The sequence below is a fragment of the Bos javanicus genome, chromosome 8, assembly GCF_032452875.1.
Source record: "Bos javanicus breed banteng chromosome 8, ARS-OSU_banteng_1.0, whole genome shotgun sequence".
Classification (NCBI taxonomy): Eukaryota; Metazoa; Chordata; class Mammalia; order Artiodactyla; family Bovidae; genus Bos; species Bos javanicus.
In genome coordinates, this window is record NC_083875.1 from 50,119,368 (window position 1) to 50,191,456 (window position 72,089).

The 72,089-nt window shown below is 37.7% G+C and overlaps 1 non-coding gene and 1 pseudogene across 1 annotated transcript; both read left to right on the forward strand.

Moving 5' to 3' along the window:
- The first annotated feature begins 32,883 nt into the window (after nt 1-32,883).
- On the forward strand, nt 32,884-57,098 carry LOC133253474 (S-phase kinase-associated protein 2-like; annotated as a pseudogene).
- Nucleotides 36,705-36,810, forward strand: LOC133253571 (U6 spliceosomal RNA). The gene has a single exon (XR_009738347.1). It is a non-coding gene; the product is annotated as a U6 spliceosomal RNA (small nuclear RNA).
- Nucleotides 57,099-72,089: the final 14,991 nt, after the last annotated feature.

A 72,089-nucleotide genomic window follows, 5' to 3' on the forward strand; every position in this document is an offset into this window, starting at 1 on the left:
AAATTTGATGCTCATTCATTTTAAAATATGAGTAATATATAATAACGCTAACCTATTTTTGGTTAATAAATATCATATGACTTATTAGAGAATAAATTTAGGTAAAATCAATGTCGCTAAGAAATAGAGACTATCTGTGACAGAAGTTGAATACAGCTTACACATTTCTTACGGGTTGAAATCAATCTTTTACTATGATATTTATTATTTCAAGATATGTTAATTCAAGATACGTTGTCACGTTCTTAATTACTTCCTGACTATTTTGCTAAAGCGACTGGAAAATTAATTTTGGGTCAGAGTTACAGAATAGTATTTGAATACTCTATCAGATTCTATATCTTTTATGCAATAATTTATGGAGATTTCCCTTAGAGAGAGTAAGTTAGCATTTAAAAACAGGACTGGCTTTTTAAAAAGTTACTAAAACCTAGCATTCAATCATGAAACTTTATCAAGTCTGAATTACAAATTATAATTACTCTAAAAATTTTACTGCCAGCTAGAAGTTGTTGCTGAAGTTTTGGTAGCAAGTGTTTTCATTTATTAAAGGATTTTCACATTCATTTCTCTGGAATATACAATTTTAAATGTCCATCTAATAGCAATTCTACATTCCTCACCTTCTCCCTTTCACATAAAAGGAATTCCTGTGTGGTTAATAATTATTAATAATAAAAGGACTTAGGAAGGACATAGATGCTTAAAGTTGAAGCTATTCCTGGTTAGCAGAGCTATACTAACTGAATATGTCCTCCTTCCAGATCTCCAAATATGTCTTCTCAGTGTCTAACCATGCCTTCCCATTCCACCCTTCCTCAATGTTTTTCATCTTTCCATTCCCATGCTCCTTCTCATTGGCATCTTATCTATTCCCACAACTCTCACTGCCATCTGTTGATATCTTACAAATCTGTATCTTCCGAATAGACTTCTATTCTGATAGACTGGTAAATTTAACTCTCACAAGCACATCAAATTCAATGTGCTGTTTCCAACCTACCTCTTACAACTGAGACTCCTTCTGATACTAAATTTTTTTGTTCTTTTGCATGGAAATACCATTTACCCACACAGCCTCCATAATGCGTGTCTAATATCCATTATGTGCATATGTGCTATATTGCTTCAGTCATGCCCAAGTCTGTGTGACACTGTGGACTATAGCCTGCCAGGTTCCTATGTCCATGGGGATTCTCCAGGGATCTTCCGTACCCAGGGATTAAACTCAGGTGCTTATGTCTTCTGCACTAGCAGGCAGGTTCTTTACCACTAATGCCACATGGAAAGCCTCTAATATCCATTAAAAGAGCACTTACTTTCTCTCACTAACAGTTAATTAGTCATTAAGCTTTACTGATTATATATTTTAACAATATTTCTGTTTTCATATTTCACATTTTGGGGTCAAACTCTATTGTTTTTTGCATGGACTAATATAGAATTTCTCAACTTCAATAGTATTGACATTTTGGGCTGAATAATTCCTTGCTGTTGGCAGGCTGTCCTATGCATTGTAGTATGCTTGGTAACATCTCAGTCCTCTACCCAATAGATGCTAGAAGCATCCCCCACTGGCAGTTGTGAGAATCAAAAATGTCTCTAGATGTTGATAACTATGCCCAGTGGGGCAAAATCACCCTCACTGACAATGCCTGGATTAGTACAACCAACTCATAACTTGTCACCATGTTGTGAGACTTTTCCAATCCATCTTCCACCAAAGTGAATTTTCCAAAATTAACTTATGACTCAAACTTCCCAACCCTTTACTGACTCCACAATGCCTAAAGAAAAGTAAAAACTTTTTCAAGCTATTTATTGAATCACTAATCTATTTCTTTTTGGTTGGTAGTATTTCTGAAGGAGACAAGAGTCAACCTCCAAAGTTTTGTATTTAATATTTTCATGATGTAGGCAGGTACATTCTAACATTCTCTTTGGTAATATTTAATCACCATTTCTAGGTAGCTTTGAATAAATTTGGAAAGATATTTAATTACCCCAACTTTTCCTGTCCTTGATTTCTTATATTTCTATATAGCTGGACCAAGCAGAAAATCTCGATACAGTAAGAAGGCAGCACAATCATTTAAATTATTGTTAATGAAGAAGCTTACCCAGAAAAAGGAAATCAAAACATAGGCTGTAAGCTGTTAATTTTAATTCCTATTCTTCCCAAATAACATTGAAAAAAAAAACCCAGAGAAACAAAAACAACTGCCCTACAGAAAGAACAGCATATATTTCAATGCACAATTCAGAAGCACCTGCATTAGTCAGAAATGCCATGGCAATAACCTGACCTATTGTTAGAAATCTAGCAAGTACATTTTTCATTGTTCCCCAGTGGGACTTTCTGGCAACCAGTATTGATTGTGGGAGTTCCAAACTTCTATTAGACTTTTCTTATCTCTTAGATGATAATTATTTTAGTCCAACAATAAGACAATTTAGGATGTGAAAATAAGCTGATGTAGGCTAGGTCAAATGATGCCAATACTTGGGTAAACCTTATTTGAATTATAGTCTTATTTGATGTCAGAGCATAAAATCCCAATACAGGTATTTCTCATAAGACTTTACATTATTTTACATGCTATTACATATGATTTCTACTTGATTTTAGACATTATTGTTTTATTTTTTAAGAAGTATATGTTCAATTTACCATTAACACTTAATATGACTCAATACAACTGAATAGCATCAAGAGTTCATATGAATGTAGACATACTGTGATGTGAAGCAGGATTCAAGATTGATGGAAAAAGAAGAGGAAACATTGGCAAAGGTTATATGGAGAAGAAAGAAATTGGGATGTCACTTGGTCTTGATAGTAGATAGAGTTTTATTTCTTTGAGAGAGAGACCAGCATAGACTGTTTTAACTTGTTTCCTCTAATGCAGCATCTATAAAAGGTTACAGCAAACTATCAGTTTCTCAGTACCTGGAAACTCCATTAACATTTTGATCAATATAGTGTAGTAGTTTAAAAATGGACCCTGAAGTCAGACTGTTTAGACTTACGCTCTAATTGCACAACTTGCTAGCCATGTGGTGTTGGGTAACTCAGTACCTGAGTTTTCTCTCCTGAAAATTGGGCTGGGTACTTATATGCCACTTATCCCATGAGGCTGTGATATTAAATTAATAGCCTAAAGTACTTAGAAAATTGCCTGTCATTGAGTAACCACCCAATAAATGTCATATATAATTCCAGTAGTCATGTATGGATGTGAGAGTTGGACTATAACGAAAGCTGAGCACCAAAGAATAGATGCTTTCGAACTGTGGTGTTGGAGAAGATTCTTGAGAGTCCCTTGGACTACAAGGAGATCCAACCAGTCAATCCTAAAGGAAATCAGTCCTGAATATTCATTGGAAGGACTTATGCTGAAGCTGAAGCTCCAATATTTTGGCCACATGATGCGAAGAACTAACTCATTAGAAAACCTTGATGCTGGGAAAGATTGAAGGCAGGAGAAGGGGATGATAGAAGATGAGATGGTTGGATGGCATCATCAACTTGATGGACTGAGTTTGAGCCAGCTCCAGGAGTTGGTGATGGACAGGGAAGCCTGGCATTCTGCAATCCATGGGGTCACAAAGAGTCAGACACAACTGAGTGGCTGAACTGAACTGAAATGTTATCTGTCACAGAATAAACCTTGTAAGTGTAAAAAGAAAAGGACAAAAGCAGGTAGCATCTCAATAGTCAATCTCACATGACTGAGGCAAACACCATTTAATACAAGCTGCAATGACTTTCTTCAAAGAAATGTTGTCTTTCCATCTGTTTTATCTGTTTTTAGACCTCTGTTTCATCTTCATGTGAAGAGTTCTAGTACTCAATTCCTTCCCGGGTTACCTTATGGTTATAGTGTCTTCAGTACTTGGCCTAGTTTTGAACTTGTAAGAGGAAATAAAAGCAATTACCTCTTTTAATTCTGAAAAGTCTTCTGTGGTCACTTTCAAATACAACTAACACATAACATGTCCACATTTTTCCAGAAAATCTTGGCCGAACAAATGTGAACTTGTTTGATATGCTTACTTGTGATCTGCAGATAAGATCTCCTTTTGCTATTTCTATTTTGCTTTGTTCTACAATATCTCTTTCTGCCGTGTTTCCTCTCACAAGCTAACGTCTTCTTCTTGTTCCCTAATTTGACATTTTGCCATGCTTATTAGTTAAATGTTATTTATAATATTTGGGAGCTCTTGTCTGATGTCCTAAAGACTTAGGGAGAAAGGTACTATGGAAAATATTACTGTTGTTATTATTAACGATAGCAATAATAGCAGACTACAGCTGTGAAAGAATTGGGAGGAAATCAAGCCAAGTGTTTTTGCAGATATTTTAAAGTTTACACAGCAAAAGCTTGAAATATGTCTCCTCCTATATTCTGGGCCAAGCTAAACCTTTGATTTATGTTAATTGTGCCTGAAAATCCAATCCCCAAGGGCTTGGTCTTTTCATTCTCTCATTTAGAATTCATTCTCTTGAACTGGCTGGTAATTACTGGCCAATGTCCTGACCACCCAGGTGCACGCTGGCAAAGGTACCCAGCTTTTGTGTTCCCATCTTCTGCTGAAGTAAGCACTCTTTCCTGCTATTTAGTGACTGTTAAAATCATCTGCAAAGATGCAAATATTCTGCTCCTTAGTGCAGAGAGAGCTGGCAGTGTGAGTCTTCTTTTTTTTTGCATGATGCAAGTAAACCATGTATGAGTAGGAAATGAATGAAACTACTCTGGATGCTTATTTCTCTGGACTGAATTGTAAGGTCCAGATCATACGGCCAGAGGAGGCATCTCTGCTGCTTTCCACAAATTCTTCCACATAATGCTCTGAACAAGTGCTAAATGGCTAAGGGCAGGGATTTCATCCTCCTTAAATGAAATGAACAAGGGATAAAAAGCCAAATATAAGTTACTTTAAGAATCACTTCTTGTCTGAAGAGTTTGAAATTCTGTCTTTGAATTGACACCTTCTCTTCACTCCACCATCTGTAACTTATATAGAAGCATAGGAAGACAACAAATCAAGGTTCAGCATGACCTACTGGCAACAAACACAGTTGTAAAGTGGTGCTGAAAGTGTGCCTTTAAAGACTTCACTGCTTCATTGAATTTATAATTCTTTTTTATCTATGAAGCTTTTTCAAGGAAAAAAATTTGTTCGCAACTAGTCATAAGATTGGGGATTTAAATAGACGGTTAAGCTCATACAGAGCAAATTATAAATGTCTAAAAATAAAACTTAGGTGTCCACATTTGAGATTGGTCAATGGAGCAACTTCTCAAGAAATAATATTTTAGCATTAGTAGAATACTGTCATTTTTGACATATTTATTGAGAAATTTTGAGTTGGAAGAACTTTAAATTCCACTCTTCAAAGAAAATCACCAAGGAAACCAGCTACTTCTTATAGCTAAAGGTATATCTCTCTTATGAATCTTGAACCTTGAATTTAATGTATTAATGTTAATTATAGATATCAAAGATGATAGTATGAGTGAGAAAGTGAGAATCTGTTTACCTAATGAATAAAAGTTACATTGAGATAATTATTTACTTTTACTTTCCAAGAAACTGCTCAACTATTTCAACCTACATAAATCATAGTTTTGATGGTAAAACAATATATTTTTAGCATTTACCTAAGGTAGAATGGTATTTCTGGCTCTTTAGAACTACATTGTTCAGTATGGTCTAAGTAGTCATGTGTGGCTACTGAACACGTGAAATGTGGCTGGTCCAAACTGAGATGTGCTGAAAGTATAAAACAGACACTGGATTTCAAACATTTAGTAAAAAAAAAAATCTGTAAAACATATCATTAATAATTTTAATATTTTAAATGTTAAAACAATGCTTTGGATTTAATGGATTAAATAAAATGTATTACTAAAATTAATTTCATCTGTTCCTCTTACATTTTTAGGGAAAAGTGAATAGTCCATAGAGTCGCAAAGAATTGGACACAACTGAGCGACTTGACCTGCCCTGACCTGAACAGTTTAAAAACTAAAATTTCAAACTACACCTCAACTCACATTCCACTCCTAGTGGATTGTGCTGCTTCAGAGAAGTAAGCATCGTTAGCAAAGTGCGTGCCAGGAGTATGCAATGGAGAGGCCCCATGTGGTCAGTTCCCAAGTCTGTCCACTTTTTCTGATATCTGAGCAGTATGGAAAAAGAACTATAGACCTGAGCAGAAAGACAAGTTTTTACAAGGAACTATGAAAACAGTTATCCCTGCTTGAGAACTACCCTTAAAGACAAAATAGGAGTGAGGAGGATATTCTTCTCTTTAGAGCACCTGATGTTTTCCATGGCTTCTTTCAGGTCTTCTGGAAAGCAGCTGGGGGAATCCACTGGATGTGGCAATCTCCCCAGATGCTTGGAGGAAGAAGGCCAATACTAGTCAGACACAACAAAGTCCAGTGTACAAGTGTCAGAGATGCAGTAGCACCTGGTGGAAGCCTTGTGTATAAACCATGAGTCTATTGAAGAACATCGGACTTCGTGGAGGACTGCATGAGTGATATGGCAGGATGCTATCAAGAGCCAGAGTCCTATTACCATTGCGTTTCTCCATCTGTACTTGTAACCTAGTGAAGACTTGGAAAAATTGCATTCGCCAAATTTATTCATAGTGGCAAAACTTTGAAAGAATATTCAGATTTGAATTTTAATCACCACCTAGTTATAACTTTTTAAGAAATTTTTTCAATTATTATTATTATTTAGAGCTACTAGATTCTATTTTAAAATTAACCTTTAATTTTGGAATGCATGTCAAGTTTTTCAAAGATTGAGGGTTTATTTTTGTATAAGTGTTTGGGAAGACCTATTTGTCTCCATGGATTTATTCTGTTTCATTTCATTTCCCAGGCTGGGGCTGATTTGTAGACTTTTTAATATTCCTTTGTATAAGACCAAACTTTTATAATAAATTCCCTACTCTAGAATATTCATAGTGGTTCTGTTTCACTACTTGAACCCTGACTGTTGCAAGTAGCTCAATTAAAGCCACTCCATGCATCTTCTGCAAATGCTGCCTTTCTGAATGGGAGGAGACATTAGCTGGAGGTGCTGATTGTCTCTGTGGGTACAGTGGTGGGGAGGCAGAAAAAGTGGATATGGCCATATTTTTATTCATTCTCCAAATCTAGAGCTAGGTGATAGATTTTGTTTCAGCAAGAGCACTTACAATCTTTAGCTGTGGCTAAGAATTTGAAAGCCACCAAGGGAGACTATGTTCTCAAGAACAGAAGTAAAGATTCCACTAAACTTAACAAATAATAAGTCAACAGAATAAATTTACTGAAAAAATACAGGCCTCTACTGTGTTTGGCTTACTTTTGTGTTGCTTATTTGATCATGTTTATTTGAAACTTGACTCCAATATGACAACCCATTCTGTTGAGTTTATTGTTAAAAGACCAAGAATGATTAATGACTCTAGTGAAATTATGGATTTTTATTGTTGCTAGGCTAATATAGTAAGTCCCAACTAAATCTTATAATGCATAATACATATATGTGTGGCATTCTTTGGGATATAAATGATTATGGAAATGCAGATGCTATAAATTTTGCCTTCTGGACTATCATCAACTTCAGCTCACAAAATAAATAAAAAGGTAAATATGTTGAATTTAGTTATGGACTTTCTCCAAAGGGAATAAAAGAGTATAATTTTAAATATTACTTCTCCATGGAGTGACAAGAAATGTTGGCTAATTTTCATAAATTGAGGAGTGCAATCTGATTTAGGGCAAAATTACTACTTTTAAAATAAATGCAATTATATTGCTCTGTTTTATTATCATCTACTGACATGAAATTGCTATTCCATAATCTTCTAAACTTTTAAATAGGTCCTTTGTAATGGATAGATTTATGTGCATAGTGTATATTATTTATATAACAATGATAATAACAAGTATAAATTCCTTACTGGGTACCTGATATTGGGCTATATTTCAATCCTAAGAGATAAGCAATATTATTACCCTGATTTCACAAATGGAGAAACTGAAGTAAAAAGAAGTTTAATAATTTATCCAAGATGACATGGCTTATACAAGAAGGAGTCAAAATTTGAATGTAAATAGGTTAGCTCTTAACTTCTATCCTGTACTGGCAAGTTATGTAGAACTATAACGTCTGTAGATTGGTGGCTCTGGGTGACATTGGTTATTTTGGATGACCTGTTTCCTGTTTCTAGGTAAATTTATTCATTTGGTAAGAGTTCTTTGGCAAATGACTCTTCCATTGCATACAGTTAAAGTGGGACTGTCAGTGTAGATTATTTTCCACCTTCTAGAACTAAATGATGGTCAAATAAATTTTATCCAAGAATATAATTCTTAAGCAGAATGACACAAGAAAGATAAGTGATTGGATCTGAGCTATGTCCATGGTAATTCTTTGTATAAAGCCCTCCATTTCTTCCCAGGACACATTTTCCTGAGGGTATCCCTGGTTCCACTTTCCTGAGGCCTAATTTTTCAAGTTCTATCTTGATAATTTTGTTCCTGTGACCTGTCCTGACTTTCACATCTAAGGGCTCGAAAGGAATAGTTTTTTTGGCATTATTTTAAAAATTGAGATACAATTCACATTCTTTTACACAAAGTTTACCATTTTAAAGTATATAATTCAATATATTTTTAGACTATGTATAGGGTTATGCAACCATCAGTATTATCTAATTCCAGAATACTTCCTCACTCCAAAAAGAAACCCTGCTGCCATTAGTGATCACTTCCTAGGCTCCTTTACCCCCAATTTCTGGGATTCACTCTTTCATGATCAATTCATTTATACTGTTTAAATGCCCAAAAGCATTCCTTTTATAGCTTTTTCTAATTTTTTTTTCTCTATTTTTACCCACTGACGTTCAAATAAAAACAAAACAAAGTGTATTTGTGTATCGAGAGAAAATAACTATGACATTTAACCCATATATTTTTTTGTGGCTTCCCTGGGGGCTCAGATGGTAAAGAATCTGCCTGCAGTGCAGGAGACCCAGGTTTGATCCCTGAGTCAGGAAGATCCCCTGGAGAAGGTCATGGCATCCCACTCCAGTATTCTTGCTTGAAGAATTCCATGGACAGAGAGACCTGATGGGGTATAGTCCATGGCAAAAAGTCGGACATGACTGCCCCCATGTATTTTTTAGACTTCCTTAATTCTCTCTCTCTCTCTTTTTTTTTTTTTTTGAGTATTAACATATTTCTAAGTGTGAGAAATTGCATAGTCAAATACACACATTTAATCCATATGTGGGTGAATTCAAAAAGACAATAGATTGAAAGCATATACAGCATCGTATTCCATAATCGTCCACAAAATATTTGTCTTTTTCCACCCTCCAATCACACTTCCTTATCATTAAATAGATAAGAAAAATTTCATCTTTAATTTAGCAATTTGAAGTAATTTGAAATTCCTTTGAATGTATACTATTTCTCATATTTCCTAATATCATATCTGAAAAAAATGATAGTTTTCTTATTATATGCTTTGTACTAAAGAAAGCAACAGGAAGCAACAGTTAGAACTGGACACTGAACAACAGACTGGTTCCAAATAGGAAAAAGAGTACGTCAAGGCTGTATATTGTCACCCTGCTAATTTGACTTATATGCAGAGCACATTATGAGAAACGCTGGGCTGGAAGAAGCACAAGCTGGAATCAAGATTGCCAGGAGAAATATCAATAACCTCAGATATGCAGATGACACCACCCTCGTGGCAGAAAGTGAAGAGGAACTAAAAAGTCTCTTGATGAAAGTGAAAGAGGAGAGTGAAAAAGTTGGCTTAAAACTCAACATTCAGAAAACGTAGATCATGGCATCTGGTCCCATCACTTCATGGCAGACAAATGGGGAAACAATGGAAACAGTGAGAGATTTTATTTTTGGGGGAATCTCAAATCACTGCAGATGGTGACTGCTGCCATGAAATTAAAAGACGCTTACTCCTTGGAAGGAAAGTTATGACCAACCTAGATAGCATATTCAAAAGCAGAGACATTTTACTTTGCCAACAAAAGTCTGTCTAAAAGCTATGGTTTTTTAAAAAAAATGAATAAATAAAAGCTATGGTTTTTCCAGTAGGCATGTACGAATGTGAGAGTTGGACCATAAAGAAAGCTGAGCATTGAAGAACTGATGCTTTGGAACTGTGCTGTTCGAGAAGACTCTTGAGAGTCTCTTGGACTGCAAGAAGATCAAACCAGTCAATCCTAAATGAAATCAGTCCTGAATATTCATTGGAATGACTGATGCTGAAGCTGAAACTCCAGTACTTTGGCCACCTGATGCGAAGAACTGACTCATTTGAAAAGACCCTGATGCTGGGAAAGTTTGAGGGCAGGAGGAGAAGGGGATGACAGAGGATGAGATGGTTGGATGGCATCACCAACTCAATGGACATGGGTTTGGGTGAACTCTGGGAGTTGGTGATGGACAAGGAAGCCTGGCATGCTGCGGTTCACGGGGTGGCGAAGAGTCAGACATGACTGAGCAACTGAACTGAAGTAAAGATTTAATTAACAGCCACTACATAATGGTGTCTACTTACCCAAGAACAGTGATTAAATAATAATTAATATTTTCCTCTGGAATATTCTAGAAAAAATTTTAAATAGCCATTTTTTTTTCAATTTAGTAACTTTTAAATAAATTTATTTATTTATTTATTAAATTTAGACCCAGCTATGCTGGGTCTTCATTGCTGTGTGGGCTCTTCTCTAGTTGCAGAAGGCAGGGGCTGCTCTGTAGTTGTGGTGCAAAGGCTTCTCACTGTGGTGGCTTCTCTTCTTGTGGACCATGGGCTCAGCAGTTGTGGCATGTGGGCTCAGTAGTGCTGCTCCTGGGCTCTAGAGCACAGGCTCAGTAGTTGCAGTGCATGGGTTCAGTTGCTCTGGCAAGTGGGGTCTTCCCACACCGGGGACGGAGGCCATGTCTCGTAAACTGGCAGGAGGATTCTTCTCCACTAAGCCACCAGGGAAACCCCTCAATTTAGTAATTTTGACTCCTGTGCCCATTGTTCTTGGGCAGTATAGCAACTCCTATTTCTCAAAAGACCTGCAGAGGTCTTGGGAAGTAGAAATGTGACTTTTAAGAACTTTGGCTCTGGAGTCAGCCTGCCTGGGGTCAAATCCCACCTCTCTTCTTACTAACCACATGAACACAGGTAAATCACTTAACCTCTTTGTGGCTGTTTCCTTATGTATAAAAGGAGAATAAGACAACCTACCTGAAACATTTTTTTTAATCAGTGGATGAGATAATAAAAATAAAGTTCTTAAAAGAATGAGTAACATATTCCAAGGACTTATTTAAAGCTAGCAACTGATACAAGCTGGAACTAGCCTTCCTCACTTCAACCCAATGATTGAGACAGCAACAGTTTAATTAAGATACATCCAAGAAGATTCCCTATGAAAGATTAATGAAATACTATATCATTGAAACTGTAATCATAATAACAGCAGCTCTAAATCATTGAACATCCAGGGCCAACATGATGATATGTTCTTTACTTGTTTTTCTGTTTAATCTCTCAGAAACCCTGTGAATTAGGTAGTTTTTCCATTTTACACAGTAGTAAACCGCATTCAGAAAAGTAAGATCATGGCATCTGGTCCAATCATTTTGTGGCAAATAGATGGGGAAATAATGGAAACAGAGCAAGACTTTATTTTTTTGAGTTCAAAAATCACTGCAGATGGTGACTGCAGCCATGAAATTAAAAGACACTTATTCCTTGGAAGAAAAGCTATGACCAACCTAGACAGTATATTAAAAAGCAGAGACATTACTTTGCCAACAAAGGTCTGTCTAAAAGCTATGGTTTTTCCAGTAGTCATGTATGAATGTGAGAGTTGGACCATAAAAAAACTGAGCACTGAAGAATTGATGCTTTGGAATTGTGCTGTTAGAGAAGACTCTTGAGAGTCTCTTGGCCTGCAAGAAGATCAAACCAGTCAATTCTAAATGAAATCAGTCCTGAATATTCATTGGAATGACTGATGCTGAAGCTGAAACTCCAATACTTTGGCCACCTGATGCGAAGAGCTGACTCATTTGAAAACACCCTGATTCTGGGAAAGATTGAAGGCAGGAGGAGAAGGGGACAACAGAAGATGAGATGGTTGGATGGCATCACCGATTCAATGGACATGAGTTTGAGTAAACTCTAGGAGTTGGCAATGGAAAGGGAATCCTGGTGTGCTGCAGTCCATGGGGTTGCAAAGATTCAGACATGACTGAGCCACTGACCTGATCTGAAACCACATTGCAGACTAGCTAAGTAACTTGCTCATGACTTGCACATCCTTTACATTGTCTTTCCAAAAACTTCTCTGTTAAAGTGATTCCCAGTGACTTTGTGAGAACTCCAAGAGCTCACATATATTAATTTACTAGATCTTCTAAAATGTTTCCTGTAAGGTAATCCATTAGTTTGCCTTGTCATATCTTCTTTTCAGGGACATTTAATTGAGAAAGCACTGAAGAAACACAAGTAGCAGACAAAGAGCAGAGAATAATCATGGGCAGATTTCACTTGAGTAAGGAGAGCTGATGTTTTTCAGGAATTTGCCATGGGGACAGTGGTAGGGTTAAGATCTGAATGTAATGTCTCTCCTTCAGAATGTTAACTCTATGTCCATTTCCACAGATGGAGAAGAAAGGCCCCATGAAGGAGAATCAAGACATGTCCTTGGAGTTGCTTTTGCCAACCTGAATAGTTTTTGAAGCTCCCATGAAGAACCTCATCCATTCAGCTTACTTAGGACCATTGGTGGACTCTGATAGCCAGGGAACAGACAATCTCTCGTAGGCCACATAAGTATGAGAGGGAAATAAACTTCCCAGGGTAAACATCACGTATCATCCTAAAGTGGCAGTCTTAATATAAGCAATTGAGAACACTATAGTTCTTAAGGTACACTTTATATTAAACCATATTAGGGAGTATATTTGGAGAAGGCAATGGCACCCCACTCCAGTACTCTTACCTGGAAAATCCCATGGACAGAGGAGCTTGGTAGGCTGCAGTCTATGGGGTCACAAAGAGTCGGACATGACTGAGTGACTTCACTTTCACTTTTCACTTTCATGCATTGGAGAAGGAAATGGCAACCCACTGCAGTGTTCTCGCCTGGAGAATCCCAGGGACGGGGGAGCCTGGTGGGCTGCCGTCTATGGGGTCGCAGAGAGTCGGACACGACTGAAGCGACTTAGCTTAGTAGGGAGTATATTATCAGAGTCCCAGCAAAGAATAGAAGTCATATTCTAAAGTACTTAATTAAACAATTAACAAGGGGACTATTTGTTGACATGTGAACAGAACAACAAAGGATACTGAAGCACGTATGAACCAGAAGCAGTGGGAAACTATTACCAAATTCAGAAGAGTGATTATTTCTCATTCCTCTTTAATTCTCTAGTATCTACCACAGTAACTGTCACATCAAAGTGAAAGTGTTCATTGCTCAGTCTTGTCCCACTCTTTTTGACCCCATGGATTGTAGTCTACCAGGTTCCTCTGTCCATGGAATTCTACTGACAAGAATACTGGAGTGGGTTGCCATTCCCTTCTCCAGGGGACCTTCCCAACCCAGGGATTGAACCTGGGTCTCCTGCATCGCAGGCAGATTCTTTACCATCTGGGCCTCCAGGGAAGCCCTAACTGTGGCATAACTTGTCATTATGATCATCATCATTATAGCTATGTTTCATGAAGGCGTCTCATGTGCTGGCCACTAAACTAAATACGATACACTGTTTCATATGTTCTCAGCCATCTTGTGATTTGGAAACTATTGACTATATTTTACATAATGAAAAGTGAAATTCAAAAGTCAAAAAATGGATAACAATTCAAACAGGTGATAGGTGTGAAGCAGAATTAAAATCATGCCTGACTGATTTAAAATACAGTGTTATCCAAGTTATAGTAAGTGAAGGTCCATGTTAGACATCAAATAAAAGATTTCTCCTCCACTGACTATAAAATTTCTATTACTTCAAAAGCCAACCAGTAGGCTTCCATCTAAACTCCAAGGAATAGTTAATGAGATAAAACTATATCACTTATCGCTCTTTTGCCAGAAATTTGTTCATGCTTTGTCTCACAAACAGATCACAGATGCCTCAAAGAAGGATTCCTTGTGTTATACAGCTTTATATCTCCCAGAGACTCTGGTGTTTTGCGAATATCAGTTCTTGTTTATTTATATAATTTGTTTTTCTATACTTATTTCCATAGTTCTCCACATGGCTACAAGCCTAGTCCTCACAGGGTTTTTATGATAATTAGTTCTAGAGCAGCAGTTTCCATATCCTGAGTGTACAGTGCTCATTATGTTTAGTTTTCAAATTAAGGTTAATTTTGTCTTCCCAATGCCTCTACTCCCTTTGAAAACTTTAAGATGTCCAAGTTTGCAAAGATGGGCTTTGCAAAACTACAATTGGAAATTAATTTTACAAAGGGCAAATACTAAACCTGTCTGACTCATCTCTCTTTTATAATGGCTTTCCTAACCACAGGCATTCCTAGGAAATGTTTCTGACTTTGGTAGCTAAAAGTGAGAGAAGGAATCCTTACTGTTTGCTGACCCGTCTGACTGATCTTGAAATCAATGAGGTAGGGTCATTCAGGACAATCTTGCAAACTGCTTAGCAAAGCATCGAAGCTCTTCTGTGGCTTGGACCCAATTAAACACAAACTTGAATTTTCCAGCATCTTCTATCACTCTCTCGGCCCATGCATCTCCTAGACTCTAGCTGGAGAGAATGTTTAAGGAATATGCTGTGCCCTTATGAGTCTCCCTATTTCACATTGCTGACTGTCTCTTCCTGGAATGCTTCACCTCACATGGACTCAAATAAACAAGGATGCAGCTACATTTTGCAATAGGGTCTACTGGTTACTACTAAATGTTCTAGAGCCAATCCCATTTTTCTAGTTCTAGTATATCAACTAGTTATCTGACCTTGAGCTTGACACATAACCATTCTGAGAATTAGTTTCTACATCTCTGACAGGAGCAAAATACTGTCTACCTCAATGCAGCTATTGTGAATATTAAAATGAGTTATGAAAGTAAAATGATCACATGATGTCTGATAATACAGTAAATGTTTAATATGTAATAGCTACTGTAATTTTTATTTAGATCAAATAGTTTCTCTCAATGAAGCCTTATTCTTCTCCAGCTAGATGACTTACTTCCTCTTTGCTCTCTTAGCACATTTTAGTCACCACTATACTGGCACTTTCTTCATTAATAATTTATATGACTGCATTCCATAATCAGAATTATATGACAAAATTCAGAAATACGACATAAATTTGACATAAATCAGAAATAATATGACGTAACTCCATAATTCCAGGTGGCTCAATGATAAAGAATCCACCTGCCAATGCAGGATATGCAGGTTTGATCCCTGGATCAGGAAGATCCCTTAGAAAAGGAAATGGCAACCCACTCTAGCATTCTTGCTTAGGAAATCCCATTGACACAGGAGCCTGGCAGGCTATAGTCCATGGGGTCACAAATAATTGGACATGACTTAGCATGTCAGCTAAACATGCTAAAGCAACTAAACAACAACAATACCATAATCAGAACACAGGCCTTTAGCTTTTTATAGCTTTATCATAGTTGGTTCCTGTGTGCTTATTAGGTACTGAATGAAATGAATGAATGAATGGTGAATGGAGGCTAAGATACAAAATACTCTTAATTAATATAAAGATGTTGATTATTCTAAAGTGACCAAGTTACTCAAAATGAGTAATTTGGGTAATGAGAGACTCTGTCTTAGGATAAACTTGATAAGACCTAGTCAGCAGATAGGCTTGGCAATATGATCTTGCTGACTCATTTAATCAATCACTCATTTCTTTCTGAAGTTAAGAAGTGGGGAGCCTTTCTTATCTCTATATTTTATAACAGTGAGAAAATAAACGATCAATGCTCAATATCTGGGATCAATGCTCAATACCATTAAAGTGGTGTACATTTTGCAGTTCTTAATTAAATTGTGGCAAACGCATTGTGGTCTCCATGGCTAGCTTCATCTGCATATAGCAGCATAATCATTTTTTTCCCTTAAAGACTTGTTATGAGTCATAAGTCTTCTCCGGAGGGTGTGGTTATCGTCTGATAATCACACCCTTGGGAGATTAAAAACACTTATCTTTGGATCATGACTTGCAATGCCCCAGGGGTGTGATTATCTCAGGAAACTCACACTTTCTGTCATGCCTAATTGCTTAATTATTATAGCGGCAAGTTCACACCACCATACAAGAGCTAAAGTTGTGTCAGCATTTCCACTATAAATTCTTTTTCTAAGACTCTATAGCTCAGCTATTAAAAAAAAAAAAAAATCTATGTTTCTTAGAAGCACTGCACTAAAGGTCTTATTCAAAGAAACATATTTCTTCAATAGATTATTTTTATCTCAAAAATTGGGTCCTTGTCCCTGTAGTGAGTTGACCAAAGATGTAAGTGTTAATTAAATGTCTTTAAATCATATATTTTTCTGAGCAGCTGGGAAAATAATACACATTCTAAAGATATAAATATGATTTCATCTATCTGAACAGCAAGAATGGCTCACACAATTTCCAGTTCCCTTGGAAATATGCTTACACTTTTTAGGACCATTTATAAAAGACTTTTCCTTTTGCAAGTAAAACAAGCTAGCCCATAGTTGAAAAACGTCATATATAAGTAAGTTCCAAACCTCAGCTAAATATTTTCTTAGGTCATATGCTGTTAACTTTCTAAAGAGAATTGAGTAAAGTCTAGTTAGGTAGAAAATGGGGAACATGGAGATGCAGGCAAAACACTGCATAGTTAGTAACTTATAATAAGGCTTCTCAGTTTTATCAGTGTCTCAAAGGTGACAAGTGTCTCAAAGCCTGGAAGAGGCTGACTCACATAGATCGAATTTATGAGAGATCAAAGATTATGAGATACTGTTGTTCTTCTGTTGCTAAGTTGTGTCTGACTCTTGGTGACTCTATAGACTGCAGAATGCTAGCCTTCCCTGTCCTTCACTATCTCCCAGAGTTTGCTCAAACTCATGTCCGCTGAGTCAATGATGCCATCCAACCATCTCATGCTCTGTACCCCACTTCTCTTCCAGCCCTCAAACTGTCTCAGAATCAGGGTCTTTTCCAATGAGTCGGCTCTTAGCATTAGGTGGCCAAAGTATTGGAGCTTCAGCTTCAGCATCAGTCCTTCCAGTGAATATTCAGGGTTGATTTCCCTTAGGATTGGTTTGATTTCCTTGTTGTCCTAAGGACTCTCAGGAGTCTTCTCCAGCACCACAGTTTGAAGGCATCAATTCTTTGGCACCCTTCTTTCTTTATGGTCCAGCTCTTACTAGGCTACATGACCAATGGGAAAACCATAGCCTCGACTATAGAGACCTTTGTCGGCAGAGTAATGTCTCTGCTTTTCAACACACTCTAAGTTTGTCATAGCTTTCCTGCCAAGAAGCAATGATGACAAACCGCTGGAAGGACTTATGCTGAAGTTGAAGCTCCAATACTTTGGCCACCTGATGGGAAGAGCTGACCCACTGGAAAAGACCCTGAGGCTGGGAAAGATTGAAGGCAGGAGAAGAGGACGTTAGAAGAAGTGATGGTTGGATAGCATAAATGACTCCATCAACAAGAGTTAGAGCAAACCCGGGAGACAGTGAAGGACAGGGAAGCCTGGCTTGCTGCATCCATGAGGTTGCACAGTCAGACATGACTGAGTGACTGAACAGCAACAGTATTTAGAATTGTGCTAGTTACATTTCAAATAGTTATTATTTTTTACAGATATTTTTCTATTACCAGTTCCTAGTTTAATACTGTTATAGTCAAAATACTCCATATGAGTACTGATATGTGTTTTATGGCCCTGCATACAGTTTTTGGAGAAGGAAATGGCAACCCACTCCAGTGTTCTTGCCTGGAGAATCCCAGGGACGGGGGAGCCTGATGGGCTGCCCTCTATGGGGTCGCACAGAGTTGGACACAACTGAAGCGACTTAGCAGCAGCAGCAGCAACAGGAGCAGCAGCAGCAGCAGCAGCAGCATACAGATTATCTCAGTGATTGTTTCCTGTGTACTTGTGTATTATGCTGTTGATGGGCATTGTGTTCAATAAATGCCAATTAGATCAAGTAGACTGAATGGATATTTAGGCTTATTTATTTCACTTTTCTTGTTTGTTCCATTAATTATTAGATAAGTGTTGAATTCTCAAAGTATAATTGTGGCCATTTCTAATTCATTTTTATTATGTTTTTGCTTCACGAATTCTGAAACTCTCCAATCAGATGCAGAAACTTTTAAGATTTTCATGTCTTCTTTATAAATTGATTCTTTTATCATTATGAATTGTCCTTTATTCTCTGGTAGTTATACTCATTATTTTTAGAATGTCAGTTATCACTATAAATTAAAGTCAGCTTTTTATGATTAGTGTTTGCTTGGTATAGCCTTTTCCATACTTTAACATAATGTATACTATCATCTGTACCCTTATATTTAAAGGTTATTTCTCATCAACATATTTAGATCTTTTAACTAGGATGTTAAACAGTTTATTTTTTATGTGATTACTGAAATGTTTGAATTTAAGTCTACTTTCTTGGTAGTTGTTTTCTATTTTTCCCTTCTGTTCTGTCTTTCCTTTGTAAATGTCCATCTTTGGGTTAGTTGAGTAATTTCTAGGGTGCTATTTTATTTCTATTATTGACCATGGCACAGGCAGCAAGATACTCATAAATAATTTTGACTCTTTCTAAGATTTTTAAACTTGTTTAGGGAAGCCGTAGAGTAACCTTTATTTTACAATAAAATACCACTTTTCAATGTTTTAAATAGTTTGATTCATTTTTTCCCAACTTCTTATTTATGTAGGGTTGTAAGTGTGAAGTGAAAGTTGCTTAGTCGTGTCTGACTCTTTGTGACCCCGTGGACTATACAGTCCATGGAATTCTCCAGGCCAGAATACTGGAGTGGGTAGCATTTCCCTTCTCCAGAGGATCTTCCCAACCCAGGGATTGAACCCAGGTCTCCCGCATTGCAGGCAGATTCTTTATCAGCTGAGCCACAGAGGAAACCTAGGGTTGTAGGTTGGTCCCTTTTAATCTTTCAAGGGTTCTGTTAGCTTTCTAGGTCTGTTATAACAAAATACCACAGTGGATTAAATAACAGAAATATATTGCCTCACAGTTCTGGAGGCTAGAAGTCTTACGTGGGTCATGTTGCTTTAGAAGGCTCTAGAAAAGGATCTGTTCCAGGCCTCCCTCCCTGTCTCTGGCATTTCCTTGGTTTGGGCAGCCTACTCTAATCATCACACAGCATTCTCTCTCTAGGTACATCTCCGTATCCAAATTTTCTCCTTTTATAAGGGAATCAGTCATATTGGATTAGGGGGTCCATCCTACATTAAATAAGACCTTATATTAACTAGTTACACCTTCAACAACCCTATGGGTAAATAAGGTCACGTTCTGGGTTACTGGGGTTCAGTGCTACAACAAATGTATATTGGGGAATGCAGTTCTACTCATAACAAGGATAGAAGCACAATGCCCCACATGAGTAATTTATGATATCAATCAGAAATTCTGCCATTCACAGATTAAGAAACATTATATAGACTGCTACTGCATATAATATGACTTTGATTGGGGATTACTACTATTTAAATTTACTGTCACACAGATATATTGGGGTGCACAGAAAATATTGGGGTGCAATGACTTGGTCTGACAGGGTGTTCCCTTAAACATGCAACGTTTTCATTTCTAAAAACTATTTATTTATTTATTTGACTGTGCTGGGTTTTAGTTGCAGCATGTGGGATTCTTCATCTTTGCTGTGGCACGTGAGCTCTCAGTTGTGGCATGTGGGATCTAGTTCCCAGGTCAGGGATCAAACCCGGGCCCCCTTTACTGGGAGCTGGGAGCATAGAATTTTAGCCACTGGACCACCAGAAAACTCCCGCAACTTTTTGTAATTACTGTTGGGTGGTTATAAGTCTTTGTTGTATGCTATTTCAATTTTGTGTTTTGTTCCATTTCCTTATTGTATTTTATTATTATTACTATTAATACTATTATGATAAAAATAGTCAAGAAACCTATTCAATCTAACCAGGATTTACACATTATCCAGGAATATCTAAATAAATTTAAGTGTTATTTTTTCCATCTTTATATATAAATTATTCTTGATATGTAGTTTTAAATCTTATATATTTAAAAATTATCAATTAAAATTTTACTTGAAAAATAATTACTGTAAGTGTGAAAATCTGTAGATGCTGAAACATTTTCCAGTGAAAATTTTCTAGATATACAGTTATATCATTATATACTATTCAGCTGCATGTAAGCAATCTAAATGTCCATAGATAGATGACACAAATAAAGAAGACATGGTACTTATATACAATAGAATATACCCCAGCCATAAAAATGAGATAACGCCATTTGCAGCAACATGGATGGATCTAGAGGTGGTCATACTGAGTGAAGTCAGTCAGATAGAGAAAGACAAATATCATATGATATCACTTGTATGTGAAATCTAAAAAAAAATGATACAAAAGAACTTCCTTATAAAACAGAAACAGAATCGCAGATGTAGAAAACAAACTTAGGGCTACCAGGGTGGAAAGGCAGGAGGGGCTTAAATTGGGATACTGAGATCGACATACACACACTGCTATTTATAAAATAGATAACTAATAAGGACCTGTTGTATAGCACAAAGAACTCTATTCAGTACTCTGTAATGACCTATATGGGAAAAGAAACTGAAAAGGAGTGGATATATGCATATGTATGACTGAGTCACTTTGCTATACAGCAGAAATTAATACAACATTGTAAATCAACTATACTCCAATTAAAAAAAAATGTTGTGATAGCATTAATATCCATTCAGTTCAGTTCAGTCACTCAGTCGTGTCCGACTCTTTGCAACCCTATGAATCACAGCACGCCAGGCCTCCCTGTCCATCACCAACTCCTGGAGTTCACTCAAACTCACGTCCATTGAGTCGGTGATGCCATCCAGCCATCTCATCCTCTGTCGTCCCCTTTTCCTCCATAAACTAGACCAAAAAACAAAAATGTTGATTAACAAAATGTATTTAGTAGACACGATAATTCAAGTAGATAAATACATTTTGATATGCAAATAGTGGTTTATAAAATTTAGTAGTATTTCTATATTCTTATCATTTGCCAATAAAATAGGAGTAAATAACTGCTTTGACCAACATATTAACTGCCTAGAAATTTAGAAACACACGGCAGGAAAAGCTTTGTATCTATGGTAATACTGTGTGTGCATGCTTAGTTGCTCAGTCATATCCGACTCTCTGTGACCTCATGCACTGTAGCCCACCAAGCTTCTCTGTCCATGGCATTCTGCAGGCAAGAATACTGGAGTGGGTTGCCATGCCCACTTCCAGGGGATCTTCCTGACCCAGGGATCAAATCTGAGTCTTTTGCAAGCAGTTTCTTTACTGTCTGAGTCACTAGGGAAGCCAACTTTATGCCTATTAACTTGTTTATACTAACCATGGAGAAGGCAATGGCACCCCACTCCAGTACTCTTGCCTGGCAAATCCCATGGACAGAGGAGCCTGGTGGGCTGCCGTCTGTGGGGTCACACAGAGTCAGACACGACTGAAGTGACTTAGCAGCAGCAGCATACTAACCATAACTACAAAGGTAGATATAATTATTCCCTGGAAACTGAGGCAATGGGTATATTTAGTGACCTGCCTGATGTTTCCTCTTTGTTCTCCAGAATCTGCTGGCTGCTCCGGAGTTAACACAGCAGATAAGTTCACTGTGATCTCAGGTCTCCATATCTTCAGATAGGTTCATTCTGATGACTGTAATGACATCATCAAATGCTGCGTTGTGTAGACATCTTTTATATTTTCTTTGCCTCTATTCTGTTGTCTATCAGTTCTAATCTATCATTTAGAGTTTTTCAAATGTTCTATTCCAGGGCTTTTCCTTTTCTTTCTTATGAAACTAAAAAAGTTTTGTTGTTTTTGTTTTCCTTGGCGGGGGTATATTTTTTGTAATTCTAAAATACTTTTGGTGAAAAGTTAGGAATCTGAACACTCTTCCATCCTGCATCCTGAGGAGGAAACCCCTGCTGCTACTGCTAAGTCACTTCAGTCGTGTCCGACTCTGTGCGACCCCATAGACGGCAGCCCACCAGGCTCCACCGTCCCTGGGATTCTCCAGGCAAGAAAAGTGGAGTGGGTTGCCATTTCCTTCTCCAATGTATGAAAGTGAAAAGTGAAAGGGAAGTCGCTCAGTCATGTCCGACTCCTAGCGACCCCATGGACTGCAGCCCACCAGGCTCCTCCATCCATGGGATTTTCCTGGCAAGAGTACTGGAGTGGGGTGCCATTGCCTTCTCCAAGGAAACCCCTAGAAGGATTTTAAGCAGAAATGTACAGAGTTTTAATGACCAACAAGACTATTTAGGAATTTTTTTTTTTTTTTTTTTTTTTGAAGTGAGGGTCAAAGTAAAATCTTAACTGTGTAACTGGGAAAATGGTTTTTGTAACTGATCGATTTTCATCTTAGGTAGAGAGTAAGACAAAAATTTTCACTTTTCTTTTCTTTGTGCCACTCCAGTCTCTACCTCATCAAAGCAGGTTTAAAAACAACGTATTAGGCATTTACATTTACACTTGCTAAATGATATATACCTTATGAGACCTCAGTGTGAAAATACCTGCATAGGACAAAATAGCCAATAACTGCTTAGTTTTTAAGAAAGGCCACTACAAAGGCTGAAAGCTTACTTTAACCTCCTTTTTTTTTTTTTTGGTTAGTGTAACATCTATTTCTTTAATCTTATAGATTCTTTTTCTTTAGTTCATGGTTCAATCTGCATTTAATTAATAGAATGTTGGTGTCCTCCAAATATTCTTGGGATTTTTTTTTTTTTAAATAATAGGATCATGGCCACATATAAAATACCATCATATGTACTCATTGCTGGTAAATTTAAAGGCCACTGATATAATATTTAATATAATAAAAAGTAGAGAAACTAAAATTTGGGAGATTAGATAATAAGGGTTGTGAAAAGAACTGATGTTTATTCAGTGCCTGCTATTAATACTAACTTTTATCCTTTTCAAGAAATTACCATGTGTTAGGTACTATGCTAAGTATGTAACATTTATTAACTTATTTGCTTTCATGATAATCCAGAAATGAGTTCCCTCATTTCAAAGATGATGAAGGCTTGTAAAATGAGGGGTTGAAGGGCCCCACAAGATTATCTAGTGGTTAATCGGTCTTTCCAGGTGGCTCAGTGGTAAAGGATCCGCCTGCCAATGCAGGAGAAGCAGATGTGGATTCAATCACTGGGTCGCAAAGATTCCAGTGATCTTACTCCAGTACTCTCACCTCGGAAATCCCATGGACATACGAGCCTGGCAGCCTACAGGGTTCCAAAGGGTTGGACACGACTTAGTGATTAAACAACAAAGTTATTGATCATGCGAGAATGAGACAACAAACTATTCATTCAGATAGAAATGGCAAAAATCAGGCAAAATATCATGTCTCTCCATTTTTTGTTTTTCTCCAAACCTGTTTTCTTATAATGCCAACATCAGAATATTGATTATGTAAGCTTTTTCCCCTGGTCTTATCATTTTGATAAAAATTCTGAAAAAAATATAAAATGCAGATAGGATATGCAACTTTTGTTAAAATACTAGCTAAAGCAGAATTGGAATACATAATTCCTGATCACAGGGACTGCCGTTTGACCACATACATTCATGATCTGGTTTTAGAAACTTGGCCAATTCAAATTAAAACATTTCTGTTTGCTAATTACCCTCCAGAAATTAGTGCCCAAGAGAAGTGAGATCATATGTTGATAACCGATTCAGCCTTATCTTGCTTCAGTTGCATTTTATTATAAACAAAATAATTTATGTGTAAGTTACAATGGTCCCACCTACTATTTTCAGAACAGCTTCACTTCAACTAAATATAAGGAACTTAATCACTTACTTTATCAAAATCACGTCACTGGTACAGAGCTAATCTCACCTTGTAAATTCACTTGTCAGATAGTTAGCAGATTTAATATGTTCTGAGTGTACACTGTGTAATCAAATAACTAATTGAAAATTTAAAATGCACTTTTTGCTTATTTTAATTTTCTTTATATTCATAACATTGTATTTTCTTGTGGCTGATGTACCACAGGCAATATAGAAATTACTTATTTTATGAATATTTAACACAAGAGTACCTCTTGTTGGATGATATAGTCTCTTTAATACAAGAAATAAGGAATTAAATTTGTAAAAGATTTCTTTTAACATTTTAACAGATATTTTATACTGATTTTAAGCATCTTAATATATGAGTGAATATATGAATGAAACTTTAGAGATATGAATCAAGATCTGTTCCCCCATTTTTTTTTTCTAATTTTATTTTATTTTTAAACTTTACATAATTGTATTAGTTTTGCCAAACATCAAAATGAATCCGCCACAGGTATACATGTGTTCCCCATCCCGAACCCTCCTCCCTCCTCCCTCCCCATACCATCCCTCTGGGCCGTCCAGTGCACCAGCCCCAAGCATCCAGCATCGTGCATCGAACCTGGACTGGCAACTCGTTTCCTACATGATATTTGACATGTTTCAATGCCATTCTCCCACATCTTCCCACCCTCTCCCTCTCCCACAGAGTCCATAAGACTGTTCTATACATCAGTGTCTCTTTTGCTGTCTCGTATACAGAGTTATTGTTACCATCTTTCTAAATTCCATATATATGCGTTAGTATACTGTATTTATGTTTTTCCTTCTGGCTTACTTCACTCTGTATAATAGGCTCCAGTTTCATCCACCTCATTAGAACTGATTCAAATGTATTCTTTTTATATAATATGTATACAGGGATATATTATATACCACTGTGTGAGTGATATGGAAATAGCCAGAGCTACCACCTCTCTTTGATTACCTTTTAGACACTTGGCACATCTCTTCAAAAATGGGGGAACAAAGATGTGCCAAGTGTCTAAAAGGTCAGATGAGCAGTCCAAAGTCATACAAGAAGCGTGAGTCAGAAAAGGGAGATAAGGATGCAAGTTTTTCTGTCTCCTGGTATATATTTTATTATTTATTTTTTAAAATCTAATAAAATATAGTCTTAGTTATCTGTAACTAGTATGTTTATTTAATATTAAATCAAAGAGAGGTGGTAGCTCTGGCTATTTCCATATCACTCACACAGTGGTATATAATATATCCCTGTATACATATTATATATACATATAAGGAAGAATTGCTGAATATTGGATGATTGATATGAAGGAATATCAGATTTTCAAATACTGAACATTTGGCAAAACTGAAAAAGACATCATTTCTGCATGCCAGATGAAACTTACTGGCTTCTCATATACATCAAAATGTTTTTCAGGAACAAAAATTATCTTAACCAAAAATTATAATTATAACTCCATGTGTCTTTAAAACACATGTAAAGTTTTTATACAATATTCTTCAATAAATTCTATTTTAAATTCTCCATGCCAGGCATTTTCACAGCCATTTGGTCCTTAAAACATCCCTTTGAATAGATAGGAAAATATTACCATCATTTCAAAATTTTGTTTTATTTAGTTTATTTCACCATTTCCACGTCAATAGTTAAAAGGAAAATCAAGGGTAATTAATTTAAATTACTTCCCCAAAGTCACATACACTGGACATGATAAATCTGGAACATCTCCTGGGTCTTAAATCACATTATGGTTGTAATTCTCCGTCTTCTTATGTTAATACTCTCGTTATATAATGTCCTACTTGCAAGTCATCTGCCCTTGCCTAAAATTTGCTACCTCTGGCAGAGGAATAGATGGAAATTAACTTGCCTCCAAAAATAGTGAAGCTGAAATTTACTATCAGAGAGTTTTCAAAAATGTTATCACTGCAAATAGTGAACCACTTCACTTCAGGCTTACATAATTTCCAAATTATCATTGGTAATGATTTAAACTCAAGTTATTAATGTTTTAAAAAGAATAAACAAGAAAACAATAAGTAATTAGATAAATACATAACATAAATTGTAATATGGTGAACTTAATATTATTAAAGAAAGAATTGGTAAATACTATTTTAAAATCATAATCTTGGTGAAGAAAATGGGAGTTTTTAAAAGCTGTTTGAAAACCTGTGAAGAGTTCTGATTTATATTGTATTGCTTGAAATAACAGAGCTATTTGATATAATTTTAGAAGATACTAATGTTTCTAGGATGTAAGGGTATAGTTTTCTCACATTTTATCAAGGTAAAAATGCCAGTTTGTGATTTAAATAAGAATTTTGAAATTTCAATCATTTGTAGGGTCACTCAAAAATTTGAAATAATTCGTCTAATTGTTTTAAACTTCTGCTTTAGTTTTTTGGAACTTAAGGAAAATCCCATGGACGGAGGAGCCTGGTAGGCTGCAGTCCATGGGGTCGCTAAGAGTCGGACACGACTGAGCGACTTCCCTTTCACTTTTCACTTTCACACATTGGAGAAGGAAATGGCAACCCACTCCAGTGTTCTTGCCTGGAGAATCCCAGGGAAGGGGAGCCTGGTGGGCTTCCATCTATGGGATCGCACAGAGTCGGACACGACTGAAACGACTTAGCAGCAGCAGCAGAGCAATTTTAGGGCTCAGTGGCTCAGTGGTTAAGAATCCACTTGGAATGCAAGAGACACAGGAAACCTGGGTTAGATTCCTGGGTTGGGAAGATCCCCTGAAGAAGGAAATGGCAATCCACTCTAGTTTTCTTGCTGGCAAAACCCCGTGGACAGAGGAACCTGGCTGGCTATAGTCCATAGAGACACAAAGAGTTGGACACGACTGAGCACGCATGCAGAGCAATTTTATTTTAAAAGTAAATCATCACTCTGGCATCCATGTGATTTATATACTGGCTCACATTTTTTCACTGCTATATAAATAAAGACTGTTTTTATTTTTCAGGAAGATTTACAAATATTTTATTCTAAACTAAAGGAAATGAAAAAAATACTATAATCTCACTCATTTCCTTAGAACCCACTCTTTCAAATATAAACTGACTATCTGGATATGTAAATGTTTCCATCCTACTTGTTTATTTTTAAAAGCAAAGATGTATTGTGTGTAGCTTTTATAATGCCACTGAATGAGTGAAGCTAGTCTTTTCATTCACAACTTTGGACACTACATAAACTCTATTAATTTGATACTAGACTCTGGGAATCTGTTACGCCTCTACCTTACCAGTTCTATACAAAGGAGCACAGGTGGCCATTTCAACAAGAGGTTGTCACTATCTGTTAGTGACATACTATTCTTACTCCATAATTTCCAATCCACGTAGTTACAAATTTCCCAACCCCCAAATTCACATGTTGAAGTCCAAAATGTGACTACAAGATAAGGTCTTTAAGTAAGTAATTAAGATTAAAGGAGGTCACAAGTTTAAACGAGGTCATATGGAGCTATCATCCAATAGAGCTAGTGTCTCTCTCTAAAAAAAGAAGAGACATGAGTGAAAAGTTTCCCTCTCTCAAACACAGAGGGAAGGCCATGTTAGGACAAAGCGATATACACATCAGGAAAAGAGACCTCACCAGAAACTAGTCCTGAAGATGCCTTGATCTTGACTGTCTACTCTCTAGAAGAATGAAAAGATATATTTCTGATTTAAACCACTCTCTCTGTGATATTTTGTAATGGCAGTCTCTGCAAACTATACACATTTATACTCAGTTTTCCCTGGCTTTTGTGACTTGTATACCAAGTCTTTTGTTTTCTCTTTATGCTAGCTTCTCAGAAGTGCTACTTCTTGCTGCAGGATAATGTCTTTATCATTCTACCTCCCACCAAGAAATAATAGTCAAACTAATAAAATTAGAAATGACTCTAATTTGTAAGAAGTGTATTGGGAATAACTAGCCATCAAAAAGGAGAAGGCAATCGCACCCCACTCCAGTACTCTTGTCTGGAAAATCCCATGGACGGAGGAGCCTGGTAGGCTGCAGTCCATGGGGTTGCTAAGAGTCGGATACGACTGAGCGACTTCACATTCACTTTTCTCTTTCACGCATTGGAGAAGGAAATGGCAACCCACTGCAGTGTTCTTGCCTGGAGAATCCCAGGGACCAGGGAGCCTGGTGGGCTGCCGTCTATGGGGTCGCACAGAGTCGGACACGACTGAAGCAGCTTAGCAGTAGCAGCCATCAAAAATAGACTTATACAATCTCTATCAAAATATAATGGCATTTTCTCCCTCAGAAATAGAAATATTTATCCTAAAATTCAGCAGGATCTCAAAGCAGCTTAAATAACTAAGAAATCTTGAAAAAGAAAAACAAAGTTGAAATTTTCACAGTTCCTGATTTCAAAACTTATTACAAACTATAGTAATCAAACCAGTATGGTACTAGAGTAAAGATCAACATATAGATCATTTTGGAACAGAATAAGAGCCCAGAAATAAATTCTTCTTTATAAGGTCAAATGATTTTTGATAGAATTTCCAAGACCATTCAATGGAGAAATGAAAGTCTTTTCAACAAATAGTGTTAGGAAAACTGAATATTCTCATGCAAAAGAATAAAGTTGGACACTTACCTTACATCATAAATGGAAATTAACTCCAAATGGATAAAAGACCTAAATGTAAGACTAAATGTAAGAGCTAAAACTATAAAACTTTTGAAGAAAACATAAGAGAAAAACTTCACATCATTGGACATTGAAATGGTTTCTGTTTCTTTGATATGATACCCAAAACATAGGCAACAGAAATTAAAATAGATAAATTAGATTACATCAAAGTTAAAACAAAAACAAAAATTGTGCCTCAAAGGACATAATCAGTGGAGTTAAAAGGTAATCTACAGAATGAAAAACAAGTTTGTATATCATTTCTTCTGATGAGTTAATATCCAGAAATACTGAAAGAACTACGACTCAACAATAAAACAATTCCATTAAAAAATGAATAAAGTATTTGATAAAATATTTCTGCAAAGAAGATATACAAATGACCTACAAGTGCAAAAAAGAATGTTCAAAATTAGGAAAATGCAAATCAAAACCACCAGGAGATACCACCTCAAATCCATTAGGATGTCTACTGTTAAAAACCAAATTTAACAAGTATTATCAAGGATGTAGAGAAAAGGAAAGACTTGTGCACTGTTGGTGGGAAGGCAAAATGGTGCAGTCGCTATGAAAAATATATGGAGTTCCTTCAAAAAATTAAAAATAATATTACATATGATACAGCAGTTTCACCTCTAGTTTAACACTTGTTATGGACTAAATTGTGTTTCTCCAAATTCATATGTTGAATTCTGAATCTCTAGTACTTTAGAATATGATTGTATTGAGATATAGGGCCTTTAAAATGGTGATTAAATTAAAATGATTTGTCCCAATCTAGTATGACTGGTGTTTTTGAAAGAAGAGGAAATTAGGACACAGATGTGTGCAGAGGAAAGGCTATGTGAAGTTACAGGGAGATGGCCATCTACAAGCAAGAAGAACAGTATCAGAAGAAAGCAATCACTATGGTGTGAATTTTTATGTCCTTCCAATATTCATATGTTAGAATTCTAATGCCTAGTGTGATGGTATTAGAAGGTAGGGTTTTTGTGGGATAAATAGGTTGAGGGTAGAATCCTCATGAATGGGATTAGTGATCTTATAAAAGAGACCTCACAAAGATCCCAGCTTCTTCCAATATGTGAAAACACTGAAAAGTCTGCATCCTGTAAGAGGGTCTTCATGTAACCACACTGGCACCTTGACCTCAGACTTCCCACCTCTATGCTATGCTATGCTACGCTAAGTCACTTCAGTCGTGTCCGACTCTGTGCGACCCCATAGATGGCAGCCCACCAGGCTCCCCCGTCCCTGGGATTCTCCAGGCAAGAACACTGCAGTGGGTTGCCATTTCCTTCTCCAATGCATGAAAGTAAAAAGTGAAAGTGAAGTTGCTCAGTCGTGTCTGACTCTTAGCGACCCCATGGACTGCAGCCTACCAGACTCCTCCATCCATGGGATTTTCCAGGCAAGAGTACTGGAGTGGGGTGCCATTGCTTTCCCACCTCCAGAACTATGAAAAATATATTTCTGTTGCTTATAGGCTCCCTGGTCTATAGTATTTTTTTTACAATAGCCTGAAGGGGCTAATACACCAACCCTATAGCAATATTCACAACAGCTAAAAGGTGGAAACAACCTGTGTGTCCCTAGTCATATAAATGAATAAATAAAACTGGAATATTATTTGGCCTTAAAAAACTCAGGTTATAGCTAAGAGATTCATCCATTCACATGGATGAACCCTGTGGAGACTATGCTAAGCGAAGTAAGCCTGTCACAGAAAAATATACCATATGATTCCACTTACATGAGGTACCTAAAATGATCAAATTTATAAAGATTGAAAGTAGACCCAGGTGGTTGACAGGGGCTAGATGAAGGCAGGAATGGTGAGTTGCTAAAGGGGGATGAGAATTTCAGTTTTGCATGTTGAGAAGAATTTTGGAGGTTGGTTGCACAGCAGTGTGAATATACTAAACACTCTGGAACTATATACTTAAAAATGGTTAAGATGGTAAATTTTATGTTATATGTGTTTTACCACAATTTAAACAAAAATGGTTTTATGCAAAGTGAAGATCCTATTTAGCTGTTAGTGGTTGTTATTGTCTTAAACATCAATATGAGTATTTTTTAAACTGTAGTGAGTATTAGATATATAGAAATTGGAGTTGCCAGATAAAGCACAAGATATCCAGTTAAACTTGAATTCAAAGAAAAAAAGAATACTCATTATTATAAGTGTCTCAAATATTGCACAGCACATTCTTATATTTAAAATAATATTCATTGTTTCTTTGAAATGTAAATTTAATTCAGCACTATGCATTTTTATATGCTAAATTTAATAAAAATAAGATATTTTGCCGTAGAAGAGTGCATTCTGTTCTGTATAAAAGATATGCTTATATTTGAGTATATGAAATTATAAAGTCAGGGACTATCTGACATGTCAAATTATAAGTACCAGTGACATTTTGAGAGCTATAGGTGGCCCTTGTAAAGGCGTTTCTTCTATAATTAGCAATTCTAACCTCATGTTTTTACTCTGATTCCTCACACTCTTGTGGCACTTGAAATATTTCTACATTTAAATCTATTTGACCTCTTTTTGAAATGCAACATTTTTTGTTAGGGATAACATCTTAAAAGTATTTGCTGAGGTACAGAGAATTGCTTTACACACATGCACACACATTTATTTCTGTTATCAAATAAATCTATTAAAAGTTGACTCAAATCAGTTCAACTTTGGAGAATTCTGCAATGATTGATTGATAATCATCATCATAACTCAGACATAAGCAAATAGTCATATATGAATAAGGAACAGCAGAAAGCACGTGCATTTATAATCAGAAAGCCTGTGTTTGACTCATGGCTTTGTTAATTTTTGATTTGGCGATCTTGGACAAGTCATAAAGCTTCTTTTGTAACATTGATGCAATAATAATACCTATTTCTCAGGATATTGTATTATTGAAAATTGAAAATGAGTGTAAAATTATGTATCAATCTATATTTTGATATAGAACATGTAGAAAGCTTACTCCTTGGAAGAAAAGTTATGACCAACATAGATAGCATATTGAAGAGCAGAGACATTACTTTGCCAACAAAGGTCCGTCTAGTCAAGGCTATGATTTTTCCAGTAGTCATGTATGGATGTGAGAGTTGGACCATGAAGAAAGCTGAGAGCCGAAGAATTGATGCTTTTGAACTGTGGTGCTGGAGAAGACTCTTGAGAGTCCCTGGAACTGCAAGGAGATCCAACCAGTCCATTCTGAAGGAGATCAGCCCTGGGATTTCTTTGGAAGGAATGATGCTAAAGCTGAAACTTCAGTACTTTGGCCACCTCATGCGAAGAGTTGACTCATTGGAAAAGACTCATGCTGGGAGGGATTGGGGGCAGGAGGAGAAGAGGACGACAGAGGATGAGATGGCTGGATGGCATCACCAACTCGATGGATGTGAGTCTGAGTGAACTCCAGGAGTTGGTGATGGACAGGGAGGCCTGGCGTGCTGTGATTCATGGGGTCGCAAAGAGTCGGACACGACTGAGCAACTGAACTGAACTGAAGTGAGAATGAGCTTGATGAGAGTATGAAGCACTGCCATTGGCAAGTGGGAAGAGGAGGAGATTGAGTCCTCAGGAAATAAAAAAGAGAAACAGACACTGAAAGGTACAAATGCACTAAAGGGGCAATGAAGACAAATCTCGAACCTCCTAAGTATTTCTTGCTCTTTCTCACTTTGGACAAGTAAACAGAGATACAGAATCAACTGTTTAAAGTGAAAGAGTTCAGTGGAAGAGAGATTTGGGGTTATATCCCACTTCTAATTTTTACTGGGAGAGTGTGCGGCTCCAAGACACTGCGGGAGTGAGTACAGGGCTGAGTATAGGGAATTGGCCATCATTGTGGGGCAGGTCCCTGTGACAAACCTCACAAAAGCGGGGCCAAGAGGAGCTACCTCACGTCCAAGGTCAGGGGTGGCGGCCGAGAGGAGCTACCCAATGTCTGAGGTTAGGCGCGGCGGCTGAGAGGAGCTACCCCACGTCCGAGGCCAGGGGTGGTGGCCGAGAGGAGCTACCACATGTCCAAGGTCAGGGGCAGCGGCTGAGAGTACCAGGCTGCGATGGCACAGGAGCGGCTGAGAGGAGCTATCCCAGGTCTGAGGTCAGGGGTGTCGGCCGGGAAGAGCTACCCACTGCCCAAGACCAGGAGGTGGGGTGGTGAGGAGATACCCCTCGTCCAAGGTAAGGAGCAGTGGCTGCGCTTTGCTGGACCAGCCGTGAAGAGATACCCCACGTTCAAGGTAAGAGAAACCCAAGTAAGACGGTAGGTGTTGCAAGAGGGCATCAGAGGGCAGACACACTGAAACCACAATCACAAAAAACTAGTCAATCTAATCACACTAGGACCACAGCCTTGTCTAACTCAGTGAAACTAAGCCATGCCCTGTGGGGCCACCCAAGACGGGCAGGTCATGGTGGAGAGGTCTGACAGAATGTGGTCCACTGGAGAAGGAATGGCAAACCACTTTAGTATTCTTGCCTTGAGAACCCCATGAACAGTATGAAAAGGCAAAATGATAGGATACTGAAAGAGGAACTCCCCAGGTCAGTAGGTGCCCAATATGCTACTGGAGATCAGTGGAGAAATAACTCCAGAAAAAATGAAGAGATGGAGCCAAAGCAAAAGCAACACCCAGTTGTGGATGTGACTGGTGACAGAAGCAAAGTCTGATGCTGTAAACAGCAATATTGCATAGGAACCTGGAATGTTAGGTCCATGATCAAGGCAAATTGGAAGTTGTCAAACAGGAGATGGCAAGAATGAATGTCGACATTCTAGGAATCAGCGAAATAAAATGGACCGGAATGGGAGAATTTAATTATATCTACTACTGCGGGCAGGAATCCCTTAAAAGAAATGGAGTAGCCATCATGGTCAACAAAAGTGTCCAAAATGCAGTACTTAGATGCAGTCTCAAAAATGACAGACTGATCTCTGTTCATTTCCAAGGCAAACCATTCAATATCACAGTAATCCAAGTCTATGCCCCAACCAGAAACGCTGAAGAAGCTGAAGTTGAACGGTTCTATGAAGACCTACAAGACCTTTTAGAACTAACACCCAAAAAAGATGTCCTTTTCATTATAGGGGACTGGAATGCAAAAGTAGGAAGTCAAGAAACACCTGGAGTAACAGGCAAATTTGGCCTTAGAATACTGAAAGCTACGATCAACCTAGATAGCATATTAAAAAGCAGAGACATTACTTTGCCAATAAAAGTTCCATCTAGTTAAAGCTATGGTTTTTCCAGTACTCATGTATGGATGTGAGAGTTGGACTACAAAGAAAGCTCAGTGCCAAAGAATTGATGCTTTTGAACTGAGGTGTTGGAGAAGACTCTTCAGAGTCCCCTGGACTGCAAGGAGATCCAACTAGTCTATCCTAAATGAAATCAATCCTGAATATTCATTGGAAGGACTGAAGCTGAAGCTGAAACTCCAATACTTTGGCCACCTGATGGGAAGAACTGACTCATCTGAAATTACCCTGATGGTGGGAAAGATTGTAGGCAGGAGGTGAAGGAGATGAGAGAGGATGAGATTATTGGATGGCATCACTGACTCAATGGACATGAGTTTGAGTAGGCTCCAGGAGTTGGTGATAGACAGGGGCACCTGGCATGCTGCCGTTCATGGGGTGTCAAAGATCCAGACACGACCTGGTAAGTGAACTTATGGACTGAATGTATAATACTATAAATGTAGACTACCTAGAACTCTGAGTTCTACTAAATAAAATTTAAGCCATTTGTATGGCAAAACAAAATAACAGACAAGATCAGTAGACATGATACATCTGGAAAAACGACAATGCAAATAGCAGGCAATGAGTTCAGTAAAACACAAAGAGTTTGTACAGATTAACAAGAAAAAGACAAAACATGCAATATAAAAATGGATAGAAGATATGAATACACAATGTGCCAAGAAAAAAACCAAATGACTAGCAAACTTGGGAAAAAGGAAATCCACTAGTTTCTGGTGAAATAGAAATCAATACAACAATGATTTAATCTGAGAACATTTAAAAATGCTGTAAAACTTAATGCTGGCATGGATATGAGGTATAAGGTATTGTCTTAGATTGCTGGTAGAACTGTAATATGATTTACCTAATTTAGTGTTTTGTTTCTGAGGTCCTTATATTAATATGCAATATGAGAATCTGCTAAAATCTACAGTTTTTTAAAAAAAAATTTTAAGAAAGCTATTCCTTTCCTAGAAAGCTTTTCTATAGAGACTAACCCCCAAATCCAACTTTAAGAGCTTATACATAAAAATACATATGGTAGAGTTGTTCAGGATAATGTAAAACAAAAGTAAAAATTATTAAAAACCCAACTCTGAAAATGTGTGTATGAGTATATATATTCACATATATGGTCTATAAAGATCATCAAAATGTGGAGAAAAAAATGCATGTAGACATACACTAAGGTATTAATATGAATTGTCTAAAGGGAAGAGCTTGGAATTGACTCTTGCTATTGGGGAAAAAAGGGGACAGAGGAGAGAAATGTGTTCGTGCTAAAACAATATGTATAATTCCACTTAGAAGGAAGCAGTGGAAATTAAAACATACTTTTTGTTTTGTTTTAACCTATTTTGGATCAAATAGAAAGATTATACATTGGTATTTGGAGAATTCCTATTTATGAAAAGAAAACTAAAAGTTGAATTAATAAAATGCAACATGAACTCTTTTTTAAAAATACAGCTGCATGTAGAAGCAATAAACTAGATGTTTTAAGCTTATTCAAAATAAGCCCATGAATAAAATAAATGAAACAATGATTTTGGAAATCAAGTTAGCCATTCATATTTTCTCATAGTGGAACTTTTACATGATTTGAAGTGGGATGAAAACCAGGAAACTTGTTTCTAGCTAATAACTAGCTATTGATAGTAAATGATCCAGGAATATGTTCATTTAAATTAGATTTGGTAAGTTTAAAAAAAAATGTTGTTTTGAAAAATTGTTGAGTAAAATTTTAAGTTAAATTGTCTTTTTACATTATTTAAAAAATTTTTTTTGGAGTTTACTTGACTTCACTTTAAACTGCTAGATGTTGATCCTTTTTATGTTCATATTTAAGAAAGTGCTGAGGGTCACATCACTCAAAGCCAACCCCATCAGGCATCCTACCATGATGATCTGTGATGAGGTCAGAGGTTGGAAGGACAAAGAGAAGAGGTAGATTTTACAACTCGAGTTCAAGGAACTTGTCACTCTCCTCACAGAGCATCTCTTTTTAGTGAAAAGAGAAAAGGCTGCACTATGAAGACAATAGAATTCCCTCTCTTTTGTGTAGATTTATGTTTTTCATGAGATACATATTCTGTATAAAGCATTTGTACAGAATATAGTGTTTTACTGAAAGTAAATTATTTCTTTGGGGTTTAGTAGTGCTTGACTGAATTGTCCCACCCTCTCTCCAATTCTTGTGTTGAAGCCTTAACCCCCAATATTACTGTGTTTGGAGACAGGGCATGTGAGGAGGTGATAAAGGTTAAATATCAGAAGAATGAGACCTATCCGATAGAGATCATGGCCTTAGTAGAAGAGGAAGTGATATTAGAGATATATCAGAGATATCAGAGCTCACATTCTTCACCTTGTAAGGATGGACATGGAGAGAAAGTGGCCACATGCAAGCCAGGAAGAGAACTCTCACCAGAATTTGAATGCTGCCAGAAACTTGATCTTGGACCTTCCAGCCAACATGCCTGTTCTCTACTCCACTGTGGTTGTCTTGATTCTTCTGATACCTGGCAAAGGTGATGAACATTCACTTAAAACAACAGCTTCATTATAGTCAATTTTTTTCTAATTTAATGAGTAAATTTAATACCAAATTCACCATGTTTGAAAGCTATTATGGTGCTCGCTTCGGCGCACATATACTAAAATTGGAACGATACAGAGAAGATTAGCATGGCCCCTGCGCAAGGATGACATGCAAATTCGTGAAGCGTTCCATATTTTTAGCAAATGAAGCAACTGACAAACAACTAATCTCAAAAATATACAAGCAACTCCTACAGCTCAACTCCAGAAAAATAAACGACCCAATCAAAAAATGGGCCAAAGAACTAAATAGACATTTCTCCAAAGAAGACATACAGATGGCTAACAAACACATGAAAAGATGCTCAACATCACTCATTATCAGAGAAATGCAAATCAAAACCACTATGAGGTACCATTTCACACCAGTCAGAATGGCTGCAATCCAAAAGTCTACAAATAATAAATGCTGGAGAGGGTGTGGAGAAAAGGGAACCCTCTTACACTGTTGGTGGGAATGCAAACTAGTACAGCCACTATGGAGAACAGTGTGGAGATTCCTTAAAAAACTGGAAATAGAACTGCCTTATGATCCAGCAATCCCACTGCTGGGCATACACACTGAGGAAACCAGAAGGGAAAGAGACACGTGTACCCCAATGTTCATCGCAGCACTGTTTATAATAGCCAGGACATGGAAGCAACCTAGATGCCCATCAGGAGATGAATGGATAAGAAAGCTATGGTACATATACACAATGAAGTATTACTCAGCCATTAAAAAGAATACATTTGAATCAGTTCTAATGAGGTGGATGAAACTGGAGCCTATTATACAGAGTGAAGTAAGCCAGAAGGAAAAACATAAATACAGTATACTAATGCATATATATGGAATTTAGAAAGATGGTAACAATAACCCGGTGTACAAGACAGCAAAAGAGACACTGATGTATAGAACAGTTATGGACTCTGTGGGAGAGGGAGAGGGTGGGAAGATTTGGGAGAATGGCATTGAAACATGTAAAATATCATGTGAGAAACGAGTTGCCAGTCCAGGTTTGATGCACGATACTGGATGCTTGGGGCTAGTGCACTGGGACGACCCAGAGGGATGGTATGGGGAGGGAGGAGGGAGGGTTCAGGATGGGGAACACATGTATACCTGTGGTGGATTCATTTTGATATTTGGCAAAACTAATACAATTATGTAAAGTTTAAAAATAAAATAAAATTAAAAAAAAAGAAAGCTATTATGATTTTATATTGCAATTTCTTTTTAAAAATTTAGTGAATATTTGGAAAATAAGAATTTGGCATTATCTGTTTTTTATACTTAAAAATTGCATTTATACAATTTTTCCAGTGTGTCATTTGATGTGATGATAATTAAAGCTTGAGTTGACACAGATGTTTTAAAGTTACTCTCTAGACTTCAGTATTTCAAATTCAGAAACATAAGGAGTTTGTTGAACATCAGCTTTAAAATTACTATACAAAACAAAGAACTGACTCAAAGAAATTTAAATGACTTATCAGTTCAATTCAGTCACTCAGTGGTGTCTGACTCTTTGCTACCCAATGGACTGCAGCACGCCAGGCTTCCCCATCCATCACCAACTCCCGGAGCTTGCTCAAACTCATGTCCATCGAGTCAGTGAGGCCATCTAACCATCTCATCCTCTGTCGTCCCCTTCTCTTCCTGCCCTCATTCTTTCCCAGCATCAGGGTCTTTTCCAATGAGTCAGCTCTTCGCATTAGGTGGCCACTAGGTATTGGAGTTTCAGCTTCAATATCAGTCCTTCCAATGAATATTCAGGACTGATTTCCTTGAGGATGGACTGGTTTGATCTTCTTGCAGTCCAATGGACTCTCAAGAGTCTTTTCCAACAACACGGTTCAAAAGCATCAACTCTTTGGCACTCAGCTTTCTTTATAGTCCAACTCTCATATCCATACATGACTACTGGAAAAATGACAGCTTTGACTAGATGGACATTTGTTGGCAAAGTGATGTCTCTGCTTTTTAATATGCTTAGGTTGGTCTTCCAAGGAGCAAGCATCTTTTAATTTCATGGCGGCAGTTACCATCTACAGTTATTTTGAAGCCCAAGAAAATGAAGTCTTTCACTGTTTCCAAAGTTTCCCCATCTATTTGCCATGAAGAGATGGGACTGCATATCATGTTCTTAGTTTTTTGAATGTTGAGTTTTTATTCAACTTTTTTACTCTCCTCTTTCATTTTCATCAAGAGGCTCTTTAGTTCTTCTTTGTTTTCTGCCGTAAGGGTGGTGTCACCTGCATATCTGAGGTTATTGATATTTCTCCTGACAATCTTGATTCCAGCTTGCGCTTCATCCAGTCCAGCATTTCTCATGATGTACTCTGCATGTAAATTAAATAAGCAGGGTGACAATATACAGCCTTGGCATACTCCTTTCCTGATTTGGAACCAGTCTGTTGTTCCATGTCCAGTTCTAACTGTTGCTTCTTGACCTGCATACAGATTTCTCAGGAAGCAGGTCAGGTGGTTTGGTATTTCCATCTCTTGAAGAATTTTCCAGTTTTTGTGATCTACACAAAGGCTTTGGTGTAGTCAATAAAGCAGAAATAGATGTTTCTCTGGAACTCTCTTGCTTTTTCGATGATCCAACAGATGTTGGCAATTTGATCTCTGGTTCCTCCGCCTTTTCTAAATCCAGCTTGAATATCTGGAAGATCACGGTTCACATACTGTTGAAGCCTGGCTTGGAGGATTTTGAGCATTACTTTGCTGGGGTGTAAGATGAGTGCAATTGTGCTATAGTTTGAACATTCTTTGGCATTGCCTTCCTTTGGAATTGGAATGAAAACTTACTTTTCCAGTCCTGTGGCCACTGCTGAATTTTCCAGATTTGCTGACATATTGAGTGCAGCACTTTCATAGCATCATCTTTTAGGATTGGAAATAGCTCAATTTCCAATAGCTCACTGGAATTCCATCACCTCCACTAATTTTCTTGAAGTGATCACTCAGCTATAAATTTTTTTCAGTCCTGAGAAAGGGGAAACTTTTGCTGGCATAGTGACTGTGGAAGAAAATGAGAATTGAAATGGAAACTGCAAATTGCAAAGTGTATCCTAAATCACAAGATACACAAGATATGTAAAGGGTGCCATAGAAAATTGTTTATCACACACCATCTAAACTCCTCATTCTTTTTTCCCCAGTTTATTTAGACCTTTCTAGTTTAGATAAGACCACAGGTGAACTGCAAGGAGATTAAACCAGTCAATCCTAAAGGAAACCCACCCTGAATATTCACTGGATGAAATGAGGCTGAAGCTGAGCTCCAGTGCTTTGGCCCCCTGATGTGAAGAGCCAACTCACTGGAAAAGACCCTGATGCTGGGAAAGATCGAGGGCAAGAGGAGAAGGGGATGACAGAAGATTAGATGGCTGGACAGCATCACTTATTCCATGTACATGAATTTGAGTAAACTCCAGGAGACAGTGAGGTTCAGGGAAGTCTGGTGTGCTGCAGTCCACTGGGTCACAAAGAATTGGACATGACTTAGCAATTGAACAACAGCAAGTGAACTGGCAAACAATAATTTCACAGGGATTCATAAATCCTAATATTAAAGACTTCCAATAGTTTCAGCAATTTTCTGGGCTACACACTGACCAATCTCTCCCAAGGTCACCCTATGAATCCAGCACTTTAATCTCTAGAAACATTCTTTTCCCAATTTCACTCTCTCCCCTTTGAGATACTCTAAGTATACAAGATAGGGGGTCTTCAGAGAAAGAGAACTGGGCATGGATTTCTTGACAAAAGAGAAGCCATTCTGGGCCTAAGTCATTGTGTGATCTGAGCCTGTCCATAATCCTTGCGTTTGAATGGGTCTCAGTAATTAAGGATCTTAAGAGAAGCGAGGGAAGGCAGGAACAAAGGAAAAGCAGTCAAGAAACAATAGGTCAGTGATAAAAGTCCTAGTTCTTCCTGAAGGGATATGCCTAACAATATGATGTATATCTTTGAGTTCTATAAGAACAAAGGCCCTGAATAAAGGTGGAGGATGGATTTCTCAGTCTACAAATTCTGGACTCTGTTGATCCTTGCCCCAATTCTATAATGAATTTTTCTGTGCCCAAGACCCTTCATGAATATGCATGCACCGGCCAAGTCTTTATATGAGTATGCATATATACCTAGCTTAAAAATTCCACAATATTGCTGTTCAAGAACACTACTTTGGAAAGATCCCTGATGTTCTCCTTACTTGCTGCAAGAAATAAATCCTTCCTTTTCCCACTCTTTGGCTTGGTTGTGTCTCTTGGCTTGACACCTACCAGGAGGTAAACCCAGTTTTCAGGTAATATTTTGTACAGACAAACTTATTTAAAAGAGTAAGTTATACCTGACATAATTATTTATCATTATAGTATAATACAATACATGAAACATGATACATTGTACATATTCATGTTATAATTTGATAGGTCCATTTAAATGGTTATTCTTTTTCTATTTTTCTTTTTATATTCTGTTAAAATTAGAAGTTCTAAAATCATAGAGCAAAGTAAGTAATACATTTTTAGAATTTAAACTGTTACATGATAAAAGTATCCTTTTCATGAAAAGAAACACTTTTTGTCATATAGCTATCATCATGGCAGATTAAAAATTGCTTGGCAAGATATAATGAAGAAAACATCTTTACCATGCAGAAACTAAATGATCTTAGTAAAAATAAGTTAGTCTCCCCGAGCCTTAGTTTTCTCATTTGTGAATTTGGAATAGAGAAGAAAACAGTAGAAAATTGTAGTCAGGTGAGGCTATTGGTCTTAGTGACTGAGATGGGAAAACAATACCTGACCCATTCTACTCTTTCTTCAGTTGTCTCGTGTAAAGTAAAATTCATATTTTTTGTCAAGACAAGAAAAATTTACACATAAAAATGTCTCTGCCCTTAGGTGACCTCTCTCTCCACCTGTGCATTGTACATCTGTATTACGCATCACCCAAACCTCCCCCATCAGCAGCAATATCTGCTCAATCATAAACAGCAGCTTTCTAGCATTGACAAGACAACTTCTTAAAAGATAATATTCCTTCTTGATACTGTTAAGGGTCACATGACCTACCACGGACACGACTGAGTGACTTCACTTTCACTTTTCACCTTTCACTTTCATGCATTGGAGAAGGAAATGGCAACCCACTCCAGTGTTCTTGCCTGGAGAATCCAAGGGACGGGGCATCCTGGTGGGCTGCTGTCCATGGGGTCGCACAGAGTTGGACACGACTGAAGTGACTCAGCAGCAGCAGCAGACCTACCATGATGACACTTAGATCTGGATTGTGCAGACTGTCAATAATATGTCCTTTGATGTACAGTCCTTTGTCTCAGAAAACTTATATATCTGTGTCTTGGCTTCTAAGTAGCAGAACAGTTCTCAGAGCTTTCTTAGATACTCCTTCCGGGTGGTGGTGGTGGTGGTGGTTTAGTTGCTAAGTACTCTTCTGACTGCATGGACTGTAGCCCCCCAGGCTCCTCTATCCATGGGATTTCTCAGGCAAGAGTACTGGATCAGGTTAATATTTCCTTCTCCAGGGGATTTTCCTGACCCAGGGACCAAACCTGGGTCCTCCTCCTCCTCAAATTTGGCTCAAATAAAACTTGCCATTTCTTTCTAAGATCAACTGATTAATTTTTTGTTGATACTAGTTGATAACTAGTCTCCCCATCAGTTATTCCCCAAGGCTAGAAAACAACAATTCAAGTTACTTTCTAGGTCTCTAGGCAAATTATCATTCTTCCAATATAACTCAGGCTAGGCATACTTACCTTTCTCTGACAGGCTCTGCTCCACCTGATAAAAAATTATCATCAGCCTTTCCTTGCTATGTAAACAGACTCAATGTATGAAAACAGAGAACATAAAGGGATAGCTTGACTTTAAAAATATAATCTTCCTTAGATTTTTAATACGCACATTCTCACCAAATGTTTTTGTTTATTATTTGGGAGATTACAAAACCCTGCAACTATATATATTTACAATAACTTGCTATCCATTTTCATTCAAATGAGACGTCTTTACTATTCAATGTAATGTTTACTTTTGGAAGCCCACCAAAACTGGTAAACCAGAGTTAGCATACATTATGTTGTTCCTCTCCCTAAGAATCAGTCTTCTGCATTGTTGTTGAAGGAATGAATATCCTTACATTGCCATGTTTTACTCAGAACTCATATATGATCAAATATCCTTCGCTATTCTTCAATATTCAGCCTGAAATGGTAAATTATAAAAACATTCTTTTAGGGTTTTTAAAAATTATGGCTAGTATGAATTACCTTTGCATTTTCTTTAACAAATTTTGATAGAAAAGACTTTAATATGTCTTCATCACTTATCTATTATACTAGATAAGAAAATATACACAATTAAGTAACAATTAAGAACATAAGCACTGAGTTCACAAATATAAGGCCAGAGAATATTTAATTATGTGACAAACTTGGATTATGTAGGCAATATTGGAAATTCTGAGAAAAAAAATCTCAAAATATTTTCCCTTTTTGATGGCAGAATAGTTTTTTGGCTGTGCTGGGTCTTCGTTGCTGTGTGGGCTTTTCTCCAGTTGTAGAGAGTGGGGGCTGGTCTCCAGTCGTGGTGCTTGTGCTTCTCACTGCAGTGGCTTCTCTTGCTGCAGAGCATGGGCTCTAGGGCAGACGGGCTTCAGGAGTTGTGGCTCTAGAGCACAGGCTCCACCAGTGCAGAATTTTTAAGTTGTGAATTAATGAGATTGTGTTTTTATCATTCCACTTCTTATTGCCTTATTTTAAATTTCCATAAATCATGTCTAATTTTCTCTAGTCAAAAATGAATGAAATGACAAAAGTTTTTTAGTCATTTGTAAAGCAGTAAAAGAGTCAACTTAAAACCATATTCAGTCAGCAAAGGCAGAAACTCTGATTTATTTTTTGATTGCTATTCATATTTTTATAGTAATTATAAAATAGAACGTATGTCTAGTTCAAGTGGCTTATTTAGTTTCAAGTATTTTAAAGAGGCTCTGAATTTGTGCAGGCATGTAGAACTACAGCTCAGAATTGTAATGGGATAATCTTACTATGCCAAATATTTTGATTGGAATGAGTAGTTGAGTTTACATTAGTGACTGGGCAACAACAAAAGTATATTTATATTCTATCACAAATGAAGATTTATTTAAAATTTTTTTATTCCTTGATCTAAAATGAAACTCCATACATATCTGAATAATCATTATTTTTCAATCTTAACAACAGGCTTTGTCATATATAACTCCAGGCCTACTAGAAGGTAATCAAGAAGTTCTACCAATTTTAAGGAAATCTGTATGAAAATTTCAAAGTCACGCTCCTAACCCAGGTTTTTGTGTCAATGGCTTCCTAATTCTAACTGAACTAAATCCCAAATTCTCAGCCTGTCTTGAAAAATTTCCACTTTGGGGACTGTTATAAACTGGATTATGTCCCTTGAAAATTCACAAGTTGGAGCCCTAAGCCCAGTAGACTATATTTAGAGATAGGACCTTCAGTTCAGTTCAGTTCAGTCGCTCAGTTGTGTCCGACTCTTTGCGACCCCATGAATCACAGCACACCAGGCCTCCTTGTCCATCACCAACTCCCAGAGTTCACCCAGACTCACGTCCATCGAGTCAGTGATTCCATCCAGCCATCTCATCCTCTGTCGTCCCCTTCTCCTCCTGCCCTCAATCCCTCCCAGCATCAGAGTCTTTTCCAATGAGTCAACTCTTCGCATGAGGTGGCCAAAGTACTGGAGTTTCAGCTTTAGCATCATTCCTTCCAAAGAAATCCCAGGGCTGATCTCCTTCACAATGGACTGGTTGGATCTCCTTGCAGTCCAAGGGACTCTCAAGAGTCTTCTCCAACACCACACTTCAAAAGCATCAATTCTTCGGTGCTCAGCCTTCTTCACAGTCCAACTCTCACATCCATACATGACCACAGGAAAAACCATAGCCTTGACTAGATGGACCTTTGTTGGCAAAGTAATGTCTCTGCTTTTGAATATGCTATCTAGGTTGGTCATAGCTTTCCTTCCAAGGAGTAAGTGTCTTTTAATTTCATGGCTGCAGTCACCATCTGCAGTGATCTTGGAGCCCCCAAAAATAAAGTCTGACACTGTTTCCACTGTTTCCCCATCTATTTCCCATGAAGTGATGGGACCAGATGCCATGATCTTCATTTTCTGAATGTTGAGCTTTAAGCCAACTTTTCACTCTCCACTTTCACTTTAATCAAGAGGCTTTTTAGTTCCTCTTCACTTTCTGCCATAAGGGTGGTGTCATCTGCATATCTGAGGTTATTGATATTTCTCCCAGCAATCTTGATTCCAGCTTGTGTTTCTTCCAGTCTAGTGGACCTTAAAGGAGGGTAATTAATGATGTCACATCCTGGGGTCTAATCCTATAAGACTGGTATCCTTATATGAAAAGAAAGGGACACCAGAGCTCACTCCACAAGGATAGAGCGGGAGGGTCATATAAAGATACAGGAAGAAGGTAGGCATTAACAAGCCAGGAAAAGAGGCCTCACTAGAAACCAAATGTACTGACAAATTGATCTTGCATATCTAGCCTTCAGAACTGTGGAAAAATAAATTTTTGCCCTTTAAGCCACCCAGCCTGTGGTATTTTGTTATGGTAGTCCAAGATGACTAATACAGAGAACTAGTCTCCCTGTGAGTCTTCTCATCTTCTTCTATTGTAGCTATATTCATATTAGTATCTTTTGCTTAGAATCTTGCTTCTTACTTATCTTCCCCAAGTCCCTTCTCCCTTGGTAGCCACTAATTTGTTCTCTGTATCTATGAGTATGTTTTGTTTTATTTGTTTTTTAAGATTCCATATATGGGTAAAATCCTACAGTGTTTTTCTTCTTTCCTTATTCCACTTAGCGTAATACCTTCATGGTCCACCCATGTCGTTACGGATGGCATGTCTCCATCTTTTTTATGGTCGAGTAGTATTCCTTTATATATATAAATATATATATTCCATTATATATATATAAATGTTATCATTTGATCCTAAACACTTAGCTTATTTCTTTATCTTGGTTATTATGAATAAAGCTGCATTGAACATAGAGGTGCATATATCTCTTTGAATTAGTATTTTCATGTTTTTCAGATAAATATCCAGAAGTGAAATATTTGGGGCATATGGTAGTTCTATTCTTAATTTTTTGAAGCTCTCTATACTGTTTTTCATAGTGGCTGCACTATTACAGTCTTAATAACAATGTATAAATATTCCATTTTCTCCACAAGCTCTCCAACATTTACTATATATTTTTTTTCTTCTCAATAACAGTTATTCCACCAGGTGTGACGTGAGATCTCATTGTGGTTCTGATTTGTATTTTCCTAATTATTAGTGCTGTTCAACAGCTTTTCAAGTACCTGTTGACCATCTGTGTGTCCTTTTTGGAAAAATGTCTGTTCAGACTCTTTGCACATTTTAAAATCCAGTTGTTTATCTTGTGAGTTGTATGAGTTTTTTATATATGTTGAATAGTGACCCCTATGAAGCATATGATCTGAAAATTTCTTCTCTCATTCAGTAGATTATCTTTTCATTTTGTTAATGTTTCCTTCTCTGTGCAGAAACTTTTGATGTGGTCCCATTTATTTTTGCTTTTGTTTCTTTTATCTTTGGATTCAGAGCCACAAAAGTGTCATTAGGTCCAAGGTCAATTAAATTACTATATTTTCCTCTAAGAATTTTGTGCTATCAGGTCTCACATTGAAGTCTCTAATCCATTTGGAATTGTGTATGGTATAAGATGGGCTCCCCAGGTAGCTCAGCTGGTAAAGAAATTGCCTGCATTGTAGGAGTCCCGGTTTGATCCCTGGGTTGGGAAGTTCCCCTGGAGAAGGGAGAGGCTACCCACTGCAGTATTTTTGGGCTTCCCTGGTGGCTCAGCATAGGAGGCCTGGATTCGAAACCTGGGTTTGGATGATTCCCTGGAGGATGGCATGAAAACCAACTCCAGTATACTTGCATGGAGAATCCCCAGGGACAGAGGAGCCTGGTCGGGTACAGCCCATGGGGTCACAAAAAGTTGGACATAACTGGGCGACTATGCACAGCACAGCACAGCAAGTATTATTCTGCAGATATTGTCTCAAAAGTCCCTTAAGCTGTCTTCTTTTTAAATTCTTTTTTCATTTTTCTGTTCTCTCTGGGTGAGTTCTATTGTTTTGTCTTCCAGATCACGGATTCATTCTTCTACCTCATACAGTCTGCTACTGAACCCATCCAGTATTTTTTTTTCTTTTTCAGGTCAGTTATAACTTCTGTTTGGTACTTTCTGATATGTTCTCTCTGTTTATCGAAAATCTCACTGAGTTCATGCATTCTTCTCCTGAGTTTGGTGAGCATCTTTATGACCAAACTTTATGTCAGGTAAATTGCTTATCTCCATTTTGTTTAGCTCTTTTTCTGAAGTTTTATCTTGTTTTTTTCAACTGCAACATATTCCTTTGTCTCCTCATTTTGCCTAATTCTTTGCATTTGTTTTCCTGCATTAAATGTATAACCTGTCTCTCCTAGTCTTGAAGAAGTTACTTTATTGAGGGGACAAACTGTGGAGCTCAGAAACACTATCCTGCCTGGCTACCAGAGCCAGGCACTCAAGGAGGTGTCCCCAATGTGTGCTGTTTTTCCCTCCTGTTGTGTTAGGGCTGCAACTGTTGTGGGACACATACAGGGAGTGTTGGGCCCTGGGCTGGTTGAAGGATCCAACAGGGGCTGTCTCACTGGACCAGCTAAACCACAGTTGTAGAGTCTCTCAGCAGAGTATGCCCACTGGTGTCAATGGTGGAGAATTCCAAAATGGTCCTCTCCTATGCCAGTATTTGGCTCAGATGGTAAAGAATCTGCTTGCAATGTGGGAGACCTAGGTCCAATCCCCTGGTCAGGAAGATCCCCTGGAGAAGGAAATGACAACCCATTATTAGTAATAAGATAGCCTGAGATTGCATAAATAACACCTACCAGTAACTTAGTCCCCAAAGAGTGTCTCAATTGTTTTCTGAGTCTCTGGCAGATGCTTCAAGATTAGTTACATATGCTCCTTTCACCTAAGGCCCATGCATTTTTCAATCACATGCTTCACTGCTGGTTTTTGGGTTGTGTGTGCCTGCTCATGAGCTCTTTAACAGTGGGTTTTTTTCTTCCCTGCAGTTCTGTAGTTTTCCTAAGCTTATTCCTCATTGATTTTTCAAAGTTAGGGGTTTGGGGAACTCAAGCGCCTGATGTAGAGTTCAAATTCCTTGCTCACTCAGAGAAAAGATCCATAACTTTGTGATCTCTCCTGGTTGTGAATTGCCAGGCCAGGGTGTGGATTTTTCCTTGTCAAGCCCATATCAATGCTGTTTTTTTTTTTTTTTTTTTTTAATTTAGCAAAAGTTCAAGTTTCTTTTATCCTTTGTTTTGGAGGTTCTGTTCATTCAATTTTCAGGTCTCTTTTGGGGAAATTACTCCCAGGTGGCGCTAGTGGTAAAGAATCTGCCTGCCAATGCAGGAGACGAAAGACATGTGGGTTCCATTGCCAGGTCAAAAAGATCCCCTGTAGGAGGGCATGGCAACCCACTCCAGTATTCTTGACTGGAGAATCCCATGGACAGAGGAACCTGGCGGGCTACAGCCCATAGGGTCGCAAAGAGTCGGACACAACTGAAGCAACTTAGGACACACTGCACACGTTCCATTTGCAGTTGTAGACTTGTTCTGTCGGTGGAAGGAGCTGAATTCAGAAACTTCCTATACCACCATCTTAAAGCCTCCTTCCACTTAGCTCCCACACTTGACTGCTAGACTTGCACTTAAAAATTTAAAGCCTATGTCAAATCTTCCCCAAAAATACCTTTTTGTTTTCTCTTTCCTATATATTCCTATCCACTGAAAGCATATAATTGCTCTTGCTTGAAGCTCCATTAATACTTCTCATATATCTAGCAGAGATACGATATATTGACTAACATTTTATCTATTTGGACATCTGTCTCAACTTCTCTATTAGATTAATTAAACAATATATAAATTGGTTAAGTCTCTTTGAGGGTCTACTATGTACCAATTTGATTACCTGTCAGACATTTGTGTTTTCAATTACTATCTATAGTTCAGTTCAGTTGCTCAGTCATGTCTGACTGTTTGCAACCCCATGGAACACAGCATGCCAGGCCTCCCTGTCCATTGCCAACTACCAGAGTTTACTCAAACACATTCCATTGAGTCAGTGATGCCATCCAGCCATCTCATCCTCTGTCGTCCCCTTCTCCTCCTGCCCTCAATCTTTCCCAGCATCAGGGTCTTTTCAAATGAATCAGCTCTTCACAAAGTATTGGAGTTTCAGCCTTAGCATCAGTCCTTCCAATGAGTACTTAGGACTAATCTCCTTTAGGATGGACTGGTTGGATTTCCTTGCAACCTAAGTAACTCTCAAGAGTCTTCTCCATCACCACAGTTCAAAAGCATCAATTCTTCAGCACTCAGCTTTCTTTATAGTCCAACTCTCACATCCATACATGACTACTGGAAAACCATAGCTTTGACTAGATGGACCTTTGTTGGCAAAGTAATGTCTCTGCTTTTTAATATGCTGTCTAGGTTGGTCATAACTTTTCTTTGAAGGAGCAAGTGTCTTTTAATTTCATTGCTGCAGTCATCATCTGCAGTGATTTTGGAGCCCCCAAAATAAAGTCTGACACTGTTTCCTCATTTATTTGCCATGAAGTGATGGGACCAGATGCCATGATCTTAGTTTTCTGAATTTTGAGTTTTAAGCCAGCTTTTTCACTCTCCTCTGATTTTCATCAAGGGAGTCTTTAGTTCCTCTTCGCTTTCTGCCATAAGGGTGATGTCATCTGCATATCTGAGGTTATTGATATTTCTCCCAGCAATCTCAATTCCAACTTGTGTTTCTTCAAGCCTGGATTTTGCATGATGTACTCTGCATATAAATTAAATAAGCAGGGTGACAATGTACAGCCTTGGCATACTCCTTTCCTGATTTGGAACCAGTCTGTTGTTCCATGTCCAGTTATCACTGTTTCTTCCTGACCTGAATACAGATTTCTCAAGAGGCAAGTCAGGTGGTCTGGTGTTCCTATCTCTTGAAGAATTTTCCACAGTTTGTTGTGGCCCACACAGTCAAAGCCTTTGGTGTAGTCAATAAAGAAGAAGTAGATGTTTTTCTGAAACTCTCTTGCTCTTTTGATGATCCAACGGATGTTGACAATTTGATCTCTGGTTCCTCTGCCTTTTCTAAATCCACCTTGAACATCTGGAAGTTCATAGTTCATGTACTGTTGAAGCCTGGCTTGGAGAATTTTGAGTATTACTTTACTAACATGTGAGATGAATGCAATTGTGCAGTAGCTTGAGCATTCTTTGGCATTGCACTTCTTTGGGATTGGAATGAAAACAGGAGTGGATATTTTCCACTCCTGTGGCCACTGTTGAGTTTTCCAAATTTACTATCTGGAGAACCTTGAATATAGAAAGTATTAAGCAATGTTGAGTTAAATTTATTTGAGTTGGTTTTGAATCAGGTTAGGTAATTAGTATAATCCGCTTGAAATTATCAAAAAATATCAAGATATGTAACTAAATAAAGGTAAGCACCACAAACTAATTTACTTCTCAAAACACTGTGTGGCTTTCTCTAAGTTGAAATTCTTTATGTGGAACTCATATGAGCTCACTATTGAATTTGCAGGGATAAAAATCAATTCTCTCATTTAGAAAGAAGCAGCTATGTAAAATTTTGCCCCAGATCCTTTACTTAAAATAGTTCCCAGTAGCGAACATTTTCTTTCTAACTTTTATTCTCACTCCAGCTGCCTAAAAATCCTTTTTTTCCCTCTTGCTATCATTTTATGAATAATTCTGTGTCTGCCCTTAATACAAGATTTCAAGAAACAATGGAATATATAGATATATTGAGATATATCTCTGTCACTATAGATGTACCTATATTCTAATGGAGATTTAGGGATGCAAAGTAAAACATTAGTAGGCTGAAAAGTACAACCCTGAAGATAGCTTTTATAATATTTATTTTTTGAAATTTAAGTTGATAACTAACGTTTTTGATAACCTAACTGACATACCATTATAAGTTAATTACTATTTGTTTTTATCTTTTAAAGCATATGTGAACAATTTCACAATGTATTATAGAGCTATTTTTTGCCTAGATGATGTTTGCATCTTTAATAGAAAATATTTTTGACATATTCTATATTTCATAACGTACACAAAATCAATTTGCCTGTCCCCTATGGAAATAGTATATTTCTCTACCCAGTTGGTTTTAGGTTTGGACACATGACTGACTTTCCCACTAAAATATGAGCAAAAGGAACAGTGCACTATTTTTGTGTCTGTCTGTCAATTTCTCATTCTTGCTCTTGCCATGAAAGAGTAGTGTATGCTGAGGGAGGTTCCTTTATCCTTGAACCCAGACTGAAGAAAAAAAGAAAAAAAAAAAATGAGCAGATTCATAGCTCCAAACAAGAAAATGTAAGTCTAACACAGTTAGAGTAGAACCATAGAAACGAGGACCATTTTGTAAGAGAGAAAGAAGTTTGCTCTTGTAAGTCACTGAGATTTGGGACTATTTGACTAAGAATTTAGATAGTATAATATCTATCTAAGAATTTAGATAGTATAATATACTATCTAAGAATTTAGATAGTATAATATCTATCTAAGAATTTAGATAGTATAATACACATTATAAAATATGTACCAAAAAAATCTTTATTATTTAAAACCTGACAAATAATTTACTGGGATTCAAGAAACATCCAGGTCTAGCTTATATTTATGTATTTATCTATGGTTAGAATTTGGAGAAGGCAATGGCAACCCACTCCAGTACTTTTGCCTGGAAAATTGCACGGATGGAGGACCCTGGGAGGCTGCAGTCCATGGGATCGCTAAGAGTCGGACACAACTGAGAGACTTCACTTTCATTTTTCACTTTCATGCATTGGAGAAGGAAATGGCAGCCCATTCCAGTGTCTTGCCTGGAGAATCCCAAGGACGGGGGAGCCTGGTGGGCTGTCATCTATGGTGTCACACAGAGTCAGACACAACTGAAGTGACTTAGCAGCAGCAGCAGCTATAATTAGAATATTTAAAAATTTAACAAATTATACATTTTAGGTTTATATCTTTTAAAATGTATACCAGAGACTTCCACTTCTTGGTAAGACAGAGTACTGTCCTTAGTTGTTCAGCTGCTAAGTCATGTCTGACTCTTTGCAATCCATGGACTGCAGCACGCCAGGCTCCTCTGTCCTCCACTATCTCCCAGAGTTTGCTCAAATTCATGTTCAGAGAGTTGGTTTTGTTATCTAACCATCTTACCCTCTGCTGCCTGATTCTCCTTTTGCCTTTAATCTTTGCCAGCATCAGGGTAGGCATACTTTTAAAATTATCATGAAGTTCAACCAAACGTCTGGACGTATTACATAAGAGAAACATAAAAAGACACTGAAATATGGAAAGAAGATGGTAAGTTTTTCAGGGACCTCAGAAACTGAGGGAAAGCAGTGGTCAGTATCCTGGATTTTCTTCTTGTCTCATATATCCCAGCTTAAAGCTGAAAAAATGGGCAACAAAGAAATACCAAAAAGCACTGACAAAAAAATTATAGCAAAAGCCTGCTCTCTTTCACCAAAGGAATAGCCTAGCAAAACAAACCTTTTAGACAATAACCACTTTATTGCAGCTGAACACCAGACCAAAAAAAAAAAAATGTGGCCTGATTCCAATGACACCAACAAAGACTGTGGAACCTCGACTTCCACACCTGTAAGGCTGCCATAAGGCAATTCAACATCTCCACTGGGATGATGTTAGAATGACAAATAGAGAATTTCATCCCTGCTAGATGGTAACAAAGTGACTGCCTTGTCCTCTGTCCACTAGAATAGTGTCAAAGGAGGTCTAGAGGACGGTTGGACTGTTTACCATTGCCACTCTTACCGTGATGCCAGTGGAGCCCAAAGAGGATTGGCAACTCCCATTCCACCTAGTAGTAACGAAGAACCCTCCCTGCCCTTGAACATCACTTTAAGTGCAACAGTATAGACTGAAAGTAAAATGATGAAAGAAAGATATTAAATGCAAACATTTATCAAAGGAATACAAGAATGGCCATTTTAATATCAAACAATAAAGTGAAGTGAAGTGAAAACCACCCAGTCATGTCCAACTCTTTGCTACCCCAGGGACTCCCCTGCCAGGCTCCTCTGTCCATGGAATTCTCCAGGCAAGAACACTGGAGTGGGCCGCCATTCCTTTCTCCAGGGAATTCAAGTCTCCCACATTGCAGGCGGGCAAAGAAAATTACCATAGACAGAAAAGAAAATTATATGATGATAAAAGGATCAATCCACTCCACCTAGAAAAACACAGCTGTCACAATTATGTATGTATCAAATGCTATTAAGCAGCAGAATATGTAAAACAAAACCTGAGAAAACTGAAAGAAAAAGTGAACAAATTCACAATTATAATTGGAGACCTCAACACTCCTTTTTCAACAACTAAAAAGAAAGTCAGCAATTATTTAGAAGAGCTTAACAACACTATAAATCAACAGGATCTTATTGATATTTATAGAACATAACAAGTCCCAATAACAGTAGAAAACAGTAGAAATCATGTGCCCATGAAACATATACCAAGACAGACCATATCTCAAGCCATAGGATGAACTTCAACAAAGTTTAAAACTTGAAATCATACCAAATGTGCTCTCTGATCACAATGGAATCAAACTAGAAATCAATAATAGAAAAAAATAACAAGAAAATCTTCAAACACTTGAAAATTAAATCATAATTTTAAGTAGTCCACAAATAAAAAAAAGCATTAGAAAAAATAGAAAATAATTAAATGAATGAAATATCAAACATTTCATATCATGTTTGATAAACATCAAATTTTGTGGTCCATAGCTAAAGCAGTGCTGAGAAGAAAAATTTATGGCACTAAATGCATTCATTAGAAAAAAATAAAAATCTGAATAAACAATCTAAGCATCCACCTCAAGAACAGAGAAAAAGAAGAGCAAAAGAAGTCTGATGAAAACAGAAAAAGGAAATGCTGAAGATAAGAAATTGATTAAATTAAAAACAGGAACACAGTAGAAAAAACAATCAATGAAGCTATGAGCTAGTTCTGTGTAAAGTTCAATAAAATTGATAAATCTTTAGCAACACTGACAAGGAAAAAATAGACATTATACACATCAAATGTCAGAAATTATATGGGACATTATTACAGATGCTGTGAAATTCAAAACAATACTTAGGACATGGCCCAAAGAATTCTACTTATTAATGTACATAATGCACATAATTCTACTTACTTATACAAAATAGACTAATTCCTCAAAGAACGTAAATAACCACAACTCACCTGATATGAATTAGAGAAACTGAATATTCCTATCAGTTCAGTTCAATTCAGTTGCTCAGTCATGTCCGACTCTTTGCAACCCCATGAATTGCAGCACACCAGGACTCCCTGTCCATCACCAATTCCTGGAGTTCACTCAAACTCACGTCCATCGAGTTGGTGATGCCATCCAGCCATCTCATCCTCTGTCGTCCCCTTCTCCTCCTGCCCCCAATCCCTTCCAGCATCAGAATCTTTTCCAATGAGTCAACTCTTTGCATGAGGTGGCCAAAGTACTGGAGTTTCAGATGTAGCATCATTCCTTCCAAAGAACACCCAGGACCGATCTCCTTTAGAATGGACTGGTTGGATCTCCTTGCAGTCCAAGGGACTCTCAAGAGTCTTCTCCAACACCACACTTCAAAAGCATCAATTCTTTGGCACTCAGCTTTCTTCACAGTTCAACTCTCACATCCATACATGACTACTGGAAAAACCATAGCCTGACTAGATGAACCTTTGTTGGCAAAGTAATGTCTCTGCTTTTCAATACGTTATCTAGGTTGGTCATAACTTTCCTTCCAAGGAGTAAGCGTCTTTTAATTTCATGGCTGCAATCACCATCTGCAGTGATTTTGGAGCCCCCCAAAATAAAGTCTGACACTGTTTCTACTGTTTCCCCATCTATTTCCCATGAAGTGATGGGACCGGATGTATGATCTTAGTTTTCTGAATGTTGAGCTTTAAGCCAACTCTCTCACTCTCCTCTTTCACTTTCATCAAGAGGCTCTTCATTTCCTCTTCACTTTCTGCCATAAGGGTGGTGTCATCTGCATATCTGAGGTTATTGATATTTCTGCCAGCAATCTTGATTCCAGCTTGTGCTTCTTCCAGCCCAGCGTGTTTCATGATGTACTCTGCATAATAAGTACTAAGAAAATCTAATTTGTAATTTTAACACTTTTAGAAAAGAAGTTTCAGGGTCCAGATATTTTCAATGTAAAATCCTAAAAACATTAAAGAAGAATTAACACCAATTCTCTAATCTCTTTTAGAAAACGGAAGAGAAGGGCATACTTCTCTACTCATTTTATGAAGTTTGACTCCCTGATACCGAAACCAGACAAAGGATGTACCTGCCTTCTCTTGCCACTACTCCCCAATAAAAAAAAGGAAAGAAAAAAAAGATCAATAGCTCTCCTAAATAAAGACATAATAATCTTTAAAATCTTACCAAATATAAGTAAGCAAAACATAAAAACATTATATACCAAGACCAAGTATCCTGGGATACCAGTCTAGTTCAATATTTTGAAATCAATCAGTATAATCCACTATATTAACAGGCTAAAGAAGAAAAATTGCAGCATCACATTCAGTCCAGAAAAAAAGTTGACAAAGTTTAATACTCATTTATAATAAAAGCTCTCAGAAAAGTACAAATAGAGGGGAAATTCCTCAACTGATCTAAAAAAAATACAGCTATTGTTATTCTTAATAGTGAAGATGAGGGAGTACTTTCTTCCAACTATTGGAAACAAGGCAGGAATGTCTACTCTCACCACCCTCATTCAACATAGTGCTGGAAGTTCTAAGTGGCATAAGGCATGAAAACATGAATAAAAGGCAAAAACAAACAAACAAACAACAAAACAAACCCAAAAAACGGAAAAGAAGGAAAGAAATCTGACTCTACTTGCAGATGATGTACTTTTCTACAAAAAAACGAATATTCCATATTGAATCCTTTACTGTCATCTTACTGATCTAATTCCAATAGGTTTCATGAGAACGTGATATGGGAGTGCTAACAAAAGACATGACACTTCAGAGTTTTCAAATATCTTCACCTGTTTTGTTCCTAGCACATTCAACTTTATTTGCATAGGATATTTATTTGTTGTTGTAACACTCTGAAGTTAAAAGAAGAGATTATTCAGATCCCTCTACTGTTGTTTAAGACAGTTCCAGGATCAATCCTCAAGACGAGTTCCTGGTTCTACAAAAAAAAAAAAAAAAAGGAACGTAGAAGAAAAATGACAAATGAAGCCAAGATAATTTAAATGACACATTCAGAGGTCAACTTCCTAAGAATTGAAGACCACCCAATGAGAGGTGTATGGAAAGGTTAGACTGTGTTTGGGAATTTGAGCATCTTTTGGAAACCTCTACCCAGATGTGGTTGGTCGGCTCTTGTCCTGAGGGGTGGTTGCCTTCCGCAGTCCACGATCATTTATGGAACGACCATTAGCTGAACGTTTCGGCCCTTTTCTTCTACAGCACCTAGACCTGTAGAACTCTGTGATCCATGTGTCTACCATGCAAGCCTTCTGTCTCACTGCTCCAAGTTGCAGAATCTCAGCCTGGAAGGCCTCCAACTTTCAGATCCCATTGTTGATAATCTTGCTCAGAACACAAATTTACTGTGACTAAACCTTTCTGGATGTTCTAGATTCTCTGAATCTGCCCTGAAGACTTTGCTGAGCAGCTGTTCAAGACTGGATGAACTGAACCTCTCTTGGTGCTATGATTTCACTGAAAAGCGTGTACAGGTGGCTGCTGCACATGTGTCAGAGACCATCACCCAGCTGAATCTGAGGGGGTACCGAAAGAATTTGCAGAGACCAGATGTCTCTACCTTAGTTGGAAGATGTCCCAATCTTGTCCACCTAGACTTAAGTGATAGTGTCATGCTGAAAAATGACTGCTTTCCAGAATTTTACCAACTCAACTACCTCCAATACCTATCACTCAGTCGGTGCTATGACATAATACCTGAAACTTTACACGAACTTGGAGAAATTCCCACATTAAAAACACTACAAGTCTTTGGAATCGTGCCAGAAGGTACCCTTCAACTGTTAAAGGAAGCCCTCCCTCATGTACAGATTTGCTCCCATTTCACCACCATCGCTGGGCTGACCATTGGCAACAAGAAGAACCAGGAGACATGGGGCATCAAATGCCGACTGTCACTGGAGAAACCCAGTTGTCTATGAAGCCTCTATGGCAAGATGGTGTCTCCTTTTTTCTTTGAACAGGGAAAGTAAGCAGGAAGCCCAATTGTGGAGAGCTCAGCTATTTTTATTCTTGGTTTTCTGTTGCCCTCCTTCTACAAGTATATTAGAGGACCATTGGAGACAGAAAACTATGAAGTGTTGCTTTTTAGAAATGACTATGAAAGCTTTGCCAGATCCTTTGACTGTGTGGATCACAATAAACTGTGGAAAATTCTGAAAGAGATGGGAATACCAGACAACCTGACCTGCCTCTTGAGAAACCTATATGCAGGTCAGGAAGCAACAGTTAGAACTGGACATGGAACAACAGACTGGTTCCAAATAGGAAAAGGAGTACGTCAAGGCTGTATATTGTTATCTTGTTTATTTAACTTCTGTGCAGAGTACATCGTGAGAAACGCTGGGCTGGAAGAAACACAAGCTGGAATTGAGATTGCTGGGAGAAATATCAATAACCTCAGATATGCAGATGACACCACCCTTATGGCAGAAAGTGAAGAGGAACTAAAAAGCCTCTTGATGAAAGTGAAAGTGGAGAGTGAAAAAGTTGGCTTAAAGCTCAACATTCAGAAAATGAAGATCATGGCATCCGGTCCCATCACTTCATGGGAAATAGATGGGGAAACAGTAGAAACAGTGTCAGACTTTATTTTGGGGGGCTCCAAAATCACTGCAGATGGTGACTGCAGCCATGAAATTAAAAGACACTTACTCCTTGGAAGGAAAGTTATGACTAACCTAGATAGCATATTGAAAAGCAGAGACATTACTTTGCCAACAAAGTTCCATCTAGTCAAGGCTATGGTTTTTCCAGTAGTCCTGTATGGATGTGAGAGTTGGACTGTGAAGAAAGCTGAGCGCCAAAGAATTGATGCTTTTGAAGTGTGGTGTTGGAGAAGACTCTTGAGAGTTCCTTATACTGCAAGGAGATCCAACCAGTCCATTCTGAAGGAGATCAGCCCTGGGATTTCTTTGGAAGGAATGATGCTAAAGCTGAAACTCCAATACTTTGGCCACCTCATGCGAAGAGTTGACTCATTAGAAAAGACTCTGATGCTGGGAGGGATTGGGGGCAGGAGGAGAAGGGGACGATAGAGGATGAGATGGCTGAATGGCATCACCGACTCAATGGACATGAGTTTGGGTAAACTCCGGGAGTCGGTGATGGACAGGGAGGCCTGGCGTGCTGTGATTCATGGGGTCGCAAAGAGTCGGACACGACTGAGTGACTGAACTAAACTGGAACATTTTAGAAAAAGCGAATCTGTTTCACAGGTTGTGCGCAGCTTCCCTTGCACTCTCCTCTATGCGCAAATAATTTAATGTGAGAGATGCTACAACAGGAGCGCTCACATTTCTCCTCATTCTTCTGTCCGCGGCCTCTCTTGTACTGTCTATAAAATCTAAGCTGTAGCGTTGTGGTAACAAAGCCGCTGTCATATTCCAAGTCCAGGTGCTGAATGCAGGAGTTTGCAAGACTACAAGACTGCCTGAGACACATACTCCTCATTCTTTGCTTCGGTCAAGTACTGTGAGTTAATTCACCTCTTGTCTTTAATTCACACCTGAACCAACGTCCCCTAGGCTGTACTCCGGGAACGCGTCTTTTTATTCCAAGTACTACTTTTTGCATCTTTTTGGCAGCTGTGGGCAGGTGAAGACTTTCTAAAGGGAAGATCTGACGACGTAACAGAAGATTCAGTTCTGGCACTCCCTCTCGTGGTGGACTGGAACTGGCACAAGAGGCAGTTGGGAAAACCGCCCTTGATGGGGAAGAGGATTGTGGAAAGATCTAAAGGTTTTTCGGTCCAGAATCAATTTCTTTTTCCTGCCCTAGCTGTAAGACAAGAGTCAGCCCTGAGGTTTCAGAAATGGAAGAACTGAAAATAATGGAGGAGTTTATCTTGCCATTTCTGCTTTACTGACTATGCCAAAGCCTTTGACTGTGTGGATCACAATAAACTGTGGAAACTTCTGAAAGAGATGGAAATACCAGACCACCTGACCTGCCTCTTGAAAAATGCTGTTTAGGTTGGTCATAACTTTCCTTCCAAGGAGTAAGCATCTTTTAATTTCTTGGCTGCAATCACAATCTGCAGTGATAAATAAAGTCAGCCACTGTTTCCACTGTTTCCCCTTATATTTGCCATGAAGTGATGGGACCAGATGCCATGATCTTAGATTTCTGAATGTTGAGCTTTAAGCCAACTTTTTCACTCTCCTCTTTAACTTTCATCAAGAAGCTCTTTACTTCTTCACTTTCTGTCATAAGGGTGGTTTCATCTGCATATCTGAGGTTATTGATATTTCTCCTGGGAATCTTGATTCCAGCTTGTGTTTCTTCCAGCCCAGCATTTCTCACGATGTACTCTGCATAGAAGTTAAACAAGCAGGGTAACAATATATAGCCTTGACATACTCCTTTTCCTATTTGGAACCTAACAGTTAAAGATAGCTCCATGAAGGTGAAAATTTCCAGGATTTTAAAGGTAGGGACAGTCTTCCATATAAATTACAGAAAATAGTAGAAATACTTAGCTGAGTTGATACGTCATGCTTTAAGGGGAATATTAATATAGCAAAGATACAACATCACTGGCATTTAATCCTTCCACTACAGTCAAGAATAGCAACTATGTGAATCAGTTTGACATAACATCAAGTCTTTTTCTCTTCTTGCAATGACTATCTCATAAGCATGTAAATAGTACTATTTTTGGAGGGATTAAAATGGACATCCCAATAAGTAAAAATGGACTTATAAACAGTATATTATACAACTGATATTCATTTAAAGAAACCAGGTAACTGTAACATTACATTCTAAACATGGGAAAGTTCATTTTTCAAGCCAATTTAGGAAAATTAAAAGTCAAAATAATGATTAATTCTGTTGGATTTGTCTATTTAAACATCCAAATAAGGAAAGCATATTTAAGAGTTAGGCTTCTTTAGTAGATTCAGGTTTTTTAAGAAAAGTTCATTTTTTAAGTAAATGAATTTTATTTAAAAATTTTTAATGTAAATGAATGAAATTTAATAATGTTTCTCCAACTCAAACCTAGGCCACTGATTTCATTTTTGGATCCTAGAGAGAAAAGAAGGAAATGTTTTCTATTTATTTTAGTTTGTTTACTTTTTACCACAATTGCCTGCTCTATTAAGAAAATTAAGACCATTAAACTACGAGAAGTTCAAAATATTCTAGAATTAAATGAATTGCCAGAATTAAATAAACCCTTTTCACAGAACAGTTACTCCACTATGTGAAGTTTAGACTCCAAATGGAACAGATAAAAATGCAAACTGAAATCTGTAACTACCAATTATTTTAATAATGTTTCAGTCTCTCACATATCAATTTAACATTGGGGATATTGGTTTAATCTTGAACAATTTTCTTCTGTTTTCAGAATTTATCTTCCCAGCAATTAAATCTATTCCTTTTCATCTTTACCAGAAGCCATTTCCATGTTAAGCAGGTTAAATTATTTTCATTTCAGACTTTAACATGTAGTTTTGTACCTAGCTTAAAAAAAATTCCAACTTAAAAAATTGGACCACCACCCTAGCCCTGATTTATGTTTAAAGCTTTAAACAAAAAGTTTGCATCTGTTACCCTCAAAGTCTGTAATTAGTAGTTGAACCACACAAAGAATCAACATGATGTCATGTCTAGACAACATGTAAATTAATATGAAAGCAATTGATTTAAAAACTCTATACTAATACAAATTAATCTGAATTAAGTTTAATCCTCAGTTATTAACTGATTAAGTGTCGCTGTTGGTAGCTACAGGATGGTGATTTCCATCTGTGAATGTTAAGGACACAGTCATTGATTCTGTATGGAGAAATAGTGAAAGCATAGACCATACACAATGATGTTCCATCACTGCTCCTTGCACAGAGAAGTAAAACTGAAATACACAATTTAAAAACATATAGGAAGCTTTTCTCAAGTGTCATAATTAACTTTTGGCAAAGGGGATGTTTCAGGCATGTTGACTCTGGCTGTGACTGGCACACCATCCCTCTGAGAAAGTGCATTCATCTGTTCTGAGGGAGAATTCACTCTTGCTTTGAGCAAACATGAAATCGAAATTGCCAATATATTCTTTCTTTTTTAAGCAGAATTATTACAATTTACTATGGACAAGAAAACACATCATTATTAAGTACTGACCTCTGTGAAAGACCCTTGGATTTTGGGGTGACAATATTCTCAAGTCTTCAGAGCAAATCAACAGGTGCGTACTCTGAACCCAGAGTAGGTTATTATTCTAAAATCTCACACATAGTCTGGGTGCTAGAAATGTCTATCTGTCTCATTTACTAATATATATATATTTATTTGTTTTTAAGTATTATGTGTCCTCAAGTTTTTTTCTAAAGCATTGTTTTGTTTTGCTTTGCTTTTTTTTTTTGAGGACTATTTGTTTAAATAAAGTTAGCTTTTATTCATTTTAGAGGGCTAAAATCTCAACCTCAATATCATTAGAATATAATAAAAATGTTAGCTTTGCTTTCATTAGCTAGTTCCCATAATTGTGTAATATTTCTTCAGATAACTAGAAATCAAGAACCATTGTTTAAATTATGAAAAACATTTTATGTTTTTTAATTTGGTGGTCATGTTGGTTTAGTTTGTCAGAAAACTCTATAGCTCATGTTGGAACAAAATTCAGAAGTATTTTGTGACTATACTATACATAAGTTTGATAATTAAAAAGCAACTATGTTATATCAAAACGAGGGTCATTGTATTTATATAGACTCTTTTATAGACATCCTACTCATTGTCATAATAACTGAGGCTGTCATGACCATGGTCTGCACCTCACATGAAGCCCTAAACAATTCTGACAGGCTGCAGCTCATTAAGGGACAGTCATTTTGTTGAAATGTCTATCAGCTTGCAGGGATGCACTAAGATGAATAGGCCCAAAACAATAGGCCCATTTGTTAGAGCAGTAGCTTCTCTAATACATGATGAGACAATCAAGCCAAGCTGCCTTCGGCACAAAGACATAATTAATCAAATGGACAAATGGTTCAAAAATTGCTCTAGTATATTCTGTAGTGGACAGAGGTTTCCATGGAAACATTGGCGTTTGCATCACAGTTAATGACCATTCTGTACAATGAAGTCTCCCCCTTCACACACACTTCTTCACTCCCTCTCCACTACGCCTGCTCTCCCCATTTCTCCAGCCATTAAAAAATACAACCTGGAGAAAAACAAACAAAATGAGGAGAAAGCAGAAAAGAGAATCCCCAGTGTCTGATTTCCCTAACAGAAAATCTAATAGTTCTATATCACTATTTATGAAATTAATTGTAAATTTTTATCATGTTTTCAATACTTTAAAAATACCTATGTAGAAAACCAACCTTAAATTGTGACTTTGCATACTATTAAATAATTACAGTGACTTCACTGAAATACTTACAGATACAAATTAGATTACTGTCATGATTTAAATGTATTTGAAAAAAATTGAATTGCAACCTGTCTAAAATGTTAAATGAAAATTTAGTAAAGCCTTGTGAAAAGGGAGACTTTAAATTTATTGTCAGTCTCTGGAAAAGGATACACAAATACTTCTTCAGTATGACTGCTTTTACCTTGAGTTCTAAAGCATCACTGCTTAATATTTAATATTTAATCAGTTAAAGGCTCTCCCTACTTTGCTGTTGTTTGTTGTGTTTGACTCTTTTGCAATCCCATGGACTGCAGTCCTCCCCCTCTGTTCATAGATTTCCCAGATAAGAATATCGGAGTGGGTTGCTATTTCCTTCTCCAGGGGATCTTCCAGACCCAGGGATTGACCTTGTGTCTCCTGGATTGAAGGAAGATTCTTTACCCCTGAGCCACTGGGGCCTTAATAAAACAAATTCCCTATAGGTAACTGCATCTGTTCTTTGAAGGTAGTTTCTTGTTACTATATGATGGCTTTCAGTTTGAATCATTGCTCTCCACCCTCCTTCCAAAATGCAGCTTATCTGAGTGTTCTTTTCAACCACAAGAAGGACAGTTGTTTTGAGGTGTCCTGCAAATGAAATATGCTCCATTCTGGTAGTTTAAGAACCATAAAATTGGCTAAGTTTTATGCTTATTTGGCAGTCTTCTGTAGTACTTGAAACACGAGTATGATTCTTTGGAAAAGATACTGCAAAGTAGCTTAATAAAATTTTTGCTGTTGCTGCGTCGCTTCAGCCGTGTCCAACTCTGTGCGACCCCATGGACTGCAGCCTACCAGGCTTCTCTGTCCATGGGATTCTCCAGGCAAGAACACTGCAGTGGGTTGCCATTTCCTTCTCCAATGCATGAAAGTGGAAAGTGAAAGTGAAGTCACTCAGTCGTGTCTGACTCTTAGCAACCCCGTGGACTGCAGCCTACCAGGCTCTTCCATCCATGGGGATTTCCAGGCAAGAGTACTGGAGTGGGTTGCCATTGCCTTCTCCTGCTTAATAAAATAGTTATCTGTTTTTTTCCCCTTCTAACTGCATTTTTCTCTTGTCACTTTCTTGAAAAATCTTTTGTCTTTGCATGAGAACTGGATTGCTTTGCAGTGTCCCTTGAGGATTGTTTTCTTATTTTTTATTTATTTATTTAATAATATAAATTTATTTATTTTAACTGGAGGCTAATTACTTTACAATATTGTATTGGTTTTGCCATACATCAACATGACTCCACCACGGGTGTACACGTGTTCCCCATCCTGCACCCCCCTCCCACCTCCCTCCCTATACCATCCCTCTGGGTCATCCCAGTGCACCAGCCCCAAGCATCCTGTATCCTGCATTGAACCTGGACTAGCGATTCATTTCACATATGATATTATACATGTTTCAATGCCATTTCCCCAAATTATCCCACCCTCGACCTGTCTCATAGAGTCCAAAAGACTGTTCTATACATCTCTGTCTCTTTTGCTGTCTCATACAGGGTTATCATTACCATCTTTCTAAATTCCATATATATGCGTTAGTATACTGTTGGTGTTTTTCTTTCTGGCTTACTTCACTCTGTATAATAGGCTCCAGTTTCATCCACCTCATTAGAACTGATTCAAATGTATTCTTTTTAATGGCTGAGTAATACTCCATTGTGTATATGTACCACAGCTTTCTTTATCCATTCGTCTGCTGATGGACAACTAGGTTGCTTCTATGTCCTGGCTATTATAAACAGTGATGTGATAAACACTGGGGTATACGTGTCTCTTTCATTTCTGGTTTCCTCGGTGTGTAGTCCCAGCAGTGGGATTGCTGGGTCATATGGCACTTCTATTTCCAGTTTTTTAAGGAATCTCCACACTGTTCTCCATAGTGGCTGTACTAGTTTGCATTCCCACCAACAGTGTAAAAGGGTTCCCTTTTCTCCACACCCTCTCCAGCATTTATTGCTTGTAGACTTTTTGATAGCAGCCATTCTGACTGGCATGAAATGGTACCTCATTGTGGTTTTGATTTGCATTTCTTTGATAATGAGTGATGTTGAGCATCTTTTCATGTGTTTGTTAGCCATCTGTATGACTTCTTTGGAGAAATATCTCTTTAGGTCTTTGGCTCATTTTTTGATTGGGTTGTTTAGTTTTCTGGAATTGAGCTGCAGGAGTTGCTTGTATATTTTTGAGATTAATTCTTTGTCAGTTGCTTCATTTGCTATTATTTTCTCCCATTCTGAAGGCTGTCTTTTCACCTTGCTTATAGTTTCCTTTGTTGTGCAGAAACTTTTAAGTTTAATTAGGTCCCATTTGTTTATTTTTGCTTTTATTTCCAATATTCTGGGATGTGGGTCATAGACGATCCTGCTGTGATGTATGTCGGAGAGTGTTCTGCCTATGTTCTCCTCTAGGAGTTTTATAGTTTCTGGTCTTACATTTAGATCTTTAATCCATTTTGAGTTTATTTTTGTGTATGGTGTTAGAAAGTGTTCTAGTTTCATTCTTTTACAAGTGGTTGACCAGTTTTCCCAGCAACATTTGTTAAAGAGATTGTCTTTTCTCCATTGTATATTCTTGCTTCCTTTGTCAAAGATAAGGTGTCCATAGGTGCTTGGCTTTATCTCTGGGCTTTCTATTTTGTTTCACTTATCTATATTTCTGTCTTTGTGCCAGGACCATACTGTCTTGATGACTGTGGCTTTGTAGTAGAGCCTGACGTCAGACAGGTTGATTCCTCCAGTTCCATTCTTCTTTCTCAAGATTGCTTTGGCTATTCGAGGTTTTTTGTATTTCCATACAAATTGTGAAATTATTTGTTCTAGCTCTGTGAAAAATATCGTTGGTAGCTTGATAGGGATTGCATTGAATCTATAGATTGCTTTGGGTAGTGTACTCATTTTCACTATATTGATTCTTCTGATCCATGAACACAGTATATTTCTCCATCTATTAGTGTCCTCTTTGATTAGTTTCACCAGTGTTTTATAGTTTTCTATATATAGGTCTTTTGTTTCTTTAGGTAGATATATTCCTAAGTATTTTATTCTTTTCATTGCAATGGTGAATGGAATTGTTTCCTTAATTTCTCTATTTTCTCATTGTTAGTGTATAGGGATGCAAGGGATTTCTCTGTGTTGATTTTATATCCTGCAACATTACTATATTCACTGATTAGCTCTAGCAATTTTTTGGTGGAGTCTTTAGGATTTTCTATGTAGAGGATTATGTCATCTGCAAACAGTGAACGTTTTACTTCTTCTTTTCCAATTTGGATTCCTTTTATTCCTTTTTCTGCTCTGATTGCTGTGGCCAAAACTTCCAAAACTATGTTGAATAGTAATGGTGAATGTGGGCACCCTTGTCTTGCTCCTGACTTTAGAGGAAAGGCTTTCAATTTTTTACCATTGAGAGTTATGTTTGCTGTGGGTTTGTCATATATAGCTTTTATTATGTTGAGGTATGTTCCTTCTATTCCTGCTTTCTGGAGAATTTTTATCATAAATGGATGTTGAATTTTGTCAAAGGCTTTCTCTGCACCTATTGAGATAATCATATGACTCTTATTTTTCAATTTGTTAATGTAGTGTATTACATTGATTGATTTGTGGATATTGAAGAATCCTTGCATCCCTGGGATAAAGCCCATTTGGTCATGATGTATGATCTTTTCAATGTGTTGTTGGATTCTGATTGCTAGAATTTTGTTAAGGATTTTTGCATCTATGTTCATCAGTGATATTGGCCTGTAGTTTTCTTTTTTTGTGTGGCATCTTTGTCAGGTTTTGGTATTAGGGTGATGGTGGCCTCATAGAATGAGTTTGGAAGTTTACCTTCCTCTGTAATTTTCTGGAAGAGTTTGAGTAGGATAGGTGTTAGCTCTTCTCTAAATTTTTGGTAGCATTCAGCTGTGAAGCCATCTGGACCTGGGCTTTTGTTTGCTGGAAGATTTCTGATTACAGTTTCAATTTCCGTGCTTGTGATGGGTCTGTTAAGATTTTCTATTTCTTCCTGGTTCAGTTTTGGAAAGTTGTACTTTTCTAAAAATTTGTCCATTTCTTCCAAATTGTCCATTTTATTGTCATGTAATTGCTGATAGTAGTCTCTTATGCTCTTTCGTATTTCTGTGTTGTCTGTTGTGATCTCTCCATTTTCATTTCTAATTTTATTGATTTGATTTTTCCCCCTTTGTTTCTTGATGAGTCTGACTAATGGTTTTTCAATTTTATTTATCCTCTCAAAGAACCAGCTTTTGCCTTTGTTGATTTTTTGATATGGTCTCTTTTGTTTCTTTTGCATTTATTTCTGCCCTAATTTTTAAGATTTCTTTCCTTCTACTAACCCTGGGGTTCTTCATTTCTTCCTTTTCTTGTAGCTTTAGGTGTAGAGTTAGGTTATTTATTTGACTTTTTTCTTGTTTCTTGAGGTATGCCTGTATTGCTATCAACCTTCCCCTTAGCACTGCTTTTACAGTGTCCCACAGGTTTTGGGTTGTTGTGTTTTCACTTTCATTCATTTCTATGCATATTTTGATTTCTTTTTTGATTTCTTCTGTGAATTGTTGGTTATTCAGCAGCGTGTTGTTAAGCCTCCATTTGTTGGAATTTTTAATAGTTTTTCTCCTGTAATTGAAGTCTAATCTTACTGCATTGTGGTCAGAAAAGATGCTTGGAATGATTTAAGTTTTTTTGAATTTACTAAGACTAGATTTATGGCCCAGGATGTGATCTATCCTGGAGAAGGTTCCGTGTGCACTCGAGAAAAAGGTGAAATTCATTGTTTTGGGGTGAAATGTCCTATAGATATCAATTAGGTCTAAGTGGTCTATTGTATCATTTAAAGTTTGTGTTTCCTTGTTAATTTTCTGTTTAGTTAATCTATCCATAGGTGTGAGTTGGGTATTAAAGTCTCCCACTATTATTGTGTTATTGTTAATTTCCTGTTTCATACTTGTTAGCATTTGTCTTACATATTGCCATGCTCCTATGTTGGGTGCATATATAATTGTTATATCTTCTTCTTGGATTGATCCTTTGATCATGATGTAGTGTCCTTCTTTGTCTCTTTTCATGCCTTTTTTAAAAGTCTATTTTATCTGATATGAGTATTGCTACTCCTGATTTCTTTTGGTCTCTATTTGTGTGGAATATCTTTTTCCAGCCCTTCACTTTCAGTCTGTATATGTCCCTTGTTTTGAGGTGGGTCTCTTGTAGTCAACATATATAGGGGACTTGTTTTTGTATCCATTCAGCCAGTCTTTGTCTTTTGGTTGGGGCATTCAACCCATTTATGTTTAAGGTAATTATTGATATGTATGATCCCGTTGCCATTTACTTTATTGTTTTGGGTTTGAGTTTATACCCCGTTTTTGTGTTTCCTGTCTAGAGAAGATCCTTTAGCAGTTGTTGAAGAGCTGGTTTGGTGGTGCTGAATTCTCTCAGCTTTTGCTTGTCTGTAAAGCTTTTGATTTCTCCTTCATATTTGAATGAGATCCTTGCTGGGTACGGTAATCTGGGCTGTAGGTTATTTTCTGCATCACTTTAAGTATGTCCTGCCATTCCCTCCTGGCCTGAAGAGTTTCTATTGAAAGATCAGCTGTTATCCTTATGGGAATCCCCTCATGTGTTATTTGTTGTTTTTCCCTTGCTGCTTTTAATATTTGTTTTTGTGTTTGATCTTTGTTAATTTGATTAGTGTCTTGGGGTGTTTTGCCTTGGGTTTATCCTGTTGGGGACTCTCTGGGTTTCTCGGACTTGGGTGATTATTTCCTTTCGCATTTTAGGGAAGTTTTCAACTATTATCTCCTCAAATATTTTCTCATGGTCTTTCTTTTTGTCTTCTTCTTCTGGGACTCCTATGATTCGAATGTTGGGGTGCTTAACATTGTCCCAGAGGTCTCTGAGATTGTCCTCATTTCTTTTAATTCGTTTTTCTTTTTTCCTCTTTGATTCATTTATTTCTACCATTCTATCGTCTACCTCACTAATCCTATCTTCTGCGTCTGTTATTCTACTATTTGTTCCCTCCAGAGTGTTTTTGATCTCATTTATTGCATTATTCATTATATATTGACTCTTTTTTATTTCTTCTAGGTCCTTGTTAAACCTTTCTTGCATTTTCTCAATCCTTGCCTCCAGGCTATTTATCTGTGATTCCATTTTGATTTCAAGATTTTGGCTGATTTTCACTATTATTATTCTGAATTCTCTATCAGGTAGATTCCCTATCTCTTCCTCTTTTGTTTGGTTTGGTGGGCATTTATCCTGTTCCTTTACCTGCTGGGTATTCCTCTGTCTCTTCATCTTGTTTATATTGCTGTTAAATGGTATGGACCTAACAGAAGCAGAATATATTAAGAAGAGATGGCAAGAATACACAGAAGAACTGTACAAAAAAGAGCTTCATGACCCAGATAATCACCATGGTGTGATCACTGACCTAGAGCCAGACATCCTGGAATGTGAAGTCAAGTGGGCCTTAGAGAGCATCACTACAAACAAAGCTAGTGGAGGTGATGGAATTCCAGTTGAGCTATTCCAAATCCTGAAAGATGATGCTGTGAAAGTGCTGCACTCAATATGCCAGCAAATTTGGTAAACTCAGCAATGGCCACAGGACTGGAAAAGGTCAGTTTTCATTCCAATCCCAAAGAAAGGCAATGCCAAAGAATGTTCAAACTACCACACAATTGCACTCATCTTACACACTAGTAAAGTAATGCTCAAAATTCTCCAAGCCACGCTTCAGCAGTTTGTGAACTGTGAACTTCCTGATGTTCAAGCTGGTTTTAGAAAAGGCAGAGGAACCAGAGATCAAATTGCCAACATCTGCTGGATCATGGAAAAAGCAAGAGAGTTCCAGAAAAGCATCTATTTCTGCTTTATTGACTATGTATGCCAAAGCCTTTGACTGTGTGGATCACAATAAACTGTGGAAACTTCTGAAACAGATGGGAATACCAGACCACCTGATCTGCCTCTTGAGAAATTTGTATGCAGGTCAGGAAGCAACAGTTAGAACTGGACGTGGAACAACAGACTGGTTCCAAATAGGAAAAGGAGTTTGTCAAGGCTGTATATTGTCACCCTGCTTATTTAACTTATATGCAGAGTACATCATGAGAAACGCTGGACTGGAAGAAACACAAGCTGGAATCAAGATTGCTGGGAGAAATATCAATAACCTCAGATATGCAGATGACACCACTCTTATGGCAGAAAGTGGAGAAGAACTAAAAAGCCTCTTGATGAAAGTGAAAGAGGAGAGTGAAAAAGTTGGCTTAAACTCAACATTTAGAAAACAAAGATCATGGCATCCAGTCCCATCACTTCATGGGAAATAGATGGGGAAACAGTGGAAACAGTGTCAGACTTTATTTTGGGGGGCTCCAAAATCACTACAGATGGTGACTGTAGCCATGAAATTAAAAGACGCTTACTCCTTGGAAGGAAAGTTATGACCAACCTAGATAGCATATGCGAAAGCAGAGACATTACTTTGCCAACAAAGGTCCGTCTAGTCAAGGCTATGGTTTTTCCTGTGGTCATGTATGGATGTGAGAGTTGGACTGTGAAGAAGGTTGAGTGCTGAAGAATTGATGCTTTTGAACTGTGGTGTTGGAGAAGACTCTTGAGAGTCCCTTGGACAGCAAGGAGATCCAACCAGTCCATTCTGAAGGAGATCAGCCCTGGGATTTCTTTGGAAGGAATGATGCTACATCTGAAACTCCAGTACTTTGGCCACCTCGTGCGAAGAGTTGACTCATTGGAAAAAACTCTAATGCTGGGAGGGATTAGGGGCAAGAGGAGAAGGGGACGCCAGAGGATGAGATGGCTGGATGGCATCACTGACTTGATGGACGTGAGTCTCAGTGAACTCCGGGAGTTGGGATGGACAGGGAGGCCTGGCGTGCTGCGATTCATGGGGTCGCAAAGAGTCAGACATGACTGAACTACTGATCTGATCTGTATTCTGGCAGTTTGTGCAGTTCTCTTTATTGTGGATTTTCCTCACTGTAGGTGGGGATGTATGGGTGGCTTGTCAAGGTTTCCTGGATAGGGAAGCTTGTGTCGGTGTTCTGTCGGGTGGAGCTGGATTTCTTCTCTCTGGAGTGCAATGAAGTGTCCAGTGATGATTTATGAGATGTCAATGGGTTTGGAGTGACTTTGGGTAGGCTGTATATTGAAGCTCAGGGCTGAGTTCCTGTGTTGCTGGAGAATTTGCATGGTATGTCTTGGTCTGGAACTTGTTTGCCCTTGGGTGGTGCTTGGTTTCAGTGTAGGTATGGAGGCATTTGATGAGTTCCTCTAGAGTAATGTTCCCTGGAGTCAGGAGTTCTCTGGTGTTCTCAGGATTTGGAATTAAGCCTCCTGCTTCTGGTTTTCAGTCTTATTTTTACAGTAGCCTCAAGACTTCTCCATCTATACAGCACCATTGATAAAACATCTAGGTTAAAGATGAAAAGTTTCTCCACAGTGAGGGACACCCAGAGAAGTTCACAGAGTTACATGGAGAAGAGAAGAGGGAGGAGGGAGATAGAGGTGACCAGGATGAGATGAGGTGGAATCAAAAGAGAGAGCAAGCTAGCCAGTAATCACTTCCTGATGTGCACTCCACAGTTTGGACCACTCAGAGATGTTCACGGCGTTATATAGAGAAGAGAACAGGGAGGAAGCAGACAGAGGTGGCCAGGAGGATAAAGGGGAGAATCAAAAAGAGAGAGACAGATACAGCCAGTAATCAGTTCCCTAAGTGTTCTCCACCATTGGGAACACACAAAGAGAGTCACAAAGTTGGGTAGAGAAGAGAAGGGGAGGGAGGAGATAGAGGTGACCTGGTGGAGAAAAAGGAGAGTCCAAAGAGGAAAAGAGGAGTCAAGCCAGTAATCTCGCTACCAAGTAAAAACGGGTACTGACGATGGGGTTCTTAAAGGTACAAAATTGATAACAAATACCAAAAAGCAAAGATTAAAAGTCTAGAGTAGAAGTTGGATTTTCAAAAATACAATATTAATGAAGAAAAAAAACAAAGTTACAAAAGTTATAAAATATATATATATGAAGTTTGCTCAAAAAAAAGGGTCTCTCTCTCTTTTTTTTTTGCAAAGTAATAGTAGGTTATAAAAATGAAAATTAAAGGAGTAATAGAGGACTTAAAAATTTTTTTTAATTAAAGAATGATAGTAAAAAATAGTAAAAATATATCTAGGACTTTCTCTGGTGTTGTTGTGGGCAGTGTGGGGTCAGTTCATTTTCGGATAGTTCCTTGATCCGGCTTATATTTCTCAAGATCTATAGGCTGCTTCCTATGTAGTCTGTACTAACTACAGGGTTTTAATCTATTACTCCTGTCACTTCCAAGGCAATTCCCTCTGTTTAGCTTCTTCTGTTTTCTGGTCTCTTCAGTGTCTAATTTCTGCCCTGACACAAGGGGGCAGTGGTGGACACTTTTTTAGGCTCACTTGTTCTGTTGTGCTGTTGGGAGGGAGGGATGCTGCAAACAAATAACACTGGCGTGT